The sequence below is a fragment of the Diaphorina citri genome, unplaced genomic scaffold (assembly GCF_000475195.1).
Source record: "Diaphorina citri unplaced genomic scaffold, Diaci psyllid genome assembly version 1.1 scaffold1178, whole genome shotgun sequence".
In the NCBI taxonomy this organism is placed as follows: domain Eukaryota; kingdom Metazoa; phylum Arthropoda; class Insecta; order Hemiptera; family Psyllidae; genus Diaphorina; species Diaphorina citri.
This window is the reverse complement of record NW_007378607.1, coordinates 12,365-84,453: the sequence shown is the minus strand read 5'-3', so window position 1 is coordinate 84,453 and position 72,089 is coordinate 12,365. Positions and strand designations below refer to the sequence as shown.

The following is a 72,089-nucleotide window of genomic DNA, read 5'->3' as shown; positions in this document are numbered from 1 at the left end:
GGGGTAATTAACCTAATATTACCACTTACCAGTGTGATCAGTGGTATTACTTACCAGATTAAATCTTTGGATTATTAATGATCGACTCGTTCGGTGAGTTAAGAAAATGCTTCGGTCATTACTGGCAGCATATTGCACCTTTTGCAGATATACATATAAGATGGATAGATGGGTAGGTACTATGGGAGACTGTAAACTTGGATTTTATGAGAACCTTTGAAACGAACGTCAGATGTGTAATAAGAGTCAATTAGAAGTTAGATGTATGCTATCAAAACCCATGAGGTTCAAGAAGGCTGGACTAAAGCCGAACTAGGTAGGTATATTTAAGATCTTGGGATTTCTGAGGTGGAACAGGACTTACCACCTAATTTTATTCAAACCCTACTCTTTAGAAATCCTGAGGGCTTCCAAAATACGGGTTTTATCTAGATTCTGGAGGTATTGAATATCTAGTTATCTAGTAGACCCTAGGCATCAAAATGAAACCCGTAACAAGAGTTGGGGTTTAGATCCTCTTAATGCTACATATAGGTACGTATACGAGGGATCCAAACCTCTATAGAGAGATAGAGACCCAAAAATAATTTTCGGCTTCTAATCTTCAGTTACCTCCGTTCAAGTCTAGTTTCCTAGCATCAAAATCACACTTTACACGCTCAAATGAGTTTCTGTTAATCTTTTAATTAGTTTTTAATTACTCTTCATGTGTGAGATGCATTCAAAATATCGAATTATGTCCTCCTGTACGGAAAGGCACTCAGGAGATCTTGCTGAAATCCACCGGACAGTCGTAAATTCGAAAATTACTGAGTGACAAGAAATCTTTTTAAAAATCAAACCAAAAAGTATAACTTCTGAACCAGGCTCCAAGCTGTGCTGTGGTGTCCTTGCGCATAAAATAAACCATTCATTTCTGACTCATTCTGTCCCCTGTGCTGGGACATGGCATTTCTCAAACGGTTTTATATTTATTTAGCTTCGAATTAGGCATGACACAAACAATAACTTGTCCATGCAGAGAGTTCGGTTACACGAGAATCACTGGGTTCCTTATTATTTAGGTGTTGCTGGATATTTTTGGAGGTAAGGACACCCAGCCACATGCAGACAAATATTCAGGAGCTTCAGGCTGAGGGGAAGGAGAGGGAGAGAAACTGTCAATCTAAAGGTCCCTCATCGCTCAAAGTTTTTTTTAAGAGGTTTAAGAGGGAACTGTAACTTCTAAGGTCTTATCGTCCCGAAAGCGAAGAGATAAGGAAGACAGGATAGGAGAAAGCCCGCCGTTCCGAGAGTGAACATTGTCTGTTTGAGATAAAATCTGCCCTGGGCGGGCACGGGAATCGAACCCGCGGCCTAGCGCTTACAAGGCAGACGCACTACCAACTAAGCTAACTAAGTTGGCTAGCTAGGGGGGGGGGGGGTCCGCGAAGTGATCCTGATTTTCGGAAGTGGTCCGCCAGCCAAGGCTTATTGGGAACCCCTGCCCTAGTATTATTATGCATATTCAGCACGATATTAGTAATCAAGTTATCTATTTATTAGCTATGCTCTGATGTAGTGGCATTTGAGGAAAAAAGGTGAATCAAAATGTATTCTAGATATTCTTTGTGTTATAGCTAATCCAAAAGCACATCACAATTTAATTGATCACGACATGACAACTGTTTCTTGTGGACTTTGCTTTCACTCTGATACCTATAGGTATTTTAACTTAACTTTTACCTGAAGAAGTAATTCGTAAAGTTTCAGATCCAGGAAGCCCCTGCGCTAGACTATCGCTAGGATTAAGTCCTTGAAAACCTGAAGTCTCTTCTTCTTCTTCCCCTTTTTCTTTGTCTGCCTCTGCTTCTTCTTCATTTTCTTATCTCTGGATGCGCTGGCATTCCCTAGTATTATTATGCATATTCAGCACAATATTAGTAATCAAGTTATCTATTTATTAGCTACGCTCTGATGTAGTGACATTTGAGGAAAAAAGGTGAATCAAAATGTATTCTATATTCTTTGTGTTATAGTTAATCCAAAAGCACATCACAATTTAATTGATCACGACATGACAACTGTTTCTTGTGGACTTTGCTTTCACTCTGATATAGGTATTTTAACTTTTACCTGAAAAAGTAATTCGTAAAGTTTCAGATCCAGGAAGCCGCTGCGCTAGACTATCGCTAGGATTAAGTCCTTGAAAACCTGAAGTCTCTTCTTCTTCTTCTTTTTCTTCTTCCCCTTTTTCTTTGTCTGCCTCTGCTTCTTCTTCATCGTAAAGTTTCAGATCCAGGAAGCCGCTGCGCTAGACTATCGCTAGGATTAAGTCCTTGAAAACCTGAAGTCTCTTCTTCTTCTTCTTCCCCTTTTTCTTTGTCTGCCTCTGCTTCTTCTTCATTTTCATCCTCCTCCTTCTTCTTCCTGCTGTGCCTATCAGTTATCGATTGTTGGCAATCATCCTTATCTTATTCGCGGCTTGAGCCTAAAGCCCTCGAGCTATCTGATTAGAATATTAGATCATTTCTAATAGTACTGAGTACTTTGTTTTTTTGCTGCTGCCTGCTGCTTTGAAGTGTCCCAAGATAGGTCTAACAAACCTCTATGCATGGGCAAATATCTAAAGGCATACTATTCATTTATAGTATGTACCTATACATATCTGCTGGTAATTTGCGCAGTGTACCTACACCTACTTTAGATTCATAAGATGTTAGTTAGTACTATCGTTAGTACTAGATGTTAGTTAGTACTATGTTAGGAAAATGATATTAGAACACCAGTATCTTTCACATTGTAATTTTGAGTCCACATGTCTATTACACTCAGAAAATGAGTAGTACTGTGTTAACAAACCCCTCACAATATGTGCCTATTTAGACATTATATTAATATGTATCTTATATACACATGATATGTAGGTATTTTAATAATAATACTCGTATGTATCTTATACACACATGATAGGTAGTATGTACCTATACATATCTGCTGGTAATTTGCGCAGTGTACCTACACCTACTTTAGATTCATAAGATGTTAGTTAGTACTATCGTCTTATGTTAGGAAAATGATATTAGAACACCAGTATCTTTCACATTGTACCTAATTTTGAGTCCACATGTCTATTACACTCAGAAAATGAGTAGTACTGTGGTAATAAACCCCTCACAATATGTGCCTATGTATACAATAGACATTATAATAATATGTATCTTATATACACATGATATGTAGGTATTTTAATAATCATACTCGTATGTATCTTATACACACATGATATGTAGGTATTTTGTATGTTGTTAATGTACAAGCTGACAGCACATGCTAACGTACATCTCACGTGATGACACGTAGTAATCTTCTACATACATTACCTACATTGTAACTCAGTGGTCCTTAACCTATGGTCCGCACACCTCAAGTCGTCCTCGATACGTCTTGAAAAGAAAGGTCCAAAATGTACCCAAGAAGAAGTGGCTTTCTTCTTACCCTGTTCAGTCTGCAGTGCCAGACAATGAATGAAGCTCTAACAAAATGAATGAATGAAGCTCTAACAAAATGAATGAATGAATGAAGCCCTACAAAAATGAATGAATGAAGCTCTACAAAAATGAATGAATGAATCTCTAACAAAATGAATGAATGAATGAAGCTCTAATAAAATGAATGAGGTATCCTAATCTACATACAAACTAGACAACAAATCAGGTTACGAGGATTTAATAAATGTTTACTATGTTTGATTTTGTTGTAAAAATATTTACTACACCTAAAATAAATATGCTAATTTTTTTATGGCTTTGTGAAAAATATAAAAAAAAAATCATATCAATTTCCTGATGTCGTCCAATCAAATATTGCCAGGGGCGAAGCTACGGTGGTGGTAAAGGGAAGATAGGCACGGTAAAATGTTGGACTGGGCGTTTGTCAATTCCCCCTCTTATCTTGTCTCTTAACGCCTCCGTGAAATCGCCCCGGGCGGGAATCGAACCCGCGGCCTAGCGCTTACAAGGCAGACGCACTACCAACTAAGCTAAATAGGCTGGCTAGCTAGGCTTAAAACTGACAGAAGACAAAGAGTTGAAAGAGTACTTCCCCTTGAAGCTAAAACACAATACTTATAAAACGCCGTAAAATGTTGTTTAGTTATGCAATGTGCTCAGCTTAAAATATTGATTTTCAAATCTCAAGTTTGGCGAGAAGCATTCTTTTGATTAGCAGGCGTTATTTACAAAATAGGAGGAGGTTGAATTTGGAAAATGTTCGGTTAAAAAAAAAAGAAGAAATAGAAGGAAGAGGGGGAAGGAGAAGTAGAAGAGGAGGAGAGAGAAATACAACGAAAGGAGAAGGCATAATAAAATTGGATAAAGGAGGCCAATACCAAAAGAAAATTGGGAAAAGGTGCAGCAAAAAAGAAAGAGAAATACCTAGGACAAATTAAAGAAGAAGAAAAAGAGGAGGAGGAGGAGGAGGAGAGAGGACTGTAAGAAGCGAAGGGAGGAGACATAAGATGGAAAAAGGAATTCAATCCCCAAAAAAATGTGAAAAGTGCAGTAAGGAGAAAAAGAAAAGACGAAGAAGAACAAGAGAAAAATACTTTACATATTCTTGAGAGTTCATTGCAACGGTCGTTACGATTAGAGAAAAATAACGAAGCTGACGAGAGAATTAGAGAAACCTGATAGAAACGCGATAACACGTATTTTTGTCAACAATGTCACCTAGGTATTGCTTTTGTGTTGCTGATAGCTGTCCATTGTAGTGATATCCACTCTCTATTGTCCCATCTACTTAGCATGGGAGTATTTAGTAATTAACAGCACTCCGAACTCATTAGCATATTGGGAAAGGGTGCAGTAAAAAAGGAAGAGAAATAGGACAAATTAAAGAAGAAGAAAAAGAGGAGGAGAAGAGAGAACTGTAAGTAGCGAAGGGAGGAGACATAAGATGGGAAAAGGAAGTCGATCACCAAAAAATGTGAAAAGTGCAGTAAAAGAAGGAGAAAAAGAAAAGACGAAGAAGAAGAAGAATAAGAAGAAGAAGAACAAGAGAAAAATATTTTCAATATTCTTGAGAGTTCATTGCAGCGGTCGTTACAATTAGAGAAAAATAACGAAGCTGACGAGAGAAACCTGACCAGATACTCGTAGAAAGTAGAAACGCGATAACACGACGTATTTTTGTCAACAATGTCACCCAGTTATTGCTTTTGTGTTGCTGATAGCTCTCCATTGTAGTGTTATCCACTCTCTATTGTCCCATCTACTTAGCATGGGAGTATTTAGTAATTAACAGCGCTCCGAACTCATTAGCATGGGTATTCTCTCGCTGAAAGAGTAGGTGTTAGTTTTCGTCATCTATTAGGTTACCCGTACGTATTTTTCGGTGATATTGGGCAGTTGAATCAGTGGAGGATCTGTAACAACTATGTACTAGAATTACTGGTAACAAGTATTAGAAAAACTGTAACAATCCCTGGAGCTACTGTAACTGTAACAATTGCTGGAATCATTGTACCTTCCTGTAACGATAACTGGAGATATTTTACATAATTATGTCTAATACTAGAACCACTGGATTCAGTAATTCCAAGTTGTTAATTTTACTATGCCTGTGATGAAATCCTTTTGCCTTGCGAAAAAACCTTTCACAAAACTTAAAGGAACTGTAATAATAATGCAAAAGTACTAACTATGCAAAAAATAATAATGCAAAAGAGACCTAGGAATCTAGGGGATGGGCCAAAAATGGAACCAACTAACCAAAAAAGAAATCAATTTACCAAACATGGAACCAATAACCGAAAAATGGCGCCGACCTTTCTAATGCGCCACTGTCCATTAGTTTGGACATTGCAGTGTTAATTGGAATGACCTTCTTGTCATTCAAATTGAGAAAGAGATAGGAATAAGGAGGGAGAGAGAGAAGAGTAATCTCATTATTGATTTCACATTCGAAGAAATCGTCTATTGTAGATCTTGCATATTATATCATCTTCTCATCTATTTGACTCGTATTTCCAATACTCTCAGACACATGTTAACTATTAACTGCATAATAAAGTTACTGACTGGTGGGTACGAATATAGGCATATATCAATTATATCATTAACGAAAAAGAGAGGAGTGGAAGAGAGGGAGAGAGATAGAGAAGACTGAAGGAGCGATATAAGTATATGTAGATAAACCATAGATTCCATAGAAGGAAAGAAAAAGAAAGAGAGGGTAGAAGGGGAGAGACAGAAAGGAAGAGGGAGTGGAGAGAGATATGGGAAGAAAGAGAGGGGATAAAGAGACGACTGAAGGAAGGGAAAAGTAGATAAACCATGCTTTTGAAGGGGGATGAAGAAAAATGGAAGGAGAAAGAGGGAGATGAGGCACTTATTTATTTCTTGCTTGTGATTGATGTGTGTTATGTATAAACATACAGGGGGTAATGCAAGTGCACTAACAACTGTACCATGTACCATGGAAGCTGTTCAAAACCCTTAAAAAAAAAAAAAAAAAAAAAAAAAAAAAAAAAAAAAAAACCTAAAGGAACTGTAATAATAATGCAAAAGTACCAACTAGGAGACCTAGGAATCTAGGGAAAACTGAACCAACTGACCAAAAAAGAAATCAGTTTACCAAACATGGAACCAATAACCGAAAAATGGTTTCGACCTTCCTAATGCGCCACTGTCCATTAGTTTGGACATTGCAGTGTTAATTGGAATGACCTTCTTGTCATTCAAATTGAGAAAGAGATATAGAGAGAGAGAGAGAGAGAGAGAGAGAGAGAGAGAGAGAGAGAGAGAGGGAGAGACATAATCTCATTATTGATTTCACATTCGAAGAAATCGTCTATTGTAGATCTTGCATATCATCTTCTCATCTATTTGACTCGTGTTTCCAATACTCTCAGACACATGTTAACTATTAACTGCATAATATAGGTACTGACTATAAGGTGGTTACGAATATAGGAATATATATCAATTATATCATTAACGAAAAAGAGAGGAGTGGAAGAGAGGGGGGGCAGATAGAGAAGACTGAAGGAAAGATAAAAGTATGTAGATAAACCATAGATTCCATAGAAGAAAAGAAAGAGTACCTAAGTGAGGGTAGAAGGGGAGAGACAGAAAGGAAGAGGGAGGGGAGAGAGATATGGGAAGAAAGAGAGGGAGGGGATAAAGAGACGACTGAAGGAAGGGAAAAGTAGATAAACCATGCTTTTGGAGGGGGATGAAGAAACATGGAGGGAGAAAGAGAGGGAGATGAGGCACTTATTTATTTCTTGCTTGTGATTGATGTGTGTTACGCATAAATATACAGGGGGTAATGTAAGTGCACTAACTACTGTACCATGGAAGCTGTATAGTTAGGAAGGTAGGTAGGTAGATATATTAGGTACCCTTTAATCTTTAATAAAATTAAAATTTTTAGTAGTAGACAGCACATACCATAAGGGGCATAAGAAATAAGTCATTGAAGAATTCAAGATTATATCTGAGGTCTTACCGTCCCGAAATCTAATAAAGAAGGGGAGACAGGATTACAGGATAGGAAAAAGTCACCCGTTCCTACCGTTCAGGATCAAGTTGGCTTTGACGAAGCTGTATAGTTAGGAAGGTAGGTAGGTAGATACCTATATTAGGTACCCTTTAGTCTTTAATAAAATTAAAAATTTTAGTAGTCAGCACATACCTTAAGGGGCATAAGAAATAAGTCATTGAAGAATTCAAGATTATATCTGGGGTCTTACCGTCCCGACATCGAATAAAGAAGGGGAATAGGATTACAGGATAGGAAAAAGTCAGCCGTTCCTACCGTTCAGGATCAAGTTGGCTTTGACATGATGGTTAAAACAAACACAACTAAAGTTACTAAAGGATAAGCCACCCTGTAGGACTTGAAAAGAATAATACGATACGAAGGCAAAGAGAAATGAATATGATAAGAAAATATGATGCCTGGAAGAACGGACTGAATGAGAGGGAAAAGGGAGGAATGAGGAGGAGAGATGGAGGAGAAGGGTAGGTCGTAATGGATGGGAGAGACCGAGGGGGAGGTATGGATGAGAAAGACTGGGAGGTATGGATGAGAAAGACTGGGAGGTATGGATGAGAAAGACTGGGAGGTATGGATGGGAGAGACTGGGAGGTATGGATGGGGAAGACTGGGGGAGGGGAGTTATGGATGGGGCGGTGAGAGGTGTGGATGGGAGAGACTGGAAGTGCAAAACTTGTTCTGAATAGCTTTTTAAATTAAGGAGTCCCATTTATAATATAATACGGTGCAATGTACACATTTTATGTGAACTGTTCCCATGTTTTTTCCTTCTCGTTTCGCACTACCTTTTTTTTATAAAAATTATATTATTTTTTGTAAACAAACTTTTCTGAGTAGGTATAAGTTTACACCTTGTGTACCTACCGTTTTGTTTATGTATACAGGATGTTTGAGGTGTGGGGTGCTACCCTGATTATATGACTAGATCGTCGAGATGATTAAAGCTTTGTCCACACGTAGTTGACCTGAAGAGTTGAATCTATGTTGTCGAAGTAGTGTACGGTTTTAGTCGACGTCGATCGACGCCGTCGACTATGTTTGGACACAACGTATAACAATTGAGCTCCCTGAAGAAATACACTGTATTACCTACCGGGGTAAACTTTTCAGACGTATTTCCTGCCTTGTATTGTATTCAAATTAATAAAGGGTAAGAATTGAGCTAAGGTCTGAAATATGCTTTTCACCGCCAATATAGTTAAGTGAAACAAAGTCAGGTAAGGCGATATCTACCTTACCTGTTCTGGAATCCAACCTCTGAACTTAGAGCTACCTCTGCATTTTAAAAGAGAGAGTTTATCAAAAATAGACCTTTACCTCAATTGCAACAATGTAAGGATTTCCTGCAATCTGATTGGTTCCTTCATTTTGGGTTGATGACTCATTGCTGTCACATTGATCTGGATGAACTATAGTTTGGAAGGCCTGCTGCCGCTCAGGACGAACTTTATCCTTATACAGGTAAGATTCGTTCCATAACTGATGTGGTTAGCTAATTACCTATATTCTGATTCAATCATAAAATAGAATGAAAATAAAATATGTAGTTTAAAAGATAAAATGAAAAAAAAAAAAAAAAATAATAAAATGAGTCATCAGGTCCGTACATATCTTTTCTCAGAATATTTTCTTATCTCTGGATGCGCTGGCATTCCCTAGTATTGTTATGCATATTCAGCACAATATTAGTAATCAAGTTATCTATTTATCAGCTATACTCTGATGTAGTGGCATTTGAGGAAAAAAGGTGAATCAAATGTATTCTAGATATTCTTTGTGTTATAGGTAACCCAAAAGCACATCACAACTTAATTGATCACGACATGACAACAGACAACTGTTTCTTGTGGACTTTGCTTTCACTCTGATATACCTAGGTATTTTAACTTAACTTTTACCTGAAGAAGTAATTCGTAAAGTTTCAGATCCAGGAAGCCGCTGCGCTAGACTATCGCTAGGATTAAGTCCTTGAAAACCTGAAGTCTCTTCTTCTTCTTCTTCTTCCCCTTTTTCTTCGTCTGCCTCTGCTTCTTCTTCATCTTCATCCTCCTCCTTCTTGTTCGTGCTGTGCCTATCAGTTATCGATTGTTGGCAATCATCCTTATCTTATTTGTGGCTTGAGCCTAAAGCCCTCGAGCTATCTGATTAGAATATTAGATCATTTCTAATAGTACTGAGTACTTTGTTTTTTGCTGCTGCCTGCTGCTTTGAAGTGTCCCAAGATAGGTCTAACAAACCTCTAATGCATGGGCAAATAGGCATACTATTTATTTATAGTATGTACCTACACATATCTGCTGGTAATTTGCGCAGTGTACCTACACCTACTTTAGATTCATAAGATGTTATAGTTAGTACTATCGTTAGTAGGTACTAGATGTTAGTTAGTACTATGTTAGGAAAATGCTATTAGAACACCAGTATCTTTCACATTGTAATTTTGAGTCCACATGTCTATTACACTCAGAAAATGAGTAGTACTGTGGTAATAAACCCCTCACAATATGTGCCTATGTATATAGACATTATAATAATATGTATCTTATATACACATGATATGTAGGTATTTTAATAATAATACTCGTATGTATCTTATACACACATGATATGTAGGTATTTTGTATGTTAATGTACAAGCTGACAGCACATGCTAACGTACATCTCACGTGATGACACGTAGTAATCTTCTACATACATTACCTACATTGTAGCTCAGTGGTCCTTAACCTATGGTCCTTAACCTATGGTCCGCACACCTCAAGTCGTCCTCGATACGTCTTGAAAAGAAAGGTCCAAAATGTACCTAATATATTAAGACATAGGAGATAATATTACATAGGTATGTACCTACTTGGTGTGTATGTATTATTGAATTATTGTATTATGTACCTATATCCTACAAATGTCAATAAGCAGAAGAAGATTAATAGACTGAAGACAAGAGTTAAAGAGAGAGAGAGAGAGAGAGAGAGAGAGAGAGAGAGAAAGAGAGAGAGAGAGAGAGAGAGAGAGCTAAAGAAGGAGAGAAAGACATGGCGCAAAAGAAAGAGAAAATAGGATAGAATGAAAGAGGGAGAGAGAGGGGGGAGAGAGAGAGAGAAAAAAAAACAAAGAGAAAGAAAGAGAGATCTGCTGTTATCAATCCAGGCAAAGTTTCGACCTATCTGATCAGTTGTCTTATCAATCAATACAGCAGACTGTCTGCTCTGTCTAGCGATCAGTGGTGTAGTTCCATGTATTTCCTGCCTTGTAAGCGTTAGGTCCAAGTTCGATTCCCACCCGGGGCCAACTTTATTAATTAACTTTAGAATGTGAGGAATGTCTTCAACTATACTGCTCGCTGCCAGGCTCTAAAGCTCAAATAAATCTGAAAAAATAATATTGGTAACTTCCTATTCATGTACCTATTACCTAGGAAGGTAACTACCTACAAAGATATAAACTTACCAGCATCTATTCTGTAGGTACGTAGGTAGTGTATGTACTGGTGATAACAGTGATAAAGAGAACAAGAGAAGTGATAACAATGAATGGAAGCAGCATAGTATACTATCAGAATGTAGAGTCAAACAAGTGCTGCACCTAGCGGTGAGACAAGCAACTAGTTGTGTCTGGGTAAAAAAAAAACATGTAGCTATAGCGATCCCTTCCATGTTTGTTATGAAAAAATTTCAGTCGTGCTCCGTCGCGTTTGAGATAAAGTTTTAAAGTTTCTGCGAAGAGTCGGTGAATTTTTTTTCTCAGTCGTGCTCCGTCGCGTTTGAGATAAAGTTTTAAAGTTTCTGCGAAGAGTCGGTGAATTTTTTTTCGGTGAATTTCGATCAAAAAATATTTAAAACAAATTTTTAACTGTTGTGTATTCAATTTAAAATCGTTGCATTTGTAATTTAGATGGTCAAAACACCCCATTTTCTCATATCAAACCATTACAAAACTACCTTCTCATTCGAGGAAGCACAGTGCTACAATGCAATGTGTAGTGTCCTCCATCTTTTCCACTGATTAAACTGTCACACTCTCAGACACACACCTGAAGAAACGGGGGAGAGGAGGAGGACCAGGAGGAGGAGGGAAGATAGAAGGAGGGGAGGGTAGAGATGGGTGTAGAGGAGGAGGAGGGGGTAGGAAAGAAATGGATATAGGAGAGAGAGGAGGAGGAGGAAATTGAGGGATACAGGAGAGAGGGGAAAAGAAATGGAGGTAGCGGAGGGAAAGGAAGAGGGGAAGTGAAGAGATGGGAAAAGAAGAGATGGTGTAGGAGAGGGGTAGGTAGGAGGAGAGGGGGAAAGGAGAATTGGGGTGGGTAGGTTTAGAGGGGGCGTTTGTAGAGATGGGGTAGGAGAGGGGAGAAGGAAGTGGGGAAGAAAAGAGAAGAGATAGGAAGGAGGGAAGGGAATAGGTGAGAAAAGAGTGGGGTGGGTAGATTAGGAGGGGGCGTTGGTTACCCCATCACTCATCTCGTAGAATCCGTGATGTTCACCCACAACATTAAACATGAAAACATGACACACCATAACCATAACATATCACAACAGAACACGTCATATGAAATGTTTCTGAAAAATGTCCGCCCAGGGAGCTAATAGGGTTTCTCGGATAACACTCTCACACGTGAAAAGAATATGTCCGGAAACGAACTTTTAAATCAAGAATATTCAACAACACCTTGTTGAAATCCCGTTTTTTCCTCAAGAACGTAAGCAGCTCTATTGGCGAAAAATGTAGGCTTTCAAGTAAAGGAAAATAAGTCCTGAAAATGAACCGAGATATAGGAAGGAGGGAAGGGAATAGGTGAGAAAAGAGTGGGGTGGGTAGATTAGGAGGGGGCGTTGGTTACCCCATCACTCATCTGTGAGAATCCGTGATGTTCACCCACAACATTAAACATGAAAACATGACACACCATAACATATCACAACAGAACACGTCATATGAAATGTTTCTGAAAAATGTCCGCCCAGGGAGCTAGGGTTTCTCGGATAACACTCTCACACGTGAAAAGAATATGTCCGGAAACGAACTTTTAAATCAAGAATATTCAACAACACCTTGTTGAAATCCCGTTTTTTCCTCAAGAACGTAAGCAGCTCTATTGGCGAAAAATGTAGGGTTTCAAGTAAAGGAAAATAAGTCCTGAAAATGAACCTTTAAATCAACAATAAGTACCTTTTTAGAACTGCCGTTTTCCTTCTTGAAAAGTTCAGTTGGTGTTATCGAGATGTTAGTTAGTGGATGTGTCATAATTGCAATTTTTTGGAGGGGTTTGATAGAAGTAACTGCTGAGGTCTTATCGTCCCGAAAGCGAAAAGAAGGAAGACAGGATAGGAAAAAGCCAGCCGTTCCGAGAACAAACCTTATCTGTTCAGCATAAAATCGGCCTCGGGTGGGAGTCGAACCCACGACCTAGGAACTTTGTCAAAAGCTCAATCGGTGTTGTTGAAATGTTAGTTAGTGGATGTGTCATAAATACAAAATTCTCATGTTGCCCCTGCACTCAGTGCAATATTTAAATATATTGCAGTTGGAAATTCCTGGTCTACGTCATAGAAGACTTACACATTCAGGATATTAGATCCAGCTTGGATTTCCAGTAACAAGATCCCCGGTTCAATACCAGCACGATGATCAATTACCTTACTCAACTCGGAACATATTACACTTTGCCAATTCGTCAGTGAACTTGTAAACTGAGAATATAAGAATCTGCGGTTTGACAACACGCACGTCAGTTTCGTATCTCAAAGATCCAGAAAACTAGTATCATTTGCCTGATGAGATTTCTAAAGAAAATGCTGATCATACGTCAAACCCACGACCTAGGAACTTGGTCAAAAGCTCAATCGGTGTTGTTGAGATGTTAGTTAGTGGATGTGTCATAAATACAAAATTCCCATGTTGCCCCTGCAGTCCCTGCACTCAGTGCAATATTTAAATATATTGCAGTTGGAAATTCCTGGTCTACGTCATAGAAGACTTACACATTCAGGATATTGGATCCAGCTTGGATTTCCAGTAACAAGATCCCCGGTTCAATATCAGCACGATGATCAATTACCTTACTCAACTCGGAACATATTACACTTTGCCATTTCACTACGTACCCAAGTAGGGTATCTGCAATTCTGCATGTGTGTTCCTAACTTCCTATGAATATGAAATAATCTAATTACTTATAAGTATGTACTTAAGTAAGTACATAAGTACAGGTGCTAGGTATATAAGCAAGAAGCACCCAAGTACCATGTCTACAATATTACATTTGACAAAATAGCGGAGGGAAATATTATTTTTATCTGTATACCTAGCTACTTGTCTAGGCAGGTTTTTATTGAGATTTTAGAACTTACGTAGATAATTTTTATAAATAGTCTAAAATTCTGAATACCTACCTAAGTACTTACCTCTGTATAAAGAGGGGTAGAAGGGATGGAGGAAGAGAAGGAGTTGTAGAGGGAAGGGAAAGACTCAAAGAGGAGGAGGTTACAAGGTTACATTGCTAATAACAAGACGAAGATTAAAACCTCTACTTAAAACATGCAGGTGCAATGTGCATGGAAATGGTAAAATCTTGAAAGTACTACTACTTTTACTAGATAGATATACTTACCTACCTAGTTAGGTTGTACCTTGGTATCTGAGAACGAAAAAATATTCACCACAAACCGAGCTAAAGGCTATTCAACACTCAAACAGTCAATTGGCCCAACAGTTTTCTAGTCGAGTTTAACTGATTAGTTTGATCAGTATGGCTTCACCTCACAAGCCACGACCTTATACATAAAGAACTGAGTAATACCTACTTGTTCTCATTGAATCAGTTAAAAACTTAAATCATCATTCAATTATGAGTATAGGTACCTGCACTTGGAGCTAAGTTGTTAAGTACTTACTTACTTCTTCTTTATTTATTGCTTGAGAGAGGGAAGGGGAAAAAGAGAGAGGGAGAGAGAGAGAGAGAGAGATGGAGAGAGAGAGAGATGGAACAAACCGAGCAGATTTCCGCTTGTAAGTAAATCCGCAAGTATTTCTAGTAAATAAGTAGGGTATGTAGCAGCTACCTTACCTACCTAGGTATTTTATTTTAGAAGATGGAATTGAATTTTGCTTAAAGTACCTATGTACTTGGGTACATATTTACTTAGCTATGTCGCTATGCAGATATCTATTCATTTATTTGCTTGCAAGTTTTACCTACCTAGGTATTTTATTTTAGAAGATGGAATTGAATTTTGCTTAAAGTACCTATGTACTTGGGTACATATTTACTTAGCTATGTTGCTATGCATATCTATTCATTTATTTGCTTGCAAGTTTAATTAGAAGTCACTTATTTCCTATTCTCCAGAATATGAATTTTAAATTGAAATGAGAGATGGAGAGAGTGAGAGGGAAGGAGGGAGAGAACGAGAAATAGGGAAAGAGAGGGTGGGAGAGAGTGAGCGAGAAGAAGACAGAATGAATGAAGATGGCTTCTACAGGTATAGTAGTGGTCATTAGTCAGCCCTATCCCAGGTAGGTACTTAAAATACTTAAATGTCTGCTGGTGTAGACTGCTGGGTTGCAAGTTTAATTATAGAAGTCACTTATTTCCTATTCTCCAGAATATGAATTTCAAATTGAAATGAAGATGGTCAATGCAACCAAGATACATACGAGTAGGTATGTATTGGTACATATGTATCTACTTACTTTCAGTAGGTACATACGAAGTAGATAGAAAGTATCTTTCTACTTTCTACAAGCTACTTCGCGGTAGATAGAAAGATAGGTACTTTCTTTTAATTTGTTTTTGATAGTGATGAAACCCACAGGAAATTGATTTGATTAAATCAAAATACTTAGACCTTAAAGTCCTTATATGTACCAAACTAAATTTTGCAAATTAAATCTAAGTACCTCATACTCAACCAATTTGCTACAATGCTTAACGAAATGAAAATTTGACGGAGAAAGCAAGAGCACTGGCGTGGCGTATATCCCACAGGGGTCCCAGGGGATTTAGGGGCAACTAAATGTAGTAATCTGCCAAAAATAGGTATCTAGGTTTCTATAAATTGGAGCATCCTGTTCCATCCACCACTCTTTGGAGGGGGAATGTCGAAAAAGAGGGTGAAAATAGGATGTTTGTTTATATCTCCCCCTCGCCACCTTCCTGATTAATAGCCCTGGCTATTATTCATTAACACTTCATTACATTTGCAACATCTTTTCCTCCCATCGGTGCACCCCACAATACCAGGCCCAGATTATGAGTTCTGTTTGTGATGAGTGCGAAACTCGCGTTGGGTTTTGAAAACGAAATGGATTTTTTTTCGGTGAATTTCGATCAAAAATATTTAAAACAAATTTTTAACTGTTGTGTATTTAATTTAAACTCGTTGCATTTGTAATTCTTCGATCCTCTGTGGGCACCTTAGCAAGAGGAGATGGTCAAAACACCCCATTTTCTCATATCAAACCATTACAAAACTACCTTCTCATTCGAGGAAGCACAGTGCTACAATGCAATGTGCAATGTCCTCCTTCTTTTCCACTGATTAAACTGTCACACTCTCAGACACACACCTGAAGAAAATGAGGAGGAGGAGGAGGAGGAGGAGGGAAGATAGAAGAAGGGGAGGGAAGAGATGGGTGTAGAGGAGGAGGAGGGGGTAGGAAAGAAATGGATATAGGAGAGAGAGGAGGAGGAGGAAAGTGAGGGATACAGGAGAGAGGGGAAAAGAAATGGAGGTATGGGAGGAGAAGGACGAAGGGTTAGAGAAGGGAACCGAAGAGATGGTGTAGGAGAGGGGTATATTTAAAACAAATTTTTAACTGTTGTGTATTTAATTTAAACTCGTTGCATTTGTAATTTAGTTTGTTAAACCGACATCTCTGTGCGTTCGTTTCCCGTGTACGATCAGATAAAAGTCATCGCCAAATTTGTGGAAAAACACAAAGCAACAAACGCAAGTTGGGAGTTGGGCATGCTTTCAGCTGAAAATAACATGTGGTTTTTGGTGTTCTAGTAATTAAATGAATTATATTGTGTTTCAGCATTGTTTTAATTAAGTAATTAACCTACTTAACTTGTTTATTAGCTGAGTTCAAAGTACCATAAGCCGGGAAAGGAGTCTACTGTAAATTCTGTTATCACTCGATAGAAATTTTGGCGGTCCGCGATTCTTATCAGAATACTTACTGTTGTAAATAATTTAACACTTCGTCTTTTAAATGATAATATTTAATTTCAATGTTCCATTTCTTTGACATCTTTTAAGTAACTCACAAGTAGCCAAATTCATTTGATTTTCATTCAAATTCGTGATTATTTAAACCACACATTTTTGTTATCTCTTATCAACAAAAGTGTTTCGTTCCAAATTGAAAGCTAATTTCAAGTCTTATTTTTTCTCTTTTTTTCATTACTCTTTTTCGTTTCCTGTGTATTTAAAAGAATAAAATCTGTTGTGTTCAGTGTTTCCTAGTTTTAATTTTCTTGTCTGATAAGGTGATATTGTGTCCCCTGTTTGTGTTCAATCTAATTTAATTTGCCAAATACCATGGATGTGTTACCTAGTGGCAGTATATTTCGGGAGCTGCAAGATATTCATGATACCGGATACTTTTCAGCACAGCCCTCCCTCGAGGACCATTTCCAGCAGGTAAGACAACCCTGTATACTCTTGGAGCAATAGGTACAAACACCTGAGGAACAAAGGGACAAAACTCACATGTTGTACTAGTTGTCTTATCTATTGACGGTGTGTCTTTCTGCTTCGCGGATTTGAATTTGGGGTTTTGCAAAATAGCCTTATTGCTAAATTGTATAAATATATAATTAATAAAAATAATTAATTAATAGGTAATAGGGAGAGATAAATACTTCTCATTACATCACACGCTTTCTGCAAGTCCAGAAGTATGAAGACAACCTCTTAAAAATTTCCCTTATTTTTAGTAACTTACCTAATCACTAACTTGTTTTCCTAGGACTCCTAGGTACTTAAGTATTTTCACTCAGGTACTACTTACTTGAGTAGTAGATGCTTGGGCATGATGTGAGTGTTCAGTAAAATTCTTAAAAATAATCTGATGATCTACGTACCCAAGTAGGGTATCTGCAATTCTGCATGTGTGTTCCTAACTTCCTATGAATATGAAATAATCTAATTACTTATAAGTATGTACTTAAGTAAGTACATAAGTACAGGTGCTAGGTATATAAGCAAGAAGCACCCAAGTACCATGTCTACAATATTACATTTGACAAAATAGCGGAGGGAAATATTATTTTTATCTGTATACCTAGCTACTTGTCTAGGCAGGTTTTTATTGAGATTTTAGAACTTACGTAGATAATTTTTATAAATAGTCTAAAATTCTGAATACCTACCTAAGTACTTACCTCTGTATAAAGAGGGGTAGAAGGGATGGAGGAAGAGAAGGAGTTGTAGAGGGAAGGAAAGACTCAAAGAGGAGGAGGTTACAAGGTTACATTGCTAATAACAAGACGAAGATTAAAAATATTCACCACAAACCGAGCAGATTTCCGCTTGTAAGTAAATCCGCAAGTATTTCTAGTAAATAAGTAGGGTATGTAGCAGCTACCTTACCTACCTAGGTATTTTATTTTAGAAGATGGAATTGAATTTTGCTTAAAGTACCTATGTACTTGGGTACATATTTACTTAGCTATGTCGCTATGCAGATATCTATTCATTTATTTGCTTGCAAGTTTAATTATAGAAGTCACTTATTTCCTATTCTCCAGAATATGAATTTCAAATTGAAATGAAGATGGTCAATGCAACCAAGACACATACGAGTATGTATTGGTACATATCTACTTACTTTCAGTATATACGAAGTAGATAGAAAATATCTTTCTACAAGCTACTTCGCGGTAGATAGAAAGATACTTTCTTTTAATTTGTTTTTGATAGTGATATTAGTTTGATCAGTATGGCTTCACCTCACAAGCCACGACCTTATACATAAAGAACCTGAGTAATACCTACTTGTTCTCATTGAATCAGTTAAAAACTTTTAAATCATCATTCAATTATGAGTATAGGTACCTACACTTGGAGCTAAGTTGTTAAGTACTTACTTACTTGAAGTAGATAGAAAGTATCTTTCTACTTTCTACAAGCTACTTCGCGGTAGATAGAAAGATAGGTACTTTCTTTTAATTTGTTTTTGATTGTGATGAAACCCGCAGGAAATTGATTTGATTAAATTAAAATACTTAGACCTTAAATTCCTTATGTGTACCAAACTAAATTTTGCAAATTAAATCTAAGTACCTAAGTACCTCATACTCAACCAATTTGCTACAATGCTTACATATCAAAACCCTAAAAAATATTAAGCTCTTAAATATTTTTTACAGCATTTCTGACACACAAGCTGCTTGGGTTCCTATACATACCAACCTTGACTTTAACATAAATGTTTAAAACAAGATAATTTATTTTATTGCCATCAATAATAAGATAATAACCAAACTCAAGTCCTTATTTACAATGACTTTAACATAAATGTTTAAAACAAGATAATTTATTTTATTGCCATCAATAATAAGATAATAACCAAACTCAAGTCCTTATTTACATATTTACTTTCTGTTGTGAATTCCAATTGACAGTCGCTTTGAGCAAAGTGCAGTTTAGCACTTAATTTGGTAATTTATTTACTTATGTTAATTTAATTCGTCTGTGTGGGTGTGTCTTTTCATTTCAGACGATTGGTCTGAGACAAGAAACAAGTTTTTTTTTTCTTTGAAATTATAATTAGGCGCTCATTTGTACAAACATTCCTAATCAAGTTGTAATAAACACCTATGTAGGTACATAAGTGAAAGGTTATAATATGTACCTACATATTTGGGTAGGTATGGGTACTTTTTTCCCAAAGCACATTGGTTTTTACGTACCTCTTACTTGCATAGGGTTTTACTCTTCAAGTAAAAATTCAGGACTGCCTTTCTGGCAGACTTTTCTGTTTGAAAAATATTTCCAAACATATTTTTGGTGCCACCCAAATGCTTATATCGTTTTCAAGATACCGTCTTTGGTTTTCCTAGCTTTCTCTGTTTCAAGAAATTTCCCCCGGTTTTACGTTTTGTGCATGGTCGTCCGCGCCGTCTCTTCAAGTACCTACTTACTTTAGTTCTTACTAGTTACCTAAATACTTTCGTATTTGGTTACTTTTCTTTCTCCTTTTACCTCTTCAAGTACCTACTTACTTTAGTTCTTACTAGTTACCTAAATACTTTCGTATTTGGTTACTTTTCTTTCTCTTTTTACCTCCCATCTCCCATATAAATGCCATGGTAGGTAGATAGGTACTTCCTGAAATAATATATTACTTATGTCATGATGTCATGATTCTGGGTGGTTCACGTAATGGTCCCTTTTCAAAGGATGTTCTGATCACCCTGTATACCTGGGACCTAACTGTACCGGTTGTAGACTTAAAAGTTGCACGATAATCAGATTTAATATGTTTACGTTACCATGGTAACCCATGTAGGTTATTATATTCCTGATATGGGCATGCTATTATGCGTCTGCTGGAATACCATATGGACTGCATAACGACGGGGTGATGTCAGAAGAATATAGTCTAGTACCTACGTAAATGTAGTAAGTACTTTGCTATTCTTATTCATAATCACAATGAATTTTAACTTTATGAGTAAGTAGGTATAATAAAAACACATATATTCCTGATATGGGCATGCTATTATGCGTCTGCTGGAATACCATATGGACTGCATAACGACGGGGTGATGTCAGAAGAATATAGTTTAGTACCTACGTAAATGTAGTAAGTACTTTGCTATTCTTATTCATAATCATAATGAATTTTAACTTTATGAGTAAGTAGGTATAATAAAAACACATTGTAAAATTTTACTTACCTACTTAAGTGTAGGAAATTTTCATGTCAATGACTAAGAAACAAAATTCCATGCCAATGAATAAGTTCCTAATTAGAGCTGCCGAGTAAAATAAAATTACATTTTCTAATACTTATTTTCCGTGTCCGGATCAACATATTGTCAGATTTACTTGCATTTTCAATTGAAGAGTTAACATAATATATGTAGAACTTCTGGTTTCTAAGCCTACTGTTTAAGTAAATAGGTAAAGAACCAAGTATGTACTTGTACTTATACTTCTTGATTTCTTGCTTATGCCATACATTAGGTAGGCATTTACGAGTAATTACCTACCTACTTGTAGGAAAATATTTTCAGTGAAAAGCGCAAACGCAAATATTAAGAGTAGGAAGAAGGTAAAATGGGACAAATTCATATTACGTGGATAGATAACGGTTGCCCATTTTATGGCCATAATGAACCCCAATCTGTCCTGTCCTCGATCTACGGACCTCTGGACTGTCAGTCCCCAACCACGAGACCTGTAGGGGTCATCCATACTCACCTGACGATAGCAATAAGGATATTTACTGATGGTTTATTGTTTGACACCTCTTGCAATGAAATGACAGTATAAAAGTTGCCTACTGGAGAACCGACCTTGAACTGAGCACCCATGGGTCACAGCACAGTTTATGTGCATACAGGGTAGCCAGGAGATTACCTAGTCTCCAAGCTGGACGTTGCTTAACTTTATGGGACTAGAAGTGATGGTGTTTCTCGAGTGCTTAAGTAAATAGGTAAAGAACCAAGTATATGTACTTGTACTTATACTTGATTTCTTGCTTATGCCATTTGGTAGGCATTTACGAGTAATTACCAACCTACTTGTAGGAAAATATTTTCAGTGAAAAGCGCAAACGCAAATATTAAGAGTAGGAATAAGGTAAAATGGGACAAATTCATATTACATAGATATGTAGATGATTAGGTTATTCAAAATAATATTGACTTTCCAGACATTTTACCATGCAACAAGTTCCCTGATTTTGCTCGTGTGTAATATTTTCGCACATATTTTTAATATGAAATATCTATCTACATCACCTGACTTGAAAAGCACTCATGTACCTTCTTTTACTATTCACATGGCAGAGATTTGTACAGGGTGACTTTAAGAAGGCTAGAACTGCTCTGACTCTTATTTTGAATTTTCAAATGGTTCAAGACAGGCTAGTTAGCTTGGTTTAAAGTCTAAACCATCCTAGTTAGCTTGGATTCTTGGATTACCGCCCGGGGGCGAACTTTATCCTAAACAGACAAGATTCGTTCTCGGAACGGCTGACCTTCTCCTATCCAAAGGTTCCAAAGAAAATCTATCCCCCCAGTCTATTTTTCACGAAGTCTATGTAGCAATTTTAATTAGCATATATTTTCCCTATGTATGTATCTCAGGTTTACCTATGTGCATGAGTACCTTCTGAATAAAACGTCATGTATCGTTTTGTCATGTCCAAATCGCATTTCGTCTCCCCATGTCAATTATCTTTGTTGAGTAATGGGCTAATGAGTAATCATTCATTTTGTAGTTCTTGCGAATGTTTTTTACGAGTATTAAGGTGTAAAACCGAAAAACTCTTTTGAGTTTACCTAATTATTATGGCTAAGTCTCCCCATGTCAATTATCTTTGTTGAGTAATGGGCTAATGAGTAATCATTCATTTTGTAGTTCTTGCGAATGTTTTTTACGAGTATATTAAGGTGTAAAACCGAAAAACTCTTTTGAGTTTACCTAATTATTATGGCTAGTTAGTTCCTTTTTGAACAGCTTTTTCAGATGTGGTGTCATCGGGGTGTTTGTTTATTTTTTCCGTGTTCGTATGTAGGTATGTCGGTTCTTCTTTCCTCTCTTCTCCCTCCTCCTCCTCTTTTTTTTTTGCTTGAATGGGTCAAGAATCAGTTTGCTAATTGCCAAGTGGTCTCACAATGAGGGGTCGTTATAGTTCGAGGCCATCATTGGAATTTTATCTAAACACAAACATACCTACTTACTTACGTAAGTATTTAAGTACATACGTTACATAAGTCTGATGTATAGGTATGTTTTTGCTTAGCATACTCGTATATCTACACAGCTTGTAGACAGGAGTAGAAGAGACACAGGATGTAAATGCCTGCTGGAGCAAAATACAGTAAATGCCTTTAACAACCAAAGTAAAAGAGGGCAATGTGATCTCTGATCTCACAGAAGCCTCTCTCGTTTAGGTATGATGGTAATGCTGTGCTCAACATTGCATAGGGATAGGGTTACGGTTGTAAGTGGTATAGTTAATTGTAGAGTTACTTAGTAAGTAAGTAAGTAAATATATCCTCAAAAAAACATTTTACTTGCTTATATTCTAGTCAGACAATGTGCAACGGTTGCCCATAATGAACCCCGTTCTGTCCTGTCCTCGATCTACGGACCTCTGGACTGTCAGTCCCAAACCACGAGGCCTGGAGGGGTCATCCATCCTCACCTGACGATAGCAATAAGGATATTTACTGATGGTTTATTGTTTGACACCTCATGCATTAGAATGACAGCATAAAAGTTGCTTAGAGGAGAACCGACCTTGAACTGAGCACCATTGGGTCACAGCACAGTTTATGTTCATACAGGGTAGCCAGTAGATTAATAGCCGTGCTGGACGTTGCTTAACTTTATAGGAAGAGAACTGATGTTGTTTTTCGAGGTTTCCTATCATTTTCATAGGTTTGGTTTTCAGGCGGCTACGCGCTACTTAAACTTTTCTCCTTTCTCCCCTACCCACCTTTTTCCGTTCTCCATCCTCAAGTTTTTCTCAACTTCCTCTCTCCCTTTGTATGACTAGATTTTCTACTTTTTCACCTATGTATGAACAAATGAACATAACTGTAACTCAACGCCTCCTTCCTTCTCCATCCCTTTTCTCTCAAGTCTTCCTCAACCTTATCCTCCCACTTGTGCTTTGGTCTGCCTTTCTCTCCCTCTATGACTAGATTTTATACTTTTTCACCCATGTAAGTACATGACTGTAACTCTCCTCTCTCATCTTCCCATACACCAAACCATCTCTTCTACCACACTATCACTTTGCAACTCTCTACCTTGTAACCTAATGATGTCATTATGAAGAACTAAGCGTAATTAATTAATTTTGCATACGTACCTCATAGCTTTTAACATTCCATGAACATTTCTTTCTAGGGTTAGGTATTTCAACTCACCTTCATTCACGCTTTTAAAATTTGCAAATCTGTGTAATAAAATTTAAAAACCGCATCGAAATACCTCATAAACCGATTTGCATGCTCCAATTTATTCTCGTGACTCTTGTACAAGTTTTAAACAATTGTTCCATTACACTTGTAATATTTACATCAGTACTTTTGTTGTAAGTTTTATTACTATAGATAACTCGCAAGTTGTGTTTCTTGTAATTTATTCTAGTTCCACTGTGAAGATGCAAGACGAAGATAGGTCACTTGTGTTGAAGTTGTGTTTCATGAATGGATGGTTATTGTTTCCTACCGCAAGGTGCCTAGGACAGTTATGTAGATATGGAGCTGTTTTGTTGATAGTAAGGAGTTACTCTATCTTGATAAAGCTTGTGAGTCTTGTTTTCATTGATAGTATTTGAGAGATGGAGTTCGTTACTTATTGGGCGTTTATTCTAGTAATCCTGGGGTGCATATTTGACGGTAATGTCTCGTTGGCTGATCTGCATCAGACTTCATCTTATAAGGAGTTACTCTATCTTGATAAAGCTTGTGAGTCTTGTTTTCATTGATAGTATTTGAGAGATGGAGTTCGTTACTTATTGGGCGTTCTAGTAATCCTGGGGCGCATATTTGACCGTAATGTCTTCTTGGTTGATCTGCATCAGACTTCATCTTATATCTCCTGTAGTACCTACTGCACAAATTCTCATAAAAAGTCCTATATAGCTATTCCAATTTGAACCAATTTATGCATAATGTTCCACCAAATCCTTGCTGTATGAATGGTAAGTATGATTTTCAATGCCAGTTCTACAGAATATCCTGTACAAAGTATTGTATCTCAGCAACTCTTTCGCGTGATTGTTTCCCGCGAAATTCTCATAATCACTCGGACTTGAGTACATAACTGACTTGCTGCACATAACATGGAAAGGTTCCAAAGAAAATCTATCCCCCCAGTCTATTTTTCACGAAGTCTATGTAGCAATTTTAATTAGCATATATTTTCCCTATGTATATGTATCTCAGGTTTACCTATGTGCATGAGTACCTTCTGAATAAAACGTCATGTATCGTTTTGTCATGTCCAAATCGCATTTCGTCTTCCCATGTCAGTTATCTTTGTTGAGTAAGTAATGGGCTAATGAGTAATCATTCATTTTGTAATGCGTATCTCCCCATGTCTGATGTTTGTTTGTAGGAATGTGTGACTGTGTATTTGCGTGTGTATTCTGTTTGTGTGCCTGTGTTTACGTGTGTATAAAATTACCTGTGTTTGTGTGTCTGGCGTTGAACTGTGCAATGTTGTGTCTGTATCCTAATGTATGTCATCTATGTCATCCCATTGTCTTCCTACGTAGATACATAAATATACGATAAATAATACTAGATACATAACCTGATAGTGTCAACGTAGATACATAAGATACGAGACTTGATAGAACGATGAGTGAGTTTTGCACATTGCAAAATGATACACAGTCGCTCACACACGTCTCGTGGTTCTATTCAGTTCCCTCTCGCTACTCGATGCCAAAATATTTTAGAAGCTTTATTTAAGTCCCCTTTACGGGCTTGAGATGGTATTAGGGGAAGGACAGAAAAGAAGACATTAAATGAACGAATAATGCGAAGTGAACCTACCTTGTAAGCGCCAGGTTTCGGGGGCAACTCCCGTCCAGGGCGAACTTTATCCTGAAATATTTAGGTTTCGGATTTGCTGACTTTCTCCTATCCAGTCTTTCTTTCGCTCTCCGATTTTGGCACGACAAGACCTCCGTTGTAACAGTTTCCTCAATCAAACCTCTTAAAAAAGTCTCAAGGTGAGTACACACATAGTCGATGGTTGTCGATCGATCATCGAAGTCGACGGATGTGTTGTTGTTTGTTGCTGTGGACACACCTTTACAGTATTCTTGAGAGTTCATTGCGACCGTTCTACAATTTCAGATTATATTTGCAAGTGTTGCTTCTTGTTCATAGATGAGAGATAGGAAGGAATGACAGGGACCTTATAACCTTATTATAATACATGATACAGAAACATGAAACATGACGTACGAGTCTATAATATCAACATAACAGACAGGATACAGCTACTTCCTACCTCTCTCTCCTATCCTATCTACATTTCTCTATTCCCCTTCGTTTCAAGAACAAGTGAAAAGAAGGAACGACTCCGAGGGAACTTTATCTGAGGATGAGGACTATATATTTGAAGAAGGATCATGTCGAATTGTAGATATAGGTAAATAGGTACGACGTACATATACATGATTAAGTTATACATAGTGTGAAATGTGAAATTGACTTTCATGCCTATCTACATTTCTCTATTCCCCTTCGTTTCAAGAACAAGTGAAAAGAAGGAACGACTCCGGGGGAACTTTATCTGAGGATGAGGACTGTATATTTGAAGAAGGATCATGTGGAATTGTAGATATAGGTAATAGGTACGACGTAGATATAAATGATTAAGTTATACATAGTGTGAAATTGACTTTCATGCATAGTATTGGATCGTTCTATTTGACCAATAGGTATACCAAAGCAGTTGGGGGACATTAAAAAAAATTAACAAAAAACACGTTGCCAATGGCACTTTTTTTTTCTTCATGTGGCTTTTAACGGAGCACTTCGGCATAATATATCAGCCTTTATGTTTACTCATATGGAAATTCTACATAGGTACTTGACTTCATAGTGTGATAAATGTACGAATTTATTTTGTATGTGCAAATATTAGCTAATCTGAATTCCTTCAGAAGATTTTTTCCCCCCCAGCTTTAACGCGTTTCTGCAATTTGTGTGCATTATTTATTAGCATACAGCCATATACATTATCATTATCATTACTAATAAATAATAATAAATATAATTTTCAGGCACTTCGCGTCATAAATTACTAGTATTGTTCTCTTTTTTTCACAGCGACTATGTGTCCAAAACAAAAAGCATGAAAAAAATCTTTGGAGGGGAGAGAAAAAAGATTTGAACCATTTCCAAAAAAAAATTCTTATAAACTGTATATGTGTACGTAGGTTTACCGGAGCAAATTGAAAATATTGAAATTTTAAATAATATGCGGGAACTGAGTACCTGTGGGAGGGACGGGAATACACCTGATTTCCCCCCACCTTTTGATATTGGTAGAAATGGGAAATTATCAGCAGATTTCAAACCATGTATGTAAAATGATTAAAATTTTTACATACCTATACGGCTGTTAAATCGTTACTTTTTCGGTGTCGGGAGGGACGGGAATACACCTGATTTCCCCCCACCTTTTGATATTGGTAGAAATGGGAAATTATCAGCAGATTTCAAACCATGTATGTGAAATGATTAAAATTTTTACATACCTACGGCTGTTAAATTGTTACTTTTTCGGTGTCGGCTGTTAACTTTCATCAACCTGGGAGCTAGGGGTCCGACGTCTCTGATTCATCCTGTATTTATAATTCTATTAATAGGTGTTATTTTCATCCTGTCAAGCACAAAACGAGGCCACCCTGAATAACGTATATCCCAATAAAACTTTATCGTATTAAAAGTTTTTGATTTAGCACCAACTTTTTTCTATCGTTTCCAGCCAGCATTTTACTATGGTTTAAAAAAATCGTTCTCTTGTACCCGTGGGCATTTCTTTACTTTCTCCAGAAGAATTTCAAAATGTCGGAAGAAAACTTATTTCTTTTTCCCCCTTCAACATTTTATATTTATTTCAGTTTTTTTCCTTCTGGTAGTTAGTGAAAAGTTAGCGAATTGTGTGCAAGAATTTTCCATTTGCAATGAGTGAAATGTGATGCTGGGTCGGAAGAAAACTTATTTCTTTTTCCCCCTTCAACATTTTATATTTATTTCAGTTTTTTTCCTTCTGGTAGTTAGTGAAAAGTTAGCAAATTGTGTGCAAGAATTTTCCATTTGCAATGAGTGAAATGTGATGCTGAATGTTTTTTTCGTTCTTTTGGTGGAAATTTTCTTTCTTCACTTTTTCTTCCCAGTTTTAATTGATATGATTTTTTGTTCCCTTTTTTATTTAATTTTCTCTTATAGGTTAGGTATACGGATACGAGGAAGTGGGTGGTTATTGATCAAACAAACAACTTTAGAATGCGAATCCAAAATGTATTGTAAAACGCACTTTTTTTAGACTACCACACAACTACTTAGGTATTTGGGTTTTGGCCATTTTCCCCCGCAAAATTTTGCATTTTGAAACCTTCACTTCTGAGGCCATATTAGACTTTTAACCACCTTGTTGGGCTTCCAATAAACTTCACTTTCCCCAAAGTACCCCCCAATTTCCCGAGAACAACTTCGCCACTGTTTTGAATTTGTTGTTTTCCTTCCGAAATGCGAAAGTTTTCACAAAAAGCTGCATGAGCATGATATAGGTATCAAGGCCACATACTTTGAATTTCACCCATCTGTTTGTAAATATTGGTGCCTAGCCTAAATAAAAGGCATATTCACAAGGTATGGGGGTAAAACCTACTCGTATGCCCAAGAGTCTGATTTGTGATTTGGTCAAAAAAAAAAAAAAAAAGGTCTTGGTTTTAATTAACATTATTTTTTCTTACCGTTTATAGTTTTTATAGTTCTCTTGACGAATAGGGAAAAGAAATACTTAAACTTTTTGAAATATAGATATATGCACTTTACCTACCTAAAACAACCCCTTCTTAGAGAGTTTGAGATTAGCTGTTTCCTGATAATGTCGCCTTAAGGCAACCGCGTTATAGTGCTTTTACACTAGGGCCTAACAGAGACGGTCTCGAGTTTTATAGGAGGATTCGAAACGTTTTTAGCCCCTACAAGGCCTCTTTTGAAAACTCCTAAAATTATATTTATTATTATTATTATTATTTAATAATTTACCTTATTTATACTGTCGGCTAAGACTAAAAAGTCCCATTATGCCAACAGTTTAAAAAGGCCTCATTTATTAATATCAAGAATAAATACAAACAAAGGTTTTGACATTAAAAAAGATGGAAGAAGTAAAATGACATAGACATAATAGTCAATCTCAAGCATTAGATAACAACATTGTTCGATTTTGATGAAATGTACCAAATAGTCAAAAGAAAGATATGGGTCGTTTAGCTGTTATTAGATAGGTATTGGGCCCTATACCAGAATGGCCACCGCTCTTTTTCTTTTCTTTTTTTTTTTTTTTGCTCAATGAAAAATCTACTGATTCAATTCCTCTTCTTCCTCCAAGGTCAACGGGCGAAACGAGGGCCATAAAAAAAGTCGATATTGTTTCTGTTTTGAGCCTCGTAAAACTCAAGTTGAAAAGTTTTGATTTGAAAGTTCACAGGAGACGTCGAAAGACGTTAACGATTTCAATTATTGTAAAGCTTCGAAAGTAGAAATAATTTTTCATACAGGATGGTGTGAACATAGTTTCTCTACAGTGTCTACTATCTACACGTTCACCCCGTATTAAGACATAACTTCCGAAATATCAGCCAGCACCTGAGGGCTACGTCTAGCTGGACCTATGTCTAGCTGATGAGTTCCAATAAGAACGAAACGTGTCCTAGGCTACTCGAAAGGGGCAAACGGTGTTTTAACGTTTATGTAACAAAACATAAATCCATTTACATTACATTGAAGGGGAGGATTTTCCAACGAAATTCCCGTGTGCCGAGTCCAGTATGTAGGACTAGTGGACCCCAAAATAAGACCATTATAGGTACCTATGTAAGTAAGTAGTTATAATTTCGCAAAGATATTTTATACTTGTTATACTTTTGACACTGTTGTAATGTTGTTTCGTACTCCTACCGTGTAAAGACTTGAACTTAAAGAAGGAACATGTTCAATGTTCATATTCATATAGAGTAGAGGGAGACGTCGAAAGACGTTAACGATTTTAATTATTGTAAAGCTTCGAAAGTAGAAATCGATAATTTTTCATACAGGATGGTGTAGTGAACATAGTTTCTCTACAGTGTCTACTATCTACACGTTCACCCCGTATTAAGACATAACTTCCGAATTATCAGCCAGCACCTGAGGGCTACGTCTAGCTGATGAGTTCCAATAAGAACGAAACGTGTCCTAGGCTACTCGAAAGTTGCAAACGGTGTTTTAACGTTTATGTAACAAAACATAAATCCATTTACATTACATTGAAGGGGAGGATTTTCCAACGAAATTCCTGTGTGCCGAGTCCAGTATGTAGGACTAGGGGACCCCAGAATAAGACCATATAGGTACCTATGTAAGTAAGTAGTTATAATTTCGCAAAGATATTTTATACTTGTTATACTTTTGACACTGTTGTAATGTTGTTTCGTACTCCTACCGTGTAAAGACTTGAACTTAAAGAAGGAACATGTTCAATGTTCATATTCATACGACAAACTTTCTTGCTTTCTCCGAGAAGCAAGTGAGACAAGTTTGCGAAAACTTTGGAGCAAAATGAAAAGTGGAGAAACATCGTCTCCCTTCAAGTTCCGGGTCAGAAGAGAAGGCTTTGCAAGTATATGATGTCATCTTCAGAATATTTTATACTTGTTATACTTTTGACACTGTTGTAATGTTGTTTCGTACTCCTACCGTGTAAAGACTTGAACTTAAAGAAGGAACATATATACGACAAACTTTCTTGCTTTCTTCGAGAAGCAAGTGAGACAAGTTTGCGAAAACTTTGGAGCAAAATGAAAAGTGGAGAAACATCGTCTCCCTTCAAGTTCCGGGTCAGAAGAGAACGCTTTGCAAGTATATGATGTCATCTTGAGGCTCATTGTGATGCTAATTAATATCGATATGAGGTTAGCTTTGAGGAATGCAAGGTTCCTTGCAGTGTTATCTAAAGGCAAACATGGAGTACTACCGTTTACATAGAGTTACATTTACATATGTATGGATAAACCTAGCTATGTACATAGGTAAGCGTAAAATACATAACTTTGCTTAATTACTGGGTGACGCAAAAATTATTCATAGTGTTTAACTATCCACAGTTTTCATGGATGCATTGAAATAAATATCTAATACCTATGTAGATGTTTTTCTTTTATTTTTAAGAGGTTTGATAGAGGGAACTGTAACTGCTAAGGTCTTATCGTCCCAAAAATGTAGAGAGAAGGAAGAGAGGAGAGGAGAAGGTCAGCCAGTCGTTCCGAGAACGAACCTTATCTGTTCAAGATAAAATCCGCCCCGGGCGGGAATCATTCTAAAATGTACAGACGGAGAAGAGAAGGGTTAGCGGTTAGTGGCAAGCAAAACAATAGGGGTAAACATAGATGGACTTAGGAACAAGAAAACTGAGGAGACAGAGGTTTAAGCTGAAAAACCAATAAAAGCTAGTAGAAATGCCACTTATACTTGCCAACCGTTGCACCGGTCTTAATCAAAAGTTTCGTGTCGCATCCTTGTCACATTTGACATCTAGATACCAAATTTCAAGTCTCTAGCTCTTACCGTTTTCGAGATATTTTGTTTACAGACAGACAGACAGACACACAGACAGACACACCCACGGACCAATGGCTGAAACTTTGGATTTAGGCTCTAGGGACCTCAAAACGTGTTTTGGCACTAAAAACTGACCATCGAAATTTTGACCCGATTACATTACTTTCCTTCCTATAGGATAAGGAAAGTAAAAAAGGAGAAGAAAAAAAAATGGAGGGAAAAAAACAAGTTGAGGTTTTTTTCGGTGTGTAAAAGGCACATAAAAGTTACGCAGATAAATCTAGTATCTAATGTTCTATGGAAACTTTTTTGCGCCTTTTTCCGTTTTTTGGAGATCAGTACCGAAGGTTCTTTCTTGACGAAGAGGTCTATAAGAAACCAAATTGAGTACTTGCGAATGCGACTTGTAGACCGGGCTACTTGTAAATTCTGCCATTTTCCCCCGCAAAATTTTGCATTTTGAAACCTTCACTTCTGAGGCCATATTAGACTTTTAACCACCTTGTTGGGCTTCCAATAAACTTCACTTTCCCCAAAGTACCCCCCAATTTCCCGAGAACAACTTCGCCACTGTTTTGAATTTGTTGTTTTCCTTCCGAAATGCGAAAGTTTTCACAAAAAGCTGCATGAGCATGATATAGGTATCAAGGCCACATACTTTGAATTTCACCCATCTGTTTGTAAATATTGGTGCCTAGCCTAAATAAAAGGCATATTCACAAGGTATGGGGGTAAAACCTACTCGTATGCCCAAGAGTCTGATTTGTTATTTGGTCAAAAAAAAAAAAAAAAGGTCTTGGTTCTAATTAACATTATTATTTCTTACCGTTTATAGTCTTTATAGTTCTCTTGAACTGTTTTTGTTAGAATTTTGTGTTGAACTTGTTTTTCAAATCCATCCTAATTTCCCTCTTTTGTCTTTCTGTTTTCAGGTATGTGTGTTACTTCTGTTTGCATTCATGGTCAAAAGGTTCGGTAAGACTTTTCATAAATTTTAATGTAACTCCTCTACATTCAAGGGATCTCCCATAACGTCTTGGGGATTACCATAAATCTGATCAGATTTAAGTATTTTAGTTTAGTTACATAGTGTGACTATAAAATCCAACTTCTCTAGAATCCTCGTTTGTGATCCACTGGGTGAATCCCTTCGGACCCTGTAGGAATTTCACTAGAATAGCTCCCGTGCTCCTAACTTCACGGCATAAAGCCAATTACCATGTGAGACTCACAGATGAATACGCGTCAAAAGCACAAAAAAAGTAAAAAAAAACAAGCTCTGACGTCACGCGTATAAATTAAATGCACGTTTTTTTCCTCTCGGTCCTTTAAACAAATTGAGTCATGTGCATAATTTTATTCGAGACGAATCAAAGTCGAGAGACGGTGACATTCATGTGTTCAACGTCGCTTATAATACTCCCCTCCCGTCTGTCATTACCTCCCCTACTAGGTACCCTTTACATTACTTCTCCTTCTACCCCTTTCATTATCTCCGACTACCTTTCACATTACTCTCCATTCTCCCCCTCTCATAACCTCTCCTCCAACAGCTCCCCCTCTACCCTTCTCATTACTTCCCCTTTCTACTGCTCTCTCATTACCGCTCCTACTACCCCTTTCTCATTTTGAGGTTTTTTTCGGTGTGTAAAAGGCACATAAAAGTTACGCAGATAAATCTAGTATCTAATGTTCTATGGAAACTTTTTTGCGCCTTTTTCCGTTTTTTGGAGATCAGTACCGAAGGTTCTTTCTTGACGAAGAGGTCTATAAGAAACCAAATTGAGTACTTGCGAATGCGACTTGTAGACCGGGCTACTTGTAAATTCTGCCATTTTCCCCCGCAAAATTTTGCATTTTGAAACCTTCACTTCTGAGGCCATATTAGACTTTTAACCACCTTGTTGGGCTTCCAATACTCTTCACTATAAACTTCACTTTCCCCAAAGTACCCCCCAATTTCCCGAGAACAACTTCGCCACTGTTTTGAATTTGTTGTTTTCCTTCCGAAATGCGAAAGTTTTCACAAAAAGCTGCATGAGCATGATATAGGTATCAAGGCCACATACTTTGAATTTCACCCATCTGTTTGTAAATATTGGTGCCTAGCCTAAATAAAAGGCATATTCACAAGGTATGGGGGTAAAACCTACTCGTATGCCCAAGAGTCTGATTTGTGATTTGGTCAAAAAAAAAAAAAAAAGGTCTTGGTTCTAATTAACATTATTATTTCTTACCGTTTATAGTCTTTATAGTTCTCTTGAACTGTTTTTGTTAGAATTTTGTGTTGAACTTGTTTTTCAAATCCATCCTAATTTCCCTCTTTTGTCTTTCTGTTTTCAGGTATGTGTGTTACTTCTGTTTGCATTCATGGTCAAAAGGTTCGGTAAGACTTTCCATAAATTTTAATGTAGATAACTCCTCTACATTGAAGGGATCTCCCATAACTTCTTGGGGATTACCATAAATCTGATCAGATTTAAGTATTTTAGTTTAGTTACATAGCGTGACTATAAAATCCAACTTCTCTAGAATCCTCGTTTGTGATCCACTGGGTGAATTCCTTCGGACCCTGTAAGAATTTCACTAGAATAGCTCCCGTGCTCCTAACTTCACGGCATAAAGCCAATTACCATGTGAGACTCACAGATGAATACGCGTCAAAAGCACAAAAAAAGTAAAAAAAAAAACAAGCTCTGACGTCACGCGTATAATTTAAATGCACGTTTTTTTTTGTGACAGCCAATGAAAAACTTTCTAGTCGACGATTTTATAATTTATGAGTACACAAATTTCAACTATCTTCTTCTTTCTCCCCCCCCCTCCCTTTTCTCTCTCCCCTCTCTTTCTTATTTTCCTTTCTGCTTCTGTCTTTTTCTCTCTCCCTCTTCGCTTCATTACGAAAACTTTTCTGGGAACACTCTTCTAATCTCTCTGTTTTCCCTTCCTCACCTTTTTTCCCCCAGTTTAGGAAGGGAGTGGGGATTGAAAAATGATAGCTAAAATCCCTCGCGAAAACTCGTGGAAAATCCCTTATACTTAGCAAAACTACTTGCAATATCATGTACCCATCTGCTTGATGATGATGAATCAGAAATACACCAACAAAAAATCATAATATTATGAAAGAAAACAGACGAGTAGCTTACATACTTATAAAGATATAATAAATATTAATAACGAAGTATAAGTAATACCTACCAGTCGATGGTAATACCTTAGCAGCTTTTCCTTATCTGTCCCTATCAGGCAAATTACCCTATCTACACAAACTTCCCATTTGGGTGCTGGGTCAACAAAAGAATTTCAGAAAGTAAAGCTTTTTTGTTCATGGGTATTATTCCATTTCCCCTATCCCCATCATTACCACTCGAAAATTTCAAAATGAAAATACGGCTTAACCAGTTGAAAGAAATACCTACTTTACCATGAAGCTATGCCGGGATCGATTCATAAATAAACATGATACGAGTTCAAACTTAATGAAAAACGTAAACACTGATAAGAGACCATGATCAAAGTCGATCAGTAGATGAGTAGGTAAATAGCAATGGGATGACTAACTGTGGTAAGTAGATATCTGAAATGACTAGTAATTCGATATGAGAGTTTTAGATAACACTTCAGTCGATCATTTAAGACCGGTTTTAGCGTTACCTATGTTAAGCTACGCCGAGGAAGGCCATAGTATAGCTCAGCCTATCAGCCATATCACTATCACACATTCACATATCAGCCTCTATATTAAATTTATATGTGTACAGGGTGTCCAATGGCAACTGAATTATTATCCTTCTTTGTATTTTCTCTAAGTATATTTAAGTGATCACTGATCATCATAGCATTACAAGATCTTTAGATAATTACCTATGTAGCTATGTACCTACATCAGTTATTGGTATCCATTATCAATACTAACCGAAGTATGTAATTACATATGTATCTCACTTCCCAATTTTCGTTTTACTTCCACAACTGAAAGTGTTGGAATCGATCCAAATTTGCATAAAAGCGGAAAATAGGTGTAAATCTGTAAATATCCGTTTTAAGGTCCCTTGAGTAAAAAATCTGGTGTGAACATCACACGACTTTCTATTACATTAAGTCGGACAGTTCTAAAAGTTTCACCATTCGATTCCGCGTGAAAAATCACATGGGATCAACTATTCACGTCAAGTCTAGTGTATAGGTATATTTTACTTAGCATACTCGTATAGGTATCCAGCATGTAGGCAGGAGTAGAAGTGACACAGTAAATGCCTTTAGTAACCGAAGTAACCCCTGCTCTTACATCGCTATGATCTGGATGTATCTTCCCCCGTTTATGTATTTACCGCGGGGACTGCTCTTTTCAACATTGTATCGGGATAGGGTTGTAGGTGGTAGCTATCATAAATATGTCTTCTTCTTACATATATAAATGACTTCTCAAGTCGGTCTTTAAGTACTTGCTTTTGTGAAGTTCTTTTTTTTTAGTATGTACTTACTAACCTTTTCACCACTATATTCTGGATAGATAACGGTTGCCCATTTTATGGCCATAATGAACCCCAATCTGTCCTGTCCTCGATCTACGGACCTCTGGACTGTCAGTCCCCAACCACGAGACCTGTAGGGGTCATCCATACTCACCTGACGATAGCAATAAGGATATTTACTGATGGTTTATTGTTTGACACCTCTTGCAATGAAATGACAGTATAAAAGTTGCCTACTGGAGAACCGACCTTGAACTGAGCACCCATGGGTCACAGCACAGTTTATGTGCATACAGGGTAGCCAGGAGATTACCTAGTCTCCAAGCTGGACGTTGCTTAACTTTATGGGACTAGAAGTGATGGTGTTTCTCGAGGTTCCTTTTTTCCATCATTTTCATAGGTTTGATTTTGTAGGCGGCTACGCGCTACTTAAAGTCGCGTGTCTACGATTCTAATGTGCGGAAGACCTTGTTTTGTTTTCAGAAGACCTTCGCTTCGGACCACATTCTGTCCCTTTAAAAAAAAGCGTTAACTTCTTTTGTTTCTCGAGGTTCCTTTTTTCCATCATTTTCATAGGTTTGATTTTGTAGGCGGCTACGCGCTACTTAAAGTCGCGTGTCTACGATTCAATGTGCGGAAGACCTTGTTTTGTTTTCAGAAGACCTTCGTTTCGGACCACATTCTGTCCCTTTAAAAAAAGCGTTAACTTCTTTTAATCCTTTCTCCCCTATCTACCTTTTTCCTTCTCCATCCTCAAGCTTTTCTCAACTTCCTCTTCCCTTTGTATGACTACATAACTGTAATTAAACGCCTCCTTCCTTCTCCATCCCTTTTCTCAAGTCTTCCTCAACCTTATACCTCCACTTCTGCTTTGGTCTGTCTTTCTCTCCCCCTATGACTAGATTTTCTACTTTTTCACCTATGTATGTACATTGTACAATGTACATGACTAACATGACTGTAACTCTCCTCTCTCATCTTCCCATACACCAAACCATCTCTTCTACCACACTATCATCACTTTGCAACTCTCTACCTTGTAGGTACCTAACCTAATGATGTCATTATGAAGAACTAAGCGTAATCAATTAATTTTGCATACACACGTACCTCATAGCTTTTAACATTCCATGAACATTTCTTAGCTCCAATGAATACTCCTGGCAGAAGAGTGAATGAATAATATGCCAAGAATGTGCAACAACGTTGAAGATTTTCTGCGCAGCCTGCGGAGATTCCTAAACAATGCTGCAGTGGCACTCTGGCGTTCCTTTCATTCTGTGGAAAACTGTTTTGGTATACGGGGTTTCCCCGTAGATAAATCCCCCCGTACTCACTTTCTTGCTTTACTTTCTACCTGTATGTATTTCAAATATTTAGATGATTCAATTAAGAATGATCAAGGAAGATTTCTGGATGAAATTTATGATAGTAAGAGTGTATTGTATTTGTTGTGATGCCGGGTTTGCTCTGGTCTTGCATTGTCATTTTCGGGCATTATTTGCAGAAAATTTAAGTATGTTGATATTTCATAGACGTCCAGGTTACTGACCCCTTGCCTTGGTGCATTGTTGAAATAAATACCCAAATAGAGGTACGATCAAATTCAATTATCTGGTTTGTGCAAATTGCGCAAGAAGCACCTGAACGCAACTTTACCTAATGTTACTACCACCTGAACACATGTTAACCTAAACCCTAAAGTTACCAGTTGTTCAAAACGCCAAAATTCAAAATTCCAAGTCACTCCCGGTATAGGCATTAGGCACCGGACTGAACGCAACTTTACCTAATGTTACTACCACCTGAACACATGTTAACCTAAACCCTAAAGTTACCAGTTGTTCAAAACGCCAAAATTAAAAATTCCAAGTCACTCCCGGTATAGGCATTAGGCACCGGATTCTGAAGAATCCCAGAATCCTGCTGTTTTGCCTCGTGCTTCGCGCCATGCCGGTTTTACAATTAAATCTCTACAATAAGTTGTTTTGTTTCAATTTTCCATTGTTGGAATTTCTTTTCCCTCGTTTGGTTTAGATCAGAATCCACCAGTCACGAAAAGATAGTTCTAAGAATCTAAGCAGATGAAAAAGCTTGAAGAATCCCAGAATCCTGCTGTTTTGCCTCGTGCTTCGCGCCATGCCGGTTTTACAATTAAATCTCTACAATAAGTTGTTTTGTTTCAATTTTCCATTGTTGGAATTTCTTTTCCCTCGTTTGGTTTAGATCAGAATCCAACAGTCACGAAAAGATAGTTCTATTCTAAGCAGATGAAAAAGGCGTTCAGTTCAGATCTGTCATGTCATCGGCATTGGCATTGTTCATCAGGGAATTCTCTATCAGATTCTGTGAATATCTAATACAAGACGCTTTTTAGCCCTGACTCTTATGATATGAAGCAATGCGTTTTGTGACTTTAGTTCAGTTTCTCAAGTCCTTAGGGGGCTAAGTACGAATTGGGACCAAATATTCATGGTCCCTGAATTTTCAGAATCCGGGCAAAAGACATTTCTTACCAAGACTCCCAAGTATACTGGAGAGCAAAAAATTCAGGACTGCCTTTCTGGCAGACTCTGTTTGAAAAATATTTCCAAACATATTTTTGGTGCCACCCAAATGCTCCTATCGTTTTCAAGATACCGTCTTTGGTTTTCCTAGCTTTCTCTATTTTCAAGAATTTTCCCCGGTTTTACGTTTTGTGCATGGCCGTCCGCGCCGGGCCCTGACTCTTATGATATGAAGCAATGCGTTTTGTGACTTTAGTTCAGTTTCTCAAGTCCTTAGGGGGCTAAGTACGAATTGGGACCCAAATATTCATGGTCCTCGAATTTTCAGAATCCGGGCAAAATATTCAGGTAAATCTCATAAAAAGTCCTATATAGCTATTCCAATTTGAACCAATTTATGCATAATGTTCCACCAAATCCTTGCTGTATGAATGCTAAGTATGATTTTCAATGCCAGTTCTACAGAATATCCTGTACAAAGTATCGTATCTCAGCAACTCTTTCGCGTGATTGTTTCCCGCGAAATTCTCATAATCACTCGGACTTGAGTACATGACTGACTTGCTGCACATAACATGATCTCTGAGTATCCTTAGGTATACAGAAATATATACAACCAATCTATTCAACCGGTTCCAGTGTGTGTTTCTTATTAAAACTCCCGCGCGCAGTCTTACATAATCATGAGATCATCATTTCCATTATCATCATCGTAATCATTATCATTATTATCATCAAGAATATCTTAGTGGTCTCCTTCTGCATCTGGAACACCTATCGTGAGTAGTTCGAGACTTGGAGTAACTAAATTTTTGATCCAAGAGGGAGAAAAATGTGTTCATTGACAGTTTGTCTTAGGGAGACTAGGGACACCATATTTTCAATTTTTTACACTAAATGACCTTCATAATTGGTTTTTAGGAAATAACAGTTGTTGGGTTGGAAAGACAAAGTTATCCGATTAGTTTTTGAAGCTAATGTTTTTCGCTCAAAACTCGAGCTGAAATAGAATGACTGATAGAATGAACAACACCTGTCACTTAAGAATCCAAAGTGTGTTGATGTACCAAGGTTTTATATTGTTAAATATCTAGGGTTAGGTATTTCAACTCACCTTCATTCACGCTTTTAAAATTTGCAAATCTGTGTAATAAAATTTAAAAACCGCATCGAAATACATACCTCATAAACCGATTTGCATGCTCCAATTTATTCTCTTGACTCTTGTACAAGTTTTAAACAATTGTTCCATTACACTTGGAATATTTACATCAGTACTTTTGTTGTAAGTTTTATTACTATAGATAACTCGTAAGTTGTGTTTCTTGTAATTTATTCTAGTTCCACTGAGAAGATGCAAGACGAAGATAGGTCACTTGTGTTGAAGTTGTGTTTCATGAATGGATGGTTATTGTTTCCTACCGCAAGGTGCCTAGACAGTTATGTAGATATGGAGCTGTTTTGTTGATAGTAAGGAGTTAACATAACTGTAATTAAACGCCTCCTTCCTTCTCCATCCCTTTTCTCAAGTCTTCCTCAACCTTATACCTCCACTTCTGCTTTGGTCTGCCTTTCTCTCCCCCTATGACTAGATTTTCTACTTTTTCACCCATGTATGTACATTGTACAATGTACATGACTGTAACTCTCCTCTCTCATCTTCCCATACACCAAACCATCTCTTCGACCACACTATCCGGACCTCTGGACTGTCAGTCCCAAACCACGAGACCTGTAGGGGTCATCCATCCTCACCTGACGATAGCAATAAGGATATTTACTGATGGTTTATTGTTTGACACCTCATGCAATGGAATGACAGAATAAAAGTTGCCTACTGGAGAACCGACCTTGAACTGAGCACCATTGGGGTCACAGCACAGTTTATGTTCATACAGGGTACCCAGGAGATTAGTCTCCAAGCTGGACGTTGCTTAACTTTATGGGACTAGAAGTGATGGTATTTCTCGAGGTTCCTTTTCTTCATCTTATATCTCCTGTAGTACTGCACAAAAATCACGGAATTGAATAGGGAAGATCATCTTGAAACCACCAAGATTGAATTCACATCAGCTTCCATAATTAATGATAATTGATTAATGATATTAGATATCATCTACCAATAACAGTAATAGGATCGTAGTAAAGCAACAGGTCTGGAAACACGTTACCCTGTCTCATCGCAGGTCGAGAGGTGGTTTCGCTGCACAAAAATCACGGAATTGAATAGGGAAGATCATCTTGAAACCACCAAGATTGAATTCACAGCTTCCATAATTAATGATAATTGATGAATAATATTAGATATCTACCAATAACAGTAATAGGATCGTAGTAAAGCAACAGGTCTGGAAACACGTCACCCTGTCTCATCGCAGGTCGAGAGGTGGTTTCATCGAAAGTTTTGCAGAAGGTCGTCGTAGAATTGAGTGGTTTGCTATTTCGGTATGACGACTCGGTTGATTCGTATGCCATTGGATTCTGAAAGGTGACTGCACGATTCTCTCACGTTTATGAAGCCTTGGATGTTTTGTGTTTGATGAACGGGATGTATTAAATGTTGCATAAGAGAGGTTATTATCATTTATCAGTGTAGGTACTTAGCTATTTACTTACAACCCATGTATTTTGTGTACATGTGTACAAGTGTACAACCAAATGTAAATTTATCATGAGAGAATCCTGGATATGACAACCTGTGATTGTTCTTGGGGGATCTGGGAAAACATTCTCTTTTCTCTCTCTACCCTTCCTCTCTCCCTCCTACCTTCCCTGTCTCCCTCCTACCTTCCCTCTCTCTCTCCTACCTTCCCTCTCTCTCTCCTACCTTCCCTCTCTGGTGACTGCACGATTCTCTCACGTTTATGAAGCCTTGGATGTTTTGTGTTTGATGAACGGGATGTATTAAATGTTGTATAAGAGAGGTTATTATCATTTATCAGTGTAGGTACTTAGCTATTTACTTCCAACCCGCGGATAGGTATTCTATCTGTGTATTTTGTGTACATTTGTACAACCAGCAACTGATGTAAAGTTATATCATGAGAGAATCCTGGATATGACAACCTGTGATTGTTCTTGGGGGATCTGGGAAAACATTCACTTTTTTCTCTCTCTATCTCCCTTCCTCTCTCCCTCCTACCTTCCCTGTCTCCCTCCTACATTCCCTCTCTCTCTCTTCCCTCTTCCCTCCCTCTTCCTCTTCCTCTCCCTACCTACCCGTAGGCTCAGATTATTTTTTTATTTAGGTACATTAAAGAATTGACGATCAAATAATCTGCTTCGACCAAAACATGAACCCCAGACATCTTTTCTTGGAGCACCCAGGACCACTTTTGCTTTTAGTTGTGACAGCCAATGAAAAACTTTCTAGTCGACGATTTTATAATTTATGAGTACACAAATTTCAACTATCTTCTTCTTTCTCTCCCCCCCTCCCTTTTCTCTCTCCCCTCTCTTTCTCATTTTTTTTCTGCTTGTCTTTTTCTCCCTCCCTCCCTCTTCGCTTCATCTTTACGAAAACTTTTCTGGGAACATTCTTCTAATCTCTCCGTTCTCCCTCTCCATTTTTTCGCTAGTATAGGAAGAGGGTAGGGATTGAAAAATGATAGCGAAAATCCCTCGTGAAAAATCCCTTATAACCTTATACTTAGCAAAACTACTTGCAATATCATGTACCCATCTACTTGATGATGAATCAGAAATACACCTATTAAAAATCATAATATTATGAAAGAAAACAGATGCGTTGAACTGTGCAATGTTGTGTCTGTGTCTGTATCCTAATGTATGTCATCTATGTCATCCCATTGTCTTCCTACGTAGATACATAAATATACGATAAATACATGAATACTAGATACATAACCTGATAGTGTCAACGTAGATACATAAGATACGAGACTTGATAGAACGATGAGTGAATTTTGCACATTGCAAAATGATACACAGTCGCTCACACACGTCTCGTGGTTCTATTCAGTTCCCTCTCGCTACTCGATGCCAAAATATTTTGGAAGCTTTATTTTAAGTCCCCTTTACGGGCTTGAGATGATATTAGGGGAAGGACAGAAAAGAAGACATTAAATGAACGAATAATGCGAAGTGAACCTACTTTGTAAGCGCCAGGTTTCGGAGGCAACTCCCGTCCAGGGCGAACTTTATCCTGAAATATTTAGGTTTCGGATTTGCTGGCTTTCTCCTATCCAGTCTTTCTTTCGCTCGAATTTGGCACGACAAGACTTCCGTTGTAACAGTTCCCTTTATCAAACCTCCTAAAAAGTCTCAAGGTGAGTCCACATATAGTCGATGGTCGTCGATCGATCATCGAAGTCGACGGATGTGTTGCTGTGGACACACCTTTACAGTATTCTTGAGAGTTAATTGCGACCGTTCTGCAATTGCAGATTATATTTGCAAGTGTTGCTTCTTGTTCATAGATGAGAGATAGGAAGGAATGACAGGGACCTTATAACCTTATTTAATACATGATACAGAAACATGAAACATGACGTACGAGTCTATGATATCAACATAAGAGACAGGATATTTCATTTCATGGGCACTATTCCATTCCGCCTATCCCCACCATTACCACCTGAAAATTTCAACAGGAAAATACGTACGGCTTAACCAGTTGAAACATTTGCAGAAATACCTACTTTACCATGAAGCTATGCCGGGATCGATTCATAAATAAACATGATGAGAGTTCAAACTTAATGAAAAACGTAAACACTGATAAGAGACCATGATCAAAGTCGATCAGTAGATGAGTAGGTAAATAGCAATGCGATGACTAACTGTGGTAAGTAGATATCTGAAATGACTAGTAACTCGATATGAGGCGAAGTATAGCTCAGCCTATCAGCCATATCACTATCACACATTCACATATCAGCCTCTATATTAAATTTATATGTGTACAGGGTGTCCAATTGTAACTCAATCAATTTCCTTCTTTGTATTTTGTTTTAAGCACCTTCCCACCTTCTCATTACTTTTTAAGTGGTAATCATAGAATTACAAGATTCTTAGACAAGTATGTACCTACAATATATATATGTATTATAGGTATCAGTTATCAATACTAACCGAAGTATGTAAAAGTTACTATAGAACATAAAAATAAGCATCATTCAATAGGATAAGGAAAGTCGTGTGATGTTCACACCAGATTTTTTTTTCAACAATTAAACTAATTTGAAAACTTGGTAAGTGTTATTGAAGTTCCAACACGAAAAGATGATAAGTAAATATTGAACCTTGGAACTTTTGGTGACAGTAAGTTCTGTACTACGAAAGCAGAAGTTCTGTAAATATGACCCTTTTATATTGGTGGACAGCAGAAGTGTCTTGTATTTTTTGAGACCACCCGGGAAAGTCGAAAGCCGCACACAATTTTGCAAGTCGTAGAGGTGCGTATTACAAAGTCTTTGCAAATATGTATTCTCCCTGCAAGTGTCTTTGTTTTGATTGTCTGAATGGTAAATTCATGAGACGTTTTAAGTACCTATACCTACATACTTCTGATAAGGCTCAGAATCCCGAGTTTGAATCTCAGAATGTATCATCTTCTTTGCTGTGACTCCTGCAAGGCACATCAACCCCCCAAAAACGAGCGTACAAGTTTCACAAAGTCAAGAATTCAGCAACAGAGAAAACGCCTGGAAAGCACGAAACGCACATAAATTACAAAACAATATTGAAAGAAAGAAAAGAAAAGCTCACACACACACAAATTCAGACAAGTTTATCTACCTGGTGCTAGCGTTTTACATTTGATACGTGTGTTTTATTTATTGATTTTACAAAAAAAAGGAAAAACTGACCATCGAAATTTTGACCCGATTACATTACTTTCCTTCCTATAGGATAAGGAAAGTTCAAAGTTATCAAAGTCGAGAGACGGTGACATTCATGTGTTCAACGTCGCTTATAATACTCCCCTCCCGTCTGTCATTACCTCCCCTATCACCCCTCTCATTACCTCCCCTACTAGGTACCCTTTACATTACTTCTCCTTCTACCCCTTTCATTATCTCCTACTACCTTTCACATTACTCTCCATTCTCCCCCTCTCATAACCTGTCCTCCAACAGCTCCCCCTCTACCCTTCTCATTACTTCCCCTTTCTACTGCTCTCATATTACCGCTCCTATTACCCCTTTCTCATTACCTCCCCTACTTTACTGTTCTCTTGACTGCGTTCCTCTCCCCTCGCATTATCCTCCCTCCCTCTCATCCTGTTTCGTGACATTCATAACCTACCGTCCTACCCCTTCTTTCATTACACCCACTTCTTCCCCTACAGGATTCCCTCCCCTCCTTTTTACCTCCATTTACCCCTCCTCGTTCTTCTCCTTTCTTCTTCTCTGTGAAATCTGTGACTCTCTTTTCTCTTTCCTCCATTTTCCTGTCTCATTTTCTTACCCTCGCCAGTATCTTTTTCCTTCTCCATTATAACCTACCGTCCTACCCCTTCTTTCATTACACCCACTTCTTCCCCTACAGGATTCCCTCCCCTCCTTTTACCCCTCCTCGTTCTTCTCCTTTCTTCTTCTCTGTGAAATCTGTGACTCTCTTTTCTTTTTCTTCCATCATGAGACAGGAATCATTTGCTTACCCTCGCCAGTATCTTTTTCCTTCTCCATCCGCCCGTCCACCCTCCCTTTCCCCTCCTTTTTCAGTGAAATGGAGAAGAGGGGAAGTGAAATCCCTTTACCCTCTTTTCAGTAGAGAAGACGGGAAGTGAGATCGAAATGTAGGGTACGCTGGAGCCACGAGAACATGAATCTAGGTTACTATAATTGAGCCTAACCCCCCACCTCTTTCCCCTCTCTCCCCTACTTTCTTTTTACACTTTTCTTCCCTTTTCCCCCTCCCGTTCCTCCAGTGCATTTTGCTGCACTTTTTTTCTCGAGTACAACGGAATCGAGGGAGAGAAAATTGCTGAGAGCAGACGAAACAAGTGGTGAGATGGAAGAGAGAGACAGGAAGGAAATGAGAAGAGAAGGGGAGACAGGAATGAATGAATGAGATATGAACGAGAGGAAATGAGTGAGGGTCTTTTTTCTGTTTTTTAAATGAGTAGGAAAATCCTGGCCCAAGTGACATATACGGTATCCGTATACATATAGTTCTTGCTGTTGACATCTACAATCTACATAGATACGTTTTGGGGTTCTTGAAAATCAGATTTTTAAAGTAATTTATAGACGGAACTTTCGCACAGGAGTGTGCTCGGTACGCTGGAGCCACGAGAACATGAATCTAGGTTACTATAATTGAGCCTAACCCCCCACCACTTTCCCCTCTCTCCCCTACTTTCTTTTTACACTTTTCTTCCCTTTTCCCCCTCCCCTTTCTCCAGTGCATTTTGCTGCACTTTTTTTCTCGAGTACAACGGAATCGAGGGAGAGAAAATTGCTGAGAGCATACGAAACAAGTGGTGAGATGGAAGAGAGAGACGGGAAGGAAATGAGAAGAGAAGGGGAGACAGGAATGAATGAATGAGATATGAACGAGAGGATATGAGTGAGGGCTCTTTTTTCTGTTTTTTAAATGAGTAGGAAAATCCTGGCCCAAGTGACATATATACGGTATAGTTCTTGCTGTTGACATCTACATAGATACGTTTTGGGGTTCTTGAAAATCAGATTTTTAAAGTAATTTATGGACGGAACTTTCGCACAGGAGTGTGCTGACAAGGATGAAAATTATTCTTACTTACCAGATCCTGGTGGATCGTAGACGTACACAAAAAGCCCAGTTTGAGGCCTGGGTGTTAGGTGAAACAGCATTAAAAAAACAATAGTCCGTCCCTTATACCTTTTTATTACTATTGTAATTATAAAGGAAGGACGGACTAAAAAGGGGTAATATTAATATACGAATCCGTGCTGACAAGGATGAAAATTATTCTTACTTACCAGATCCTGGTGGATCGTAGACGTACACAAAAAGCCCAGTTTGAGGCCTGGGTGTAGGGTCAAACAGCATTAAAAAAACAATAGTCCGTCCCTTATACCTTTTTATTACTATTGTAATTATAAAGGAAGGACGAACTAAAAAGGGGTAATATTAATATACGAATCTCTGGAGGATCGTTGAAGATAGAGAACGGATCTGGAGGGGTGACCATTTGGGACATATCGTGCTGCTAGACATACCAAGGTGTATTCAGCCTCATAAGGACATAACTGCCCGAGTGTGAGGTAGTGAGATTTGCACCTGCGAAACTTACTAAACAGCAGACCAGCTAGTCCGCTAAACTAGAGCTTAATCCCGGGTCAGTTATCACGTCACTGCCTTGCTGATTAGAAAACAAAGGCAGCCAATGTTTTGAACTCGGGTAAAAGTTCCTCATTACGATCAGCATCGTCTGCTGACTCGGAAAGATAGAGGAAATCTACACCGGGATATTGTTGGAGCAGCAGTGGGGTGCACTGTGAATATAGGGTGGTTGAGATTCATGGACTCTTCAATAAGGCCAGCCATTCACGATCAGTTTTAACTGACAGTTTGAACTGTCAGTTAAAACTGATCGTGAATGGCGGTGAACTGACAGTTCGATTGAACTGATGGTCTAAACTGAGGATTATAAAAATTTTATATTTTTAACTGAAGATACTTGAACTGACAGTTGAAACTGATCGTGAATGGCTAGCCTAAAGAGTTCTCTCGCGGCTTTCATTCATTCAGCACGATTTTTCCCCAGTTATTTTCGGGTCGACTATATATTTATTCAGTCAGTTAAGTTCAATTTAATTTGTATTGGCTTAAGAGGGCTAATTAAGCTAACGAGCTGTTTGAGGCTAGAAAGAAGGTTGGTGAAATCTGAAATCCACCATTATAGTTTGGCCCTAAAGTTATTGGAATAAATAAATGGAACTCGTACATACCAGCCAATCAACTGAGACTTTCGTATGCCTGTCATTCACGCTCAGACCTTCTGCCAGACAGCCGGAACTGAAATAACTTCCGACCGTAGTCTTTCAGACGGTCTGAACTTGAGTGACCAGCCTCATGGAGCAAGGACTTGTCCCTAAACCCGTGATTTACCTTGAGATAGGATTTGGACCACCCTGTCCTTTGTCATAGAAACACACACATCCTGGATGCACTACTTTTTTATAGTAATGAAGAAAAATATCCCGGTCTCTCCTTCCTGGATTTGCCTTCTACACCATCTTCACACCCAAACTATATGCAGGTGCATCGCCCAAATAAGTAAATATTTCTAGTTTTTCAAATAGTATTTTTCTGAGGGAGAGAGAGAGAGAATGGAGAGGGGAGAGTGAGAGAAAAAAGGGAGAGAGGCTAATCCGTTTTTATTTATTTATTTATAATAATACTACAAGCTTGCTACATAAATGAATGAATGAGATACTAGCTCACCGCTCCTACCCATTGACCCATGGTGTGTTGTTTTTCCCACGAAAAACTGTTTTCCCAAAAGCTCTGAAATACACGTAAATACTCGTAAATTTAGTACAAGAAAGTCCAAGAATTAAGAGAAGTTGTTCCAAGTACATAATCCAAGTGGAGAGAGAACGCCAAATACTCGTAAGGTGAGAAGTTGTTCCGAGTAATCCAACTCGAGAGAACGCCAGTATGGAAGAGTTATATCGTACAGAACAATGCTGACTGACATGAAGATGGATTTCCCTCGTTTTAGTCCTATATAGCTTCTCCCTGCACAAAAGGGAAATTAGGTCAAACCCGTGAGGGGAAAAACAGAAACAAAAGGGGAGAAATATAAAGGAGCAGGCCAGACACAGACTGAAACGCTGGAAAATCCACGAGGGATATAATCTCTTTCACTCGAAACGGACCTTACCTCGAAACAGTGTTGCCAAGCGGATCTTATTTTCCCTACACTCGAAATGGACGTTACCTCGAAACAGTGTTGCCAAACGGATCTTAATTTCCCTACACTCGAAATGGACGTTACCTCGAAACAGTGTTGCCAAACGGACCTAATACCTTGTTGCCAAGCGTACCTTACCTCGTTGAAACAGTGTTGCCAAGGCTTCTCTGACTGGGGAGAAAATTCCAAGGTATAATCATATTTCCATTTCATATTTTTACATTCGTACAGAAAGGTCCAGGAAGATGAGTATCGGGACTGAAAAGTCTCAATCTCGTTTCCTCCAGTTATACATGAGATTTTTGTTCATATTAAGGAAAGTAAAAAAGGAGAAGAAAAAAAAATGGAGGGAAAAAAACAAGTTGAGGTTTTTTTCGGTGTGTAAAAGGCACATAAAAGTTACGCAGATAAATCTAGTATCTAATGTTCTATGGAAACTTTTTTGCGCCTTATTCCGTTTTTTGGAGATCAGTGCTGAAGGTTCTTTCCGGACGAGAGGTCTATGAGAAACCAAATTGAGCACTTGCGAATGCGACTTGTAGACCCGGCTACTAATAAATTGTGCCATTTTTCCCCCGCACACTTTTGCATTTTGAACCCTTCACTTCGGAGGCCATATTAGGCTTTTAACCACCTTGTTCGGTTTCCAATATTCTTCACTATAAAACAACATTTCCTAGAGTATCCCCCGAGTTCCCGAGAACAACTTAGCCACTGTTGTTTTCCTTCCGAAATGCGAAAGTTTTCACAAAAAGCTGCATGATATAGGTATCAAGGCCACATACATACTTTGAATTTCACCCATCTGTTAGTAAATATTGGTGCCTAGCCTGGATAGAGACATATTCATATAGGGTACCTATGTAGTATGTACCTAATCATCTACTGGTATGCCCTATCAGTCTGATTTGTGATTTGGTCTTGGGTTTAGTTTAGTTCTTTTGAACTGTTTTGTTAGAATTTCGTGTGCTTATATTTTTCAAATCCATCTGTTTTCAGGTATGTGTGTTACTTCTGTTTGTACCTATGAAGGGGGACGGTCGGTCAAAATGCTCAGTAAGACTTTCCATAAATTTCCAATGTAAAGTAAGTAAAAGTAACTCCTGTAAGTTCAAGGGATCTCCCATAACTTCTTGGGGATTACCATAAATCTGATCAGATTTAAGTATTTAGATACATAGCGTGGGTAAATAGCGATTAGTTACCTTAGCGTGACTATAAAATACAACTTCTCTAGAGTCCTCGTTTTGTGATCCAAAATCCACTGGTTGAATTCCTTGGGACCCTGCAGGAATTTCACTAGAATAGCTCCCTGTGCTCCTTCACGGCATAAAGCCAATTACCATGTGAGACTCACAGTTGAATACGCGTCAAAAGCACAAAAAAGTAAAAAAAAAAACAAGCTCTGACGTCACGCGTATAATTGAGGGGAAAAACAGAAACAAAAGGGGAGAAATATAAAGGAGCAGGCCAGACACAGACTGAAACGCTGGAAAATCCACGAGGGATATATAATCTCTTTCACTCGAAACGGACCTTACCTCGAAACAGTGTTGCAAAATGGATCTTCCTTTTCCTTGAACTCGAAATGGATAGACTTTACCTTGTTGAAACAGTGTTGCCAAACGGAACTGACCTCGAAACAGTGTTGCCAAACGGACCTAATACCGGATCTTCCTTTTCCTTGAACTCGAAATGGATAGACTTTACCTTGTTGAAACAGTGTTGCCAAACGGAACTGACCTCGAAACAGTGTTACCAAACGGATCTTATTTTCCCTACACTCGAAATGGGCGTTACCTCTAAACAGTGTTGCCAAACGGACCTAATACTATTTTCCCTACACTCGAAATGGGCGTTACCTCTAAACAGTGTTGCCAAACGGACCTAATACTTTGTTGCCAAGCGGACCTTACCTCGTTGAAACAGTGTTACCAAGGCTTCTCTGACTGGGGAGAAAATTCCAAGGTATAAAATTTCTACTCGTATTTTCATTTCATATTTTTACATTCGGACGGAAAGGTCCAGGAAGATAAGTATCGGGACTGAAAAGTCTCAATCTCGTTTCCTCCAGTTATACACGAGATTTTTGTTCATTCCAGGAAGATGAGTATCGGGACTGAAAAGTCTCAATCTCGTTTCCTCCAGTTATACATGAGATTTTTGTTCATATTTAATAAGGAGAAGGAGTTGATTCCCAGAATTCAGGAACTGCACAGCATAACGTACGTACATAAATAGAGAATTTCTTCCCCTTCGGAAATTTTTCCGCACAACATACAGCAAACAGCGATAGGGGGAAAAAAAGTTTCAAGGAAAATGTCACAGTAAACTAGCAAAGCAGGATAGAAATTCGACGAGGAAAAGAAAATATAATACGAAAGGAAAACAGATTTTGCTAATTTAAATTCAAAACAAGAAAAAAAATTATAGTAAGAAGAAGAAAATTGTTCATATTTAATAAGGAGAAGGAGTTGATTCCCAGAATTCAGGAACTGCATAGCATAACGTACGTACATGAATAGAGAATTTCTTCCCCTTCGGAAATTTTTCCGCACAACATACACCAAACAGCGATAGCGGGGGAAAAAGTTCCAAGGAAAATGTCACAGTAAACTAGCAAAGCAGGATAGAAATTCGACGAGGAAAAGAAAATATACGAAAGGAAAACAGATTTTGCTAATTTAAATTCAAAACAAGAAAAAAATTATAGTAAGAAGAAGAAAGAATGGAGGGAAAGAAAAGACAAAAGACACAAAATGTTCGAAATAAAATGAGACTAAAAAAAAAGTGTATTCGAAAAATAAAAAATGAAAAATTTGTCGTTCTCCCAGGATCATCATTTTGAAGGAGAAAAAACGTAGGAAAGAGAATATTATAAAATATACCGAGGTAAGAGAGAGGGGATGAAAAAGGGAAGAAAGATGATGGGAGAAGAAAATGAAAAATTTGTCGTTCTCCCAGGATCATCATTTTGAAGGAGAAAAAACGTAGGAAAGAGAATATTATAAAATATACCGAGGTAGGAGAGCGGGGATGAAAAAGGGAAGAAAGATGAAGGGAGAAAAATTTTCAGGGTTAGGGGATATAGTAGAGCGGGATATTTATTGTGTGTATACAGAAATGGGGCCCCTATAGGAACTGAGGGGCGAGAAGAGAGCCTTGTGGAAGCGTATAGGGCCAAAGAGAAAAGAGGGAGGAAAAAGCTTTATTTATTACCCGGAGCTATACGAAATTTTATTTTTGCCTTTGCTCTGTTCATTTCCATTTCCTATTATGATATCTCCCTCACTTTTTTGTTCTTTTTGAATTAAAGGTCTCTTTAGAGTCTATATCTCGTTCGAGTGTTTGTGTTGTTGTGTGAGCATTTTCCAGGTATGTACCTACCAGTAATTGTACAACTTTTTTGTTCTTTTTGAATTAAAGGTCTCTTTAGAGTCTATATCTCGTTCGAGTGTTTGTGCTGTTGTGTGAGCATTTTCCACTTTTTTGTTCTTTTTGAATTAAAGGTCTCTTTAGAGTCTATATCTCGTTCGAGTGTTTGTGCTGTTGTGTGAGCATTTTCCAGGTAGGTATGTACCTACCAGTAATTGTACGTATGTCATAAAAAGAAAGAGGAGAAGGAGTAAAAATATCGAGTGAAATGAAAATCCTTGTGTTGTTTTGTACTCTTTGTGATCCGATTCCGCATTTAATAGCCTCTCTGCTCCTCTTTATCCTCCCATGCTTTTCCACTTTCTATTACACTAGTTGTTTGGGGCTCAGTGGGAGATTTCTTTACAAAACATTGTGAATGTGCTTTTTCCACACTTTATTCTGAATGTAGAAGAGGAGGAGTAGTAACACCAGCTCACAGTGGTGAATGACGGATAGAGTTAGAGAGGTTGCCTCCTTGAAACTGTCATAGGTTGAAGTCACTCCTGACATCAGCATCATCTCCTGTAGACAGAAATATACGCCAGGATTTGGTGCAAATTATTTTTATATTTGTAGAAAAGGCAATAATCCCTTATCATAACATGTCCTAAATCTAAAAGGAAAAACATCAGACTCAAATCTGTAAGCTGGAAGAGTGTTTTGGCTCGTTGAATCTATCTCTTTATATCCATCCCACTCCCTCCTCTCTCTCTTTCTTAAAAATATCGAGTGAAATGAAAATCCTTGTGTTGTTTTGTACTCTTTGTGATCCGATTCCGCATTTAATAGCCTCTCTGCTCCTCTTCATCCTCCCATGCTTTTCCACTTTCTATTACGCTTGTTGTTTGGGGCTCAGTGGGAGATTTCTTTACAAAAACATTGTGAATGTGCTTTTTCCACACTTTATTCTGAATGTAATGAAAGAAGAGGAGGAGTAGTAATACCAGCTCACAGTGGTGAATGACGGATAGAGTTAGAGAGGTTGCCTCCTTGAAACTGTCATAGGTTGAAGTCACTTCTGACATCAGCATCATCTCCTGTAAACAGAAATAATATACGCCAGGATTTGGTCCAAATTATTTTTATATTTGTAGAAAAGGCAATAATCCCTTATCATAAAATGTCCTAAATCTAAAACGAGGAAAAACATCAGACTCAAATCTGTAAGCTGGAAGAGTGTTTTGGCTCGTTGAATCTATCTCTTTATATCCATCCCACTCCCTCCTCTCTCTCTCCCTCCCTCCATCCCTTTCTCTTTCTCTCTAGTCTGGTTGTGTGAAGTACCCGTCAGTTTAACCCATTAATCAACAAGAGCAAAAAACCTGGTGGGAGAGAGAAAGAGAGGGGAGGGAGAGAAAGAGAAAGATAATTTGAGGGCCTGCACATAATTGTTAAATCGATTCGTGTCACCCTTCCCCTCTCTCTCTCTCTCTCTCTCTCTCTTTCTCATTCCTACAAACACACTTTTCCATTTCTTAATAGAACTAGTTCATCTCTCTTCCCCTCCTTCATACCTTCTCTCTCTCTTCCTCCCTCTCTCTCTCTCTCTCTCTCTCCCTCTCTCATCTTCTCCTTCCTTTCTTTTCTTCCTTCTATTTTACCTTTTTCCCTTGTCTAATCCTGTCTTACTTTGTCTCCCTCTTCTATGTAGGTACATAATTCATATCTTCAAATCTCTCTTTCTCTCCCTTTCTCTTGTTCTTTCTTTATCCCTCTCTCTCTCTCTCTCTCTCTCTCTCTCTCTCTCTCTCTCTCTGTCCCTCTCTCTCTCTCTCTCTGTCCCTCTCTCTATCTCTCTTTCTCTCTCTCTCTTTCTCTCTCTCTCTCTTTCTCCCTCTCTCTCCTCGTCTCTGTCCCTCTCTTCTCTCTCTCTTCTGTCCTTCTCTCTATCTCTCTTTCTGTCTCTCTCTTTCTCTCTCTCTCTCTCTCTCTCTCTCTCTCTCTCTCTCTCTCTCTCTCTCTCTCTCTCTCTCTCTCTCTCTTTCTCGCCTACTTCCGTGGCTTTGATTTGAATTTGAATCAATGACTATCTGTAATCTCCTGCTTATGAGTCGATTATCACTATGCCAAGTTTCTAAGACAAATTCCTTCTGCCTAATATCTTTTCGTATAGAATACTATGTATACAGGTACCTTTTACATACAAAGGTTTGAAAATATACATAGTTTTACACTAAACATAGAGATATTCGTACATACTCAGAGGTACGAAAATATAGCACTAAACATAGCTTACATTTACATAGATATATTCATACCTCCTGAGTCAGAAACTCGGAACATGAGAAATTCTGACACGGCGAGCGAGCCGGGCAACCTGGGTAAAATGTTACACGAAACAACAAGATTAATGTCTGCCCTAATAGACCTATTAATACTCGGATTAATTATCTCGCTAATAGCTCGGTACCTAGAGTCATTATTTCATTAATGACGTTTTACATCATAATACAGAATAGATTAACATAAAACCTGATGTTTAAAATATTCGGATGGAATTTCATTATAAAACTTTGTTGAAGATGAATATAATTATGAAGAGGCGATTATATTGTTGAGTGATTTTATTCGCGTATTTGTAGCGTTTTAGCATTGTTTTACATTATAATCGCTTTCCAGGCGGAATCCAAATCGGCAGGAAGGTACCGGGTTCGATTCCATCCACCATCCATCGAAAATTGCACTCCTATTTTGTTGGCAAAATGGCAAACAATTCAACTTGAAATATACTTTCTGGTGCCGTTTTTAGTGGATGTGTCACAATTACCATTTCCATTTCGTCAGTTAGTCATAGGACTTTGATAGTGAGAGAGGAGTTTACTTATTAGTAGCTGTGCCTAAAGATTGTCAATAGACCAATACCTATGTCTATTGACGATCTTTATCGAAGCTTAAACCAAGTTAGATAGGTATCTACATACGTTTCAAGATGGATGAACTTATAGGTAAGCCCTTACCTAACATAATTATTGAAGCTATGGTGTACAAACACGAATAAAATTGTCCGACTGCCTCTACTGACCTGAGGATCTCATGACATAGCTTAGTAATAATTGCCTGCCAGGCAATATGTACCCATATACCGACTAGGAATTTATCCAATTGATACCCTCGAGGAATCATTAAGAAGAGATCAAAACTTCTTTGGCCAATCCACTTGTCTTCAAATTCTTAAGCCTGTTTGTCCAATATACGCTTATCTTCTTCCTTCTTTCCTCTTACCTCGGCTCTCTCTCCCGTCTTTTCCCCCCTCCTGTTCCCTTCTATTCGTCTCTTCCACCGTAATCTTTAATCAAACACACACCCTTGCGCATTTTGAAGATTTTCTCTCAAATTTTGACATTTTATTTCGTCGTATATATCGTCACGAACCTTATCTAGTCCTTCATCTCTCTGCCCCGGACAATGGAAATCCGACATCCGTTTTAACAATTTGTCGGAATTCTCTTTGAGAGCCCTCTCTCCCTCTGTTTTTCTTTCTTCTGTTGCTTTCCTAGAATTTCTGCGTTTGTGCTGGGGAAAAAGAGGAAGGTGATTGTGAGAGATTATCATCTGCTTATTTATACAATACATTGTTTACAGAAAGAAAAGGAATTCTAAGTTCCCTTACCTAACATAATTATTGAAGCTATGGCCGGTGTACTGAAAACGCAAACACGAATAAAATTGTCCGACTGCCTCTACTGACTTGAGGATCTCATGACATAGCTTAGTAATAATTGCCTGCCAGGCAATATGTACCCATATACCGACTAGGAAGTTATCCAATTGATACCCTGGAGGAATCATTAAGAAGAGATCAAAACTTCTTTGGCCAATCCACTTGTGTAGTCATGGTTCTAGTGGACTTGTAACTCGGTGAACCACCACTCGATATGCGGTGAAATTTTGGTGTGATCACTCAATGTTGAAAATTGGCTTGATTTTCTGTGATCTGTGGGTTTTGATTAGGGTAGTTCGGGCCCAAAATTTATTGACAATAGGAAAACATTTTCTTTGTGTGTTGAAGTTTTGTGCGAAATTTTATCAAAATCGGACAAACGAACCTCCTAAGGTGCTAGCAAAGTGTAGCAATAGCAACCACCAACAACTAATCCGCGCCACTCACGTTCAGACTGATTTTCTGTGATCTGTGGGTTTTGATTAGGGTAGTTCGGGCCCAAAATTTATTGACAATAGGAAAACATTTTCTTTGTGTGTTGAAGATTTGTGCGAAATTTTATCAAAATCGGACAAACGAACCTCCTAAGGTGCTAGTACAGTGTAGCAATAGCAACCACCAACAGCTAATCCGCGCCACTCACGTTCAGACCGTCTGGCAAACCGTGGTTTCACAGCCAGTCCGAGTGTGAGTGTCGGGCATAAATGGCATAATAGACCAAGACCGTCTGGCAAACCGTGGTTTCACAGCCAGTCCGAGTGTGAGTGTCGGGCATAAATGGCATAATAGACCAAGACCGTCTGGCAAACCGTGGTTTCACAGCCAGTCTGAGTTTGAGTGTCGGGCATAAATGGCATAATAGGCCAAGACCGTCTGGCAAACCGTGGTTTCACAGGCAGTCCGAGTGTGAGTGTCGGGCATAAATGGCATAATAGGCCAAGAAGGCTTCTTCTGACTCCTGCGTGATACTCCTACTCTGTTTGTGACTGCCAGTCCTGGCAGACCACAAGGCCCAATGTTCTCACAGCAAGTTTTTTGTTTACCCTGTGGTTATTTATAACATGCAAAAAACTTTCAAACGCACACACTCACACACAATCGCAAAGCCTACTTTGTGACCTACATGAGCTTTTTTTAAATAATGAAAATATTTGTGTATAATTTATTGTTATACAGGGTGGTCCAATTTTGCGGGATACGAATGCGGCTTGGGTATTTTTCAACCCGAGTTTGTATTTTTTTAACTTTTTCGCAGTATGATGATGGCCTTTTAAATAATATCTTAATCCAATTTGAAAGGGTTTTTTTAGAGTTATCCATACGCAACGGATTATTCTTCTATTTATATATATGTTTTCAAATCCTTAGGTTTGTTTCAAATCTTCAGATTGGTTTGCAAGGTCTCTCCATTTGTCTTTGTCTGCAGTCCATCTCTTCATCTCGCCATTAGTAATGCTGCCAGCGAATTCCATGATTTGGTCACCTTCTCTACTTCCCTCGATGTTGTCCAATAGGAATTGGTTGTGCCTGTAGACGTAATCACCCTGTATATCCGATACATGGGTGCATGTCAATGTAACATATCATTAAACTATCATAATTTAAATAATACATTCCCCTCGTACTGACCCATTCTAATTCGTGTGGACTTCACATCCGTTTGCTCTGTGACTATCCGAAATGACCAGGGGTTTTTCCCTCCGTAATATTTTTTCCCCTCTATAAAAGACAAGTGGTTTGTTCCTGGTTGCTGAGTTTTTGGATGAATTGGAACTTGGAACAGGTGTTGTTTTTCTCCGTGGCAAGAGAAATGGGGAATGTTACTCACTATCTCTAATTGTATATGCTGAACATACTAATGGTCCTAGATAGGTAGTATGCTGTATGACTGTGTTGACTCATAATTTAAATAATACATTCCCCTCGTACTGACCCATTCTAATTCGTGTGGACTTCACATCCGTTTGCTCTGTGACTGTCCGAAATAACCAGGGGTTTTTCCCTTCGTAATATTTTTTCCCCTCTATAAAAGTCATAATTTAAATAATACATTCCCCTCGTACTGACCCATTCTAATTCGTGTGGACTTCACATCCGTTTGCTCTGTGACTGTCCGAAATGACCAGGGGTTTTTCCCTCCGTAATATTTTTTCCCCCTCTATAAAAGACAAGTGGTTTGTTCCTGGTTGCTGAGTTTTTGGATGAATTGGAACAGGTGTTGTTTTTCTCCGTGGCAAGAGAAATGGGGAATGTTACTCACTTTCTCTAATTGTATATGCTGAACATACTAATGGTCCCAGATAGGTAGTATGCTGCATGACTGTGTTGAGAAGATTGGGGGTTTAAAACTTGAACCCCTTGGACGCTCGTGGACTCCTGGTTCCTGGATGAAGAATCAATATATGGGGCCCATTTTCTGAAGATCCTGGGTTTCTGCTCCAGCTAATCAAAGTGAAACATGAAACTTAGATTGTAGTTGGTATTCAACCCATTTTCTACAATGAAATTCATAGCAAAGAACTATTTATTTGACTATTTTGACTGCATCTAAATACAATGACGGTATGTAGCTCCTTCACGCCTTATTTACCCGGTCAAAGAAAGGTGTATAAAAATTATCTACCCTGCTACTTTCTACTTTTATGCAATACTACATGCTACCTTATTATAGCAGAATTGAGCAAAGGGTATACTTTTCAGACAGTAAAACACAGATATCTAAAAGGAATGGAGACATAGTCGAACACATAGTAGAGGAAATGAAGGATAGTGGAACACATTGGGAAATGGAGGAATCAAGACACAGTAGACTGAGCAATGAGCATTTCAATGTCCAGAACTCCAGACGGGGAACTCAAACCAGCCATGTCGTATTTCTTCAAACAAGATTACACCAGGAGAGCAGAAAAACAAGCTGGGTCCGTCCCTCCGGGAATTTTTGTCGTAGGTAGTTTATTCGATCGTGGTAAAAATCAGTACCTATGTACTTACCTAATTTGTTTAATATTCAGTTTATTATTATTCTTGTTTTAATTTTGATTTCACTTTTATGTAATGATTTAAAATCAAGACTACAGCCCGTTCTCCCTTTATTCCTTTTAATGTTTCCTAATAACTACCAATATAATGTTAAAGTCACCCATCCATTTATTGGCCTTGCTCGGCGTAGCTTAACATAGGTGACGCTAAAACCGGTCTTAAATGATCGACTGAAGAGTTATCTAAAACTTTCTCGCTTTGAGTTCATGGGTCGTCGTGACAAATTTCAAGATATGGGCTCATTTGTGTGAGAAAATGTGAAAAAAAAAAAAAAATCCCCCCAAAACCAGTTTTTTTTTGGGTTTTTTTTTGGCTTTTTGGTTTTCTCGACAAAATTTGCACCACCTCTTTCGTGTTCCTGGTAAAAAGACCTTTAATTTGATATATAGGTCGACCAGGTTTGGATGAGTCCTTCTATGGGGAACAGACAGACAGACAGACAGACACCGAAGCGAATACAATAGTCCGTCCAAGGTTTGGATGAGTCCTTCTATGGGGAACAGACAGACAGACAGACAGACACCGAAGCGAATACAATAGTCCGTCCACTATACCTTTTTTATTAAGTAATATAAAAGGAAGGACGGACTAAAAAGGCAATAAACTGTTGGTTTTTACTTTGCTTATATAGAAAGGAAAGTAATGTAATCGGGTCAAAACTGGTCAGATTTTAGTGCCAAAACACGTTTTGAGGTCCCTAGAGCCTAAATACAAAGTTTCAGCCATTGGTCCGTGTGTGTGTCTGTCTGTCTGTCTGTGTGTCTGTCTGTCTGTCTGTCTGTCTGTAAACAAAATATCTCGAGAACGGTAAGAGCTAGAGACTTGAAATTTGTCATGCAGATGACAAATGTAACAAGGATGCGACACGAAACTTTTGGTTAAGATGGTGGCAACGGTTGGCGGCATTTTGCCGCTTTTTGGCGGTTTTCGGTGTAATTTAACAATATCTCGGGAACGGTATAAGCTAGAGACTTGAAAATTTGTATGTAGTTCACAAATATGACAAGGATGCAACACAAAACGTTTGGTTAGGATGGTTGCTGCGCTTGGCGGTATTTTGACCGCTTTTGGACAGATTTAGACCGTTTTTTTGGCGGTTTTCAGCTATAGCGACAAAACGGTTAGAGATATTGTAAAAGAACCTCGTGAACACAATTGAGTAGCTACTTTAATCGAGTAGCGACCAGTGGCGGCAATACCAGAGTAAAAAGAAAAATTATTGATATGTCAGAAATAGTACAGGAGGCTCTTAGTAATGCTGTGATATCCACAAAAGTTGTGAAGAAGCTCTCAGCTTCACCACAAATAAATCAATATTTAGATTTAGATTACATTAGATACTAAAAGTATGTAGGTAAGTAGTCATGTTTGAAGTGCTCGTAACCTGAGAATTAGAAAAATATATCTTCATGTGATTTCTTGGGATCATATTTTGAGATCAAATCAAAACACAAAGAATTCTCTGTTGAACTGTAGTCTCTTTCCCTACAAGTGGATACTACGGCTTCCCAAGGCGGATAATGAAGCCGCCAAGCGCCAAGTTATTCGCTTGGCTTTCAACTGTCTGCGCAAAATTGTCCTTTGGAGAATGAACCATCTTAGAGAATAATAAAAGCCTCAATAAATTCTCCCTTTGATTGCGCCCGGGCTAATTTGATTTCGGCATATCTTCCCCTCTACAGCACCCCATCTTTGCATTTATGGGCTGCCCCTGAGTGGGACATGCAGACAGCACTTTGCAAAACTGAAACTTGCAATAAAGTTCCCCGATAAGAGGGTCTGGGGTGTATTATGTTCTCGTCGCTATGTCTCCCGAGTTCTTCTGTTGCTTTCCTAGAATTTCTGCGTTTGTGCTGGGGAAAAAGAGGGAGGTGATTGTGAGAGATTATCATCTGCTTATACAATTCATTGTTTACAGAAAGAAAAGGAATTCTAAGTGCACAGAATCTGATTTCGTTTTCGTGCTTGAGATGTTTCTGGAATTGGATTGAGGTTAATACAGTTTATCCGTTTGGAGACAGCGGATTTGTTCCTCAAAAGGTTAAACATGACAAATAGTAGTCCCAAATGAGGAACGTACATGAAGATACTTGGTTGATAAGGTCTTTTTCTTTCAAGTTTGAACGTCGCAAATGAATTCATCCCTAAAGGGGATTTCGCTAGAAATTCAAAGAAGGCTCACAGGGCTTGGAGCGGCACAAAATACCAGAGTTCAATATAGAAGGCAAAGTGTGTTTCATATCAAAAGCCTCGTCGTATTGATCCGCCATCTTAATTTCAAAATTATCTCACATGAACTCCTCTCTGTCTCCTTTACTCTCACACTTCTTTCCTTCTCTCCTTCATCTAATTTTCTCCCTCCAGCCTCTCACCTTCTCCCCCTGTCCTTGTGCCTTATTGACACACATATTTTCCTCCCTCTCCCTCTCCCCCATTTTACTCGCAATTTTCCATTTCTCCCCTCCAGCCGCAAGCTTCATTCTTTTCAACAATATGAAGAGACTCTTTTCCTCCTTCTCCTTCATTCTTTCCATTTTCCACGCTCTCTTGCCTCTCTCTTCCACTTCTCCTGTCTCCTCCATTAGGTGTTTTTTCTTCCACGTTCTTCAAAATTGTGTGTTTGGCCTTTTGATATGGAGGGGGGAGCGAGGATTTTTTTTTTATATGTAAAATGATAATCGATGCTCTTCCGTCTCCAAGTACGTACATACTTGAGTTTGGAGTATCTTGAGGGTGATGTCTAATATACAATACAATATAGGCTAATGTTGCTTCTTCCTTGCCTTTCGTCATCCTACCCTCCTCTTTCATCTTCTGCTTCAGGTGCTTTCTTCTTTTCCTTCCCTCCTCATTCGACTTCTTCCTTCCCTTCTGCTCCTCGTTTCCTTCCTTTTATTTTTTTTTATTTCCTTCAACTTATCTCATGTTTCCCCCTCCTGCTTATTACTTTCCTTATTAAGTACTTGATGAGTTCAAATGGTGTGGTGCAAAAGACGAAAAGATCTCTTCCTTTTATTTTTATTTCCTTCAACTTCTCATTCTCATGTTTCCCCCTCCTGCTTATTACTTTCCTTATTAAGTACTTGATGAGTTCAAATGGTGTGGTGCAAAAGATCTCCTCTCCTTCTTCCTACATTCTCATTTCATCTTCCCCACCATCCACTGTTTATCTTTTTCTCTTCATTCTCGCATCTCGTGTGTATCTCTTTTCTTTCGACTTCTTTTTCCCCCTCCTTCGTTTTTAGTAACATCAAGGAGTATTTGTTGAAGCTCTTCCAGTACAATGCGTTCGAATGCTTTCGCTAAAGGCCTCCCCTGAACTCATCAAAATGGCTTTTTTTATGCGTCTCCTCCCAAAGTAATAGCTCTCTTTACCCGAATATAATGGCGTTTAAAAAACTGTGTGGGCTGGAAATTGGATGTTTATAGAAGCTCTTCCAGTACAATGCGTTCGAATGCTTTCGCTAAAGGCCTCCCCTGAACTCATCAAAATGGCTTTTTTTATGCGTCTCCTCCAAAAGTAATAGCTCTCTTTACCCGAATATAATGGCGTTTAGAAAACTGTGTGGGCTGGAAATTGGATGTTTATGAAAAAGTGGTTGGGAAATTACCTTCATGGGATAGCAAGCTAGAGTTCATGTGCCTTGTTTTGATCTGCAAAAGCTCACCACAAAGTCAGACAGTCTTATTTTTCTAAGACGCTAGAGCTTGGGATAGGCTGGATTAAAACTTAGGCTAACGTCAGCATTATAAATTTATAAGTCGACCGTTTCCATTTACAGATATCCCTTCCCTCCTCATATCTAATTCTTGTTATTTTCTATTTCTCTTCATTACTCTTTCCTTTCCCTTTTCTCACAAATTTTCATTCGATCTCTTCCTTTTGCTCTTCTTTCAATTCTTCTCCTATTTCTTTCTTTTCTACATCTATAATGCTATACCTTTAATTTGCTCTTCTCTCTCCCTTTGCCTTCCATGTATTCCTTCTATTTATGTCTCCTCCTTGCCTGTTTTCATTCGATCTCTTCCTTTTGCTCTTCTTTCAATTCTTCTCCTATTTCTTTCTTTTCTACATCTATAATGCTATACCTTTAATTTACTCTTCTCTCTCCCTTTGCCCTTTGCCTTCCATTTATTCCTTCTATCTCTCCTCCTTCCCTTTCTTTATTTCTCAAAATGAGAAATGTAGGTTGAGAGGCACTGAAATAGCACGCTCTCATATAAACAACCTGCTCATTTTCAAAACGTTAAATCCAATTAAAGCTATTAAAGTATTAAATAGTAAAAATACTAAGAGGCGAGGAAGTCACGAGAGAGGGAAAGTGCAGAGGGAAAAAATAGAAAGGGTATCTGTATAAAGGGAAACGGGGAACTAGGAGGGAAATGGAGATCCAGAGAAATGTAGGTTGAGAGGCACTGAAATAGCACGCTCTCATATAAACAACCTGCTCATTTTCAAAACGTTAAATCCAATTAAAGCTATCAAAGAATTAAATAGTAAAAATACTAAGAGGCGAGGAAGTCACGAGAGAGAGAAAGTGCAGAGGGAAAAAATAGAAAGGGTATCTGTATAAAGGGAAACGGGGAACTAGGAGGGAAATGGAGATTCAGATGGCAAAAAATATATCTAGAAATAGCATAGAAAACTCCGTTTTTATATTTTAAACTTTGGTTTACGATGGTGATTGGGATTACTAACAATAAAAAGCTGAATCGTTAGAGGTTATGTATACCAATGTATTATCTACATTTTCCCCCCTAGCTAAATAGCCCGGGATTTGTCTTGTTAAAAGCTCTAAGTCCGAAGTCAAAGTTACTTTTTGTGCTCCGTTCGCTTGTAATCTGCTACAAGAGGTAAAACTGAGGATTTTAAACCCCTTTCCCCAAGAGCTGGAAATATGAAAGTTCTAAAATTTGAACCTATGTATTTGTGTTCAGATCGGAAGATAAAGTATTCAGATTTCCAAGTCTATGTACTCAATGTTGTACCTAGTTGTTGAGTCAAAGTGTTAGGATATGATGTAGTTCGGGGTGTATATGTATAGTCTGTTTTTGAGGTAGGTAGACTATCAAACGTCATTGATAAACTGATAGCCCGGGATTTGTCTTGTTAAAAGCTCTAAGTCCGAAGTCAAAGTTACTTTTTGTGCTCCGTTCGCTTGTAATCTGCTACAAGAGTTTACTGAGGATTTTAAACCCCTTTCCCCAAGAGCTGGAAATATGAAAGTTCTAAAATTTGAACCTATTTGTGTTCAGATCGGAAGATAAAGTATTCAGATTTCCAAGTCTATGTACTCAATATTGTACCTAGTTGTTGAGTCAAAGTGTCAGGATATGATGTAGTTCGGGGTGTATAGTCTGTTTTTGAGGTAGGTAGACTATCAAACTTCATTGATAAACTGAGTATTCAGATTTCCAAGTCTATGTACTCAATATTGTACCTAGTTGTTGAGTCAAAGTGTCAGGATATGATGTAGTTCGGGGTGTATATGTATAGTCTGTTTTTGAGGTAGGTAGACTATCAAACGTCATTGATAAACTAAAGATTATAATGCTCTACTCTTTCCTTCCTTCTTTCTCTCCATGGTCTCTCTTATAGCTCTTTTATCTTCCATTCTCCTCCCTTCCACCTCCAGCGGCTCTTATAACCCTTTCTTCCTCTTCATCTACTTCATCATCCTACTCCTCCTTCTCTTCGTCTTTCTCTTCCTCCTCCTCCTCTTCTGTCTTTCACATGTCGTTCTCTCCTCTCTTCCCCTTCCTCATATCTTGCGTGCTTTCAACACATATTAAAATGGCAGATAAGAAAATACAAGAGTCGAGATCACGTCACCAGGGACTTTGACTAGAACTTTGGGAATTCATGATTTTTGTTCCCTTCGTCTTGTTTTTGGTAATTTGGGCTCATGTTTACTGGTCATTGTAGAGAGGGACTTGTAGACACATTCAGAGGGACGCTATTTGTCCTTATAGTCAGGGTAATAAAATACTAAAAGTATGTAAGAGAAACCTTCGTGCCCGAGTGGGTATCACACTCGGCTTGCACGCAGGAGGTCCGGGTTCGATTCCCGGCGGGGTCAAGGTTTTTTCGGCTCTGTGCTTGGAGTTCGGGGTGCACTCAGCCTCGTGAACACAATTGAGTAGCTACTTTAATCGAGTAGCGACCAGTGGCGGCAATACCAGAGTAAAAAGAAAAATTATTGATATGTCAGAAATAGTACAGGAGGCTCTTAGTAATGCTGTGATATCCACAAAAGTTGTGAAGAAGCTCTCAGCTTCACCACAAATAAATCAATATTTAGATTTAGATTACATTAGATACTAAAAGTATGTAGGTAAGTAGTCATGTTTGAAGTGCTCGTAACCTGAGAATTAGAAAAATATATCTTCATGTGATTTCTTGGGATCATATTTTGAGATCAAATCAAAACACAAAGAATTCTCTGTTGAACTGTAGTCTCTTTCCCTACAAGTGGATACTACGGCTTCCCAAGGCGGATAATGAAGCCGCCAAGCGCCAAGTTATTCGCTTGGCTTTCAACTGTCTGCGCAAAATTGTCCTTTGGAGAATGAACCATCTTAGAGAATAATAAAAGCCTCAATAAATTCTCCCTTTGATTGCGCCCGGGCTAATTTGATTTCGGCATATCTTCCCCTCTACAGCACCCCATCTTTGCATTTATGGGCTGCCCCTGAGTGGGACATGCAGACAGCACTTTGCAAAACTGAAACTTGCAATAAAGTTCCCCGATAAGAGGGTCTGGGGTGTATTATGTTCTCGTCGCTATGTCTCCCGAGCGCTGGGGGAACAAATTTTATGTGTGTGTTTTGGGGTTTTGTAATAACATTGTTGTTTGGAGCTTCGACACATATTACTCCCCTATTAGTCTGTGCTTGTACTGCTGGAGTGTTTGGAACAGTAATGTTCCTGTGGAGTTATACCTGCGTCTGTCTCTGTAGTTATGGGCTATAGTCACAATAGGTACAAGTAATTCACAACAGACAACTATTTAGTAGATTTTCCAAGAGCCCGATGATCGTATAGTACTTCATTCATACTGTCAAAAGAGCACTTGTCCCGTTGAAATTATATCAACAGTAAAATACTGCACCTCTTCATTGGTTGTGTTTGGAATCTCTGCTGCTTTTTTTTACGTACGACTTTTTAGTGACCAGAATACAATCTTGTTCGTAATATTAATTTTTCCAAAATAGATCCATTTGAATTCTAAAATTGCTAAAATCTTATGAGGGGACAGATCTGACAAGGGGTGTGCGGTAGAAATAAGTTAAAATGTTCACCATGTGGATATGTTATTCTGACCTCAGAGAAAGTACAAAATCTTATGGGCTGCTTTTAGTCTAAATAACCGATTCTACAGCAATTTTCCGAGTTGCAAATACTTGAATCTTTTTTGTGTTCTTGACGTCCATAAAGGTGACGAGATTTCCCATGAATTTCTGACCATATGTATGTTACGTTCTATTCCTTTCTCGCATTCTTATTGCCAAGTTTTCAATTACTGGCGCTGTATAGCTTCAGGACACTCGGGTCTCCTGACGTGTTAATCCAGTGAGATTTGTGTGAATATTCCACCAGATATGTCTTGTGTACGACATTTACGAAGGATTTTATGACTAGCATCAAGACGACAGGTCATAAACTTGTACTTATGTCACTTATGACACATGTGTAGTACTTAAGATGGTGTATTATTAGTCCAAGAAACTCTCAGGATTTTATGGAACGTTTTGTTGGGAAGGTCAAATTCAAGAAGTTTCTAAAGATTTCACGTAAAAAGGTAGTAGTAATATAACAGTTGTAGACTTATACACCGACTACATATAGCCATATAATATTCAGTAGATACATATATGCACATACGAAGAAGTGCGATATCAAATCAAGTATGGATTAATTACCCTTGGCTTTATGCTATTATGCTAGTCGTTTCCAGGCGTCTCAATATGATTCCCATATTCCCATCTATCGCAATCGCAATACCCTGACCTGATGCACTGATCCGCTCTTCAACACCGTACCGTCACCATGAACATTTTAAATATTTCTTTACTCTTTACCAATTCACGTCTGTGTTATGGGTACCTTCTTGGCCTCCACACCTCCAATATTAGTTGGAATTAAAATCTTGAGCAATTCAGGTCAGCATGGACGATGCATTATGGAAAGGCTCTCATCAGTCAGATGCGAGAGATCTCCGGCTAAAAAATAATTTCAGCATTTTCAGCGGAGAGAAATTTTAAACAATAAAAATTATTGCTTTTGTTGTGCTGCTGAGGAAGAGAGGGTGGGGGTGGGTGCGTATTCTGTTCATAGGGAATTGTTCTGTTCATAATAGGGAATACAAAATGGTCACTGGTCAAGTTATTTGCTGCAGTTTGCAATTCATTGATATAATATGTAGCTAGGTCCGAGGACCTTCGTTGAATCCTGATGTGCCAGTGGAAGGGTGACAGGAAGGCCGAATTTTGTTGTTTAGATGTACATAGGTGCCAGAACCAGATGTTTGGAATTGCACAGAAATCGCAGATTCGCAGAAGTGTGGTGGATGTCTAACTTACTAGTTGCAGTTTTCCAAAAACAATAGGTACAGACTGCTGGAAGATCGGTTACTTAGGCACCATGATTCAGTAAGACCCACCTAAGGCCGGCCACTCACGCTCCGATCCGTCCGGCTTAAGTGTGTCCTACGGTCGAATCTCGAGTGCCCGGTCTAAAACCTAACAAGCTGGGTCCGTCCCTCCGGGAATTTTTCAGCCCGTAGTTTATTCGATCGTGATTACCGAAAATCAGTACCTATGTACCTACCTAATTTGTTTAATATTCAGTTTATTATTATTCTGGATAGATATATCCACCCACTCGTAGGAGTCGTAGGCTTAGTATCAATTTCTACTATTACTAGACATACCCATTCGTAGGCGTAGTTTTGCAACTTCGGCACTGAGATTTCTAGCCATACACACGATCTATGTCTTGTTTGTTTTATACATGAATTCCTACCATTGTATGCTCGCGTACTAATTATTGACTTGAGAATAATTATTATTTGCCATACTGTCATTGTGTGCTGATATGTGATATATTGCACTGTTTATAAATAAGCCCCCATGCATGGGTATAATTGTACCTTATTTGTCTGTATCTACATACATGTTGTATTTAATTGAAACCCGTTTGCCGTATACCATGTACAATGTAGCAATGTATATAGGTACATAATATGAGTATATGGAACAATGATAATCGATGCTCTTCCGTCTCCAAGTACGTACATACTTGAGTTTGGAGTATCTTGAGGGTGATGTCTAATATACAATACAATGCAGGCTAATGTTGCTTCTTCCTTTCCTTTCGTCATCCTACTAATGATAATCGATGCTCTTCCGTCTCCAAGTACGTACATACTTGAGTTTGGAGTATCTTGAGGGTGATGTCTAATATACAATACAATGTAGGCTAATGTTGCTTCTTCCTTGCCTTTCGTCATCCTCCCTCCTCTTTCATCTTCTGCTTCAGGTGCTTTCTTCTTTTCCTTCCCTCCTCATTCGACTTCTTCCTTCCCTTCTGCTCGTCGTTTCCTTCCTTTTATTTTTTTTTTTATTTCCTTCAACTTCTCATTCTCATGTTTCCCCCTCCTGCTTATTACTTTCCTTATTAAGTACTTGATGAGTTCATCAAATGGTGTGGTGCAAAAGACGAAGTCTTTATCTTTTCCGTCCCTTATTTTCCAGGCACCGAGGACGGAACCCATATTTCCCTTGCATATACTCATAACAGGAAAAAAAACTTAGCATACTATTTTTTATTGTAGTACATAAATAGTATAAATAGCTTGAGATACCGCTAGTCTAAGGACGATAATCAAGATAATGTTTGTACTTTTACCCATACACTTGAAGTTAAAAATGAACACTTAACACTGTTAATACTACTTGTAGTAGCAAATATGGACGATATTTGTAAACTTAGAAGAATTTGATCAAACAAAATATCTAATATCTGGTCTATAACCTTACTTGAACTTTCTCACTTTGGTCACATTAGTGAAGGTTTCTCAAAGGATGCTCGGTCGCCTTTGAATTTCAACATGTGGCGCTCACAACAATGGAGTAGTCTCGTATAACTTTACTCAGTATTTATGTTCGTACCGTTTCATCTGCCATATATTTATGTTATCAGGGTGCATTATCTAGATTCTACTATTAGAAAGATACTTTTCATCCCTTTTTCACAGATGATAAGAGCAAACAGTCCGTGATATTAAAAAAAAGTTCATTTTTTTGTCTGACGTAAAGAGATAATAGACTCGCTTAGAAAGGATGCTCGGTCGCCTTTGAATTTCAACACATCTCTATTTTTCAAAACGTGGGAATATCTTGAACCTGTAAACCCACTTGATCTGCTACGCTCCTGACTTCTAATTTATGGACTTTAATATTCTCGTTTTGGGTCATAATAACTTAAAAAAAAAAGTAAAATAAACACAAACATCGGTACATTATCTTCGACCTTATTTCTTACCTAATTGACCGTAGCGAAGTTATTACTTTTTTTCTCCTAGAGATTTCTGGCTTCCTCGTATTCAAAGCCACAATTTACCGAATTCTGAACTGTCCCATTTATTTCAATTTTATGACCCGCGCTCCCCGATTCCCATTCGTTTATTTCAGGGACATTTCAGTAGGTTGGTAATCTTCTATTTTATAACTATAAGCTTGAGCACATCTGATAGCAACCAGTAAACCATGACCGTTATCGTGTATTGCAAAGTAGTTAGCTGCCTGATTTATCTGCTACTTAAATTACTATTGTCCGATTATTGATAATAATCTAATTGGATAATATGGTTAACGATGAGAGATTTTGCTGGATCAGCGAGATACGAGTAATTATTAGATTATTTGCAAAGTAGTTAGCTGCCTGATTTATCTGCTACTTAAATTACTATTGTCCGATTATTGATAATAATATAATTGGATAATATGGTTAACTATGAGAGATTTTGCTGGATCAGCGAGATACGAGTAATTATTAGATTAGCAAAGTAGTTAGCTGCCTGATTTATCTGCTACTTAAATTACTATTGTCCGATTATTGATAATAATATAATTGGATAATATGGTTAACGATGAGAGATTTTGCTGGATCAGCGAGATACGAGTAATTATTTGATTATTTTTGGTACGTTGCGTTGTGTTCTGCGATCTATGTCTTGTTTGTTTTATACATGAATTCCTACCATTGTATGCTCGCGTACTAATTATTGACTTGAGAATAATTATTATTTGCTATACTGTCATTGTGTGCTGATTTGTGATATATTGCACTGTTTATAAATAAGCCCCCATGCATGGGTATAATTGTACCTTATTTGTCTGTATCTACATGTTGTATTTAATTGAAACCCGTTTGCCGTATACCATGTACAATGTAGCAATGTATATAGGTAGGTACATTAGGACGATGTGAGAGACTACTAATAATATTTATATTTCAATTTTCGTAATATCCAGATATTCAATTGAATGACAGTTTTACAAATAGTCCATATAGTTTTTCTGAGAGTGATTACTCATACCTGTGGTGTATGGTTTGTTATCAGCTGTTTTAGTTAAAGTTCAATGTAACAATATTCAATGCTGTTAACTCATAATAAATTTGTCCTACGGCTTAGAATATGAATCTAACTGATTCTAACTAGTTCTCTTGAGTTCAGATTTCATAAATCATAGAGGTGGTAAATTTTCTTGGAATAAGACATATTCTACGTATCCATGTTGTCAAAGAGTTCAAATATGGAATTTATGGAATCATTTTTCGTCCGTTTTATCATATACAAAGCACTAGAAAATTATCACAAGCAACATACAAGCTTATTTTAGAAGTCTCAATTTTTCAACCCTTGAATCTTCAGCAGATCTCTTCCTAAAAACCATCGAAGAAAAATATTGGAAATTGAACACAGATATTTCAATAGAAGATGATTACAACCACTTCACAAAACAACTTCTAGAATGTAAAAAGGCTGCCACAACACCCATTGCCAATCAAACCAGAAACCGACTTTCACAATCTACGTTAGAGCTCTTGAAAAAACGAAAGGAATTAAAAACAACAACCGAATATCAAGAATACAGAGACGTTTGTAAAGAACTAAGAAAGCAAATTCAACAAGATTATGAGAACTACAGACAACTAAAACTACAGGAAACAGTCTATGCCAAGCTTAGTCTAAAGAAAACTGAAAAAGAACTCAACCTCAAGCAATCCATCCCTGTAGCTTTAATAGATTCTAATGGAAACAAGAAAACAAAGCGAGATGAAATCGAAAATGTAGTACAATCTTTCTATGAAGACCTTTTCTCATCTCAAGTACACATTGAAACACCAACCATAGAAGTAACTGAAACAACACCAGACATTCTTATAGATGAAGTTGAAAATGGTCTGAAACAGATGCAAACAGGAAAATCACCAGGATTGGATAAAATCTACATAGATGATGTAAAAGCAGGAGGACCCACACTGTTCAAATCGATTGCAGAAAGATTCACGCACTACTTGAAGACTGGAAAAATACCCGACCAGTGGAAAACATCAAAAACTATCCTGTTGTTTACTTAGAATGTGACCCAAGTGCCAGGTGCTATACCATCCATACGTGCTCGAGGGTTCAAGTTCTTTATTTGCACGTTTTGCTCGCTCCTTTGTTTCGGCAGAGCTCACGGGTTTGATGTAAATTTTATTCATTCCGAATTTTTTACTACGAGGAAGATCCTCTTCACACCTTGAGATGGAGATTGAATATGGAGATCCGTCCGAAAAACCATTCAGAATTATCGTCCTATCTGTCTCCTCTCCCATCTCTACAAGCTGATGACGAGGATTATTCTCAACAGAATACAAAGGACACTCGAAGACAACAGTTGCAGAGATCAGGCTGGTTTCAAGAGGGGTTACTCCACCATCGACCACATTCACACCGTTTCACAATTAACTGAAAAATGCAACGAATATCAACAACCATTGTGTTTCCTCTTCATAGACTTCAAAAAAGCCTTTGATACGGTTGAACACAATGCCGTCCTGAAATCACTAATCGAATTAGGAGCAGATCCAACCTATGTTAGAATAATCCAAGAAATCAACTGCAACACATCTACAGAGATTACGATGTTCAACGAACCCGTCAAGATCAATATTCGAAGAGGAGTCAGGCAGGGCGATGTAATTTCTCCAAATCTGTTTACATCCACAATACAAAGTATGCTTGGGAAAATAGAACTGAAAGGAGGCATAAACATAGACGGGGAAACACTCAAAATCCTATTATTCGCTGACGACATCATATTAATAGCGAAAACACCCCAAGGTCTCGAAGACATGCTCAAACAAATCAGTGGAGCATCCAACAAAATAGGTCTCGAAGTTCATCCACATAAAACACAATGGATGAAAAACAAGTACTGCAGAACCGAGTACACAATCCATCTCAACAACACGGTCATTGAAAAAGTCAAGTCATACAAATACCTTGGCCAAACAATCACCATGAATAACGACTTACCAACCGAGATAAGAAACAGAAAAAGAGCTGCATGGATAGGTTTTAATAAGATCAAAGATGTTCTAACTGATAGCAAAATCGATATGCCTAAAAGAGCGGATTTGTTCAATACGTACATACTTCCAGCTATGACGTATGGTGGAGAAACCTGGAATACCACCAAAAAGGAAGAGGAAAGCCTGAGAGTGACGCAAAGAGCAATAGAACGCAGAATGTGTAAGATCAGCAGAATGGATCATATCAAAAATACAGAAATCCGGGAAAGAACAAAAGTTAAGGATGTAGTAGAAGTGATCTATGGTAACAAGAAAAGATGGGCTGGGCATGTAGCAAGATTCAAGGACAATAGATGGACACTAAGATCAACGGACTGGTACCCAAGAGGAAATAAAAGAAAAAGAGGAAGACCAAACACAAGATGGGAAGATCCACTCAAG

General features: G+C 38.1%; 1 protein-coding gene across 2 annotated transcripts; it reads left to right on the top strand.

The window, feature by feature from the left end:
* Positions 1 to 16,348: 16,348 nt before the first annotated feature.
* On the top strand, positions 16,349 to 49,290 carry LOC113469663 (Krueppel-like factor 6). Of its 2 annotated transcripts, none has more exons than XM_026827526.1 (2): positions 16,349 to 17,186; positions 48,943 to 49,290. In XM_026827526.1, exons 1-2 carry the CDS (start codon positions 17,085 to 17,087, stop codon positions 49,090 to 49,092), a joined length of 252 nt encoding a protein of 83 aa, XP_026683327.1. In that variant the 5' UTR covers positions 16,349 to 17,084; the 3' UTR covers positions 49,093 to 49,290. The 2 variants fall into 2 exon arrangements, with proteins under 2 accessions (XP_026683327.1, XP_026683328.1); XM_026827527.1 differs by lacking the exon at positions 48,943 to 49,290 and adding an exon at positions 32,020 to 32,125.
* Positions 49,291 to 72,089: the final 22,799 nt, after the last annotated feature.

What these genes read in the sequence shown, in the direction of transcription:
- LOC113469663 (XM_026827526.1), top strand. Translation starts at nt 17,085, where the DNA reads ATGGATGTGTTACCTAGTGGCAGTATATTTCGGGAGCTGCAAGATATT. An exon ending in TCGAGGACCATTTCCAGCAG is followed by an intron (nt 17,187 to 48,942) that starts GTAAGACAACCC and finishes ATCTGTTTTCAG; the next exon opens with GTATGTGTGTTACTTCTGTT.